Source organism: Anopheles moucheti, chromosome 2, assembly GCF_943734755.1.
Source record: "Anopheles moucheti chromosome 2, idAnoMoucSN_F20_07, whole genome shotgun sequence".
NCBI classification, from domain to species: domain Eukaryota; kingdom Metazoa; phylum Arthropoda; class Insecta; order Diptera; family Culicidae; genus Anopheles; species Anopheles moucheti.
In genome coordinates this window covers 73134186-73204409 of record NC_069140.1, presented here as the reverse complement: position 1 = coordinate 73204409, position 70224 = coordinate 73134186, and the positions used below count along the sequence as shown (strand labels likewise).

Sequence of the window (70224 nt, the reverse complement as noted above, 5' to 3'; positions counted from 1 at the left end):
GAGCATGCAATGCAGGAGGATGCTTTTTCCGTGTCAATCGAGTCAGAAAACGCGTCAAAAATGACCAGTTTTTCAAGCTCTGATACCAGGAGAGCATGCAATGCAGGAGGATGCTTTTTCCGTGTCAATCGAGTCAGAAAACGCGCCAAAAATGACCAGTTTTTCAAGCTCTGATACCAGGAGAGCATGCAATGCAGGAAGATGCTTTTTCCGTGTCAATCGAGTCAGAAAACGCGCCAAAAATGACCAGTTTGTCAAGCTCTGATACCAGGAGAGCATGCAATGCAGGAGGATGTTTTTTCCGTGTCAATCGAGTCAGAAAACGCGCCACAAATGACCAGTTTTCAAGCTCTGATACCAGGAGAGCATGCAATGCAGGAGGATGCTTTTTCCGTGTCAATCGAGTCAGAAAACGCGCCAAAAATGACCAGTTTGTCAAGCTCTGATACCAGGAGAGCATGCAATGCAGGAGGATGCTTTTTCCGTGTCAATCGAGTCAGAAAACGCGCCACAAATGACCAGTTTTTCAAGCTCTGATACCAGGAGAGCATGCAATGCAGGAGGATGCTTTTTCCGTGTCAATCGAGTCAGAAAACGCGCCACAAATGACCAGTTTTTCAAGCTCTGATACCAGGAGAGCATGCAATGCAGGAGGATGCTTTTTCCGTGTCAATCGAGTCAGAAAACGCGCCAAAAAATGACCAGTTTTTCAAGCTCTGATACCAGGAGAGCATGCAATGCAGGAGGATGCTTTTTCCGTGTCAATCGAGTCAGAAAACGCGCCAAAAATGACCAGTTTTTCAAGCTCTGATACCAGGAGAGCATGCAATGCAGGAGGATGCTTTTTCCGTGTCAATCGAGTCAGAAAACGCGCCAAAAATGACCAGTTTTTAAAGCTCTCATACCAGGAGAGCATGCAATGCAGGAGGATGCTTTTTCCGTGTCAATCGAGTCAGAAAACGCGCCAAAAATGGCCAGTTTTTCAAGCTCTGATACCAGGAGAGCATGCAATGCAGGAGGATGCTTTTTCCGTGTCAATCGAGTCAGAAAACGCGTCAAAATGACCAGTTTTTCAAGCTCTGATACCAGGAGAGCATGCAATGCAGGAGGATGCTTTTTCCGTGTCAATCGAGTCAGAAAACGCGTCAAAAATGACCAGTTTTTCAAGCTCTGATACCAGGAGAGCATGCAATGCAGGAGGATGCTTTTTCCGTGTCAATCGAGTCAGAAAACGCGCCAAAAATGACCAGTTTTTCAAGCTCTGATACCAGGAGAGCATGCAATGCAGGAGGATGTTTTTTCCGTGTCAATCGAGTCAGAAAACGCGCCACAAATGACCAGTTTTTCAAGCTCTGATACCAGGAGAGCATGCAATGCAGGAGGATGCTTTTTCCGTGTCAATCGAGTCAGAAAACGCGTCAAAAATGACCAGTTTTTCAAGCTCTGATACCAGGAGAGCATGCAATGCAGGAGGATGCTTTTTCCGTGTCAATCGAGTCAGAAAACGCGCCAAAAATGACCAGTTTTTCAAGCTCTGATACCAGGAGAGCATGCAATGCAGGAGGATGTTTTTTCCGTGTCAATCGAGTCAGAAAACGCGCCACAAATGACCAGTTTTTCAAGCTCTGATACCAGGAGAGCATGCAATGCAGGAGGATGCTTTTTCCGTGTCAATCGAGTCAGAAAACGCGCCAAAAATGACCAGTTTTTCAAGCTCTGATACCAGGAGAGCATGCAATGCAGGAGATGCTTTTTCCGTGTCAATCGAGTCAGAAAACGCGCCAAAAATGGCCAGTTTTTCAAGCTCTGATACCAGGAGAGCATGCAATGCAGGAGGATGCTTTTTCCGTGTCAATCGAGTCAGAAAACGCGTCAAAATGACCAGTTTTTCAAGCTCTGATACCAGGAGAGCATGCAATGCAGGAGGATGCTTTTTCCGTGTCAATCGAGTCAGAAAACGCGTCAAAAATGACCAGTTTTTCAAGCTCTGATACCAGGAGAGCATGCAATGCAGGAGGATGCTTTTTCCGTGTCAATCGAGTCAGAAAACGCGCCAAAAATGACCAGTTTTTCAAGCTCTGATACCAGGAGAGCATGCAATGCAGGAGGATGCTTTTTCCGTGTCAATCGAGTCAGAAAACGCGCTCAAAATGACCAGTTTTTCAAGCTCTGATACCAGGAGAGCATGCAATGCAGGAGGATGTTTTTTTCCGTGTCAATCGAGTCAGAAAACGCGCCACAAATGACCAGTTTTTCAAGCTCTGATACCAGGAGAGCATGCAATGCAGGAGGATGCTTTTTCCGTGTCAATCGAGTCAGAAAACGCGCCAAAAATGACCAGTTTGTCAAGCTCTGATACCAGGAGAGCATGCAATGCAGGAGGATGTTTTTTCCGTGTCAATCGAGTCAGAAAACGCGCCATAAATGAGCAGTTTTTCAAGCTCTGATACCAGGAGAGCATGCAATGCAGGAGGATGCTTTTTCCGTGTCAATCGAGTCAGAAAACGCGTCAAAAATGACCAGTTTTTCAAGCTCTGATACCAGGAGAGCATGCAATGCAGGAGGATGCTTTTTCCGTGTCAATCGAGTCAGAAAACGCGTCAAAAATGACCAGTTTTTCAAGCTCTGATACCAGGAGAGCATGCAATGCAGGAGGATGCTTTTTCCGTGTCAATCGAGTCAGAAAACGCGTCAAAAATGACCAGTTTTTCAAGCTCTGATACCAGGAGAGCATGCAATGCAGGAGGATGCTTTTTCCGTGTCAATCGAGTCAGAAAACGCGTCAAAAATGACCAGTTTTTCAAGCTCTGATACCAGGAGAGCATGCAATGCAGGAGGATGCTTTTTCCGTGTCAATCGAGTCAGAAAACGCGCCAAAAATGACCAGTTTGTCAAGCTCTGATACCAGGAGAGCATGCAATGCAGGAGGATGTTTTTTCCGTGTCAATCGAGTCAGAAAACGCGCCATAAATGACCAGTTTTTCAAGCTCTGATACCAGGAGAGCATGCAATGCAGGAGGATGCTTTTTCCGTGTCAATCGAGTCAGAAAACGCGTCAAAAATGACCAGTTTTTCAAGCTCTGATACCAGGAGAGCATGCAATGCAGGAGGATGCTTTTTCCGTGTCAATCGAGTCAGAAAACGCGTCAAAAATGACCAGTTTTTCAAGCTCTCATACCAGGAGAGCATGCAATGCAGGAGGATGCTTTTTCCGTGTCAATCGAGTCAGAAAACGCGCCAAAAATGACCAGTTTGTCAAGCTCTCATACCAGGAGAGCATGCAATGCAGGAGGATGCTTTTTCCGTGTCAATCGAGTCAGAAAACGCGCCAAAAATGACCAGTTTTTCAAGCTCTGATACCAGGAGAGCAGGCAATGCAGGAGGATGTTTTTTCCGTGTCAATCGAGTCAGAAAACGCGCTAAAAATGACCAGTTTTTCAAGCTCTGATACCAGGAGAGCATGCAATGCGGGAGGATGCTTTTTCCGTGTCAATCGAGTCAGAAAACGCGCTACAAATGACCAGTTTTTCAAGCTCTGATACCAGGAGAGCATGCAATGCAGGAGGATGCTTTTTCCGTGTCAATCGAGTCAGAAAACGCACCAAAAATGACCAGTTTGTCAAGCTCTGATACCAGGAGAACATGCAATGCAGGAGGATGTTTTTTTCCGTGTCAATCGAGTCAGAAAACGCGCCAAAGATGACCAGTTTTTAAAGCTCTGATACCAGGAGAGCATGCAATGCAGGAGGATGCTTTTTCCGTGTCAATCGAGTCAGAAAACGCGCTAAAAATGACCAATTTGTCAAGTTCTTATAGCAGGAGAGCATGCAATGCAGGAGGATGCTTTTTCCGTGTCAATCGAGTCAGAAAACGCGCCACAAATGACCAGTTTTTTAAAGCTCTGATACCAGGAGAGCATGCAATGCAGGAGGATGCTTTTTCCGTGTCAATCGAGTCAGAAAACGCGCTCAAAATGACCAGTTTTTCAAGCTCTGATACCAGGAGAGCATGCATTGCAGGAGGATGCTTTTTCCGTGTCAATCGAGTCAGAAAACGCGCCAAAAATGACCAGTTTTTCAAGCTCTGATACCAGGAGAGCATGCAATGCAGGAGGATGCTTTTTCCGTGTCAATCGAGTCAGAAAACGCGCCAAAAAAGACCAGGTTTTAAAGCTCTGATACCAGGAGAGCATGCAATGCAGGAGAATGCTTTTTCCGTGTCAATCGAGTCAGAAAACGCGCCACAAATGACCAGTTTTTCAAGCTCTGATACCAGGAGAGCATGCAATGCAGGAGGATGCTTTTTCCGTGTCAATCGAGTCAGAAAACGCGCCAAAAATGACCAGTTTTTAAAGCTCTCATACCAGGAGAGCATGCAATGCAGGAGGATGCTTTTTCCGTGTCAATCGAGTCAGAAAACGCGCCAAAGATGACCTGTTTTTCAAGCTCTGATACCAGGAGAGCATGCAATGCAGGAGGATGCTTTTTCCGTGGCAATCGAGTCAGAAAACGCGCCAAAAATGACCAGTTTTTAAAGCTCTGATACCAGGAGAGCATGCAATGCAGGAGGATGCTTTTTCCGTGTCAATCGAGTCAGAAAACGCGCTCAAAATGACCAGTTTTTCAAGCTCTGATACCAGGAGAGCATGCATTGCAGGAGGATGCTTTTTCCGTGTCAATCGAGTCAGAAAACGCGCCAAAAATGACCAGTTTTTAAAGCTCTGATACCAGGAGAGCATGCAATGCAGGAGGATGCTTTTTCCGTGTCACTCGAGTCAGAAAACGCGCTCAAAATGACCAGTTTTTCAAGCTCTGATACCAGGAGAGCATGCAATGCAGGAGGATGCTTTTTCCGTGTCAATCGAGTCAGAAAACGCGCTCAAAATGACCAGTTTTTCAAGCTCTGATACCAGGAGAGCATGCAATGCAGGAGGATGCTTTTTCCGTGTCAATCGAGTCAGAAAACGCGCCAAAGATGACCTGTTTTTCAAGCTATGATACCAGGAGAGCATGCAATGCAGGAGGATGCTTTTCCGTGTCAATCGAGTCAGAAAACGCGCCAAAAATGACCAGTTTGTCAAGCTCTGATACCAGGAGAGCATGCAATGCAGGAGGATGCTTTTTCCGTGTCAATCGAGTCAAAAAACGCACCAAAAATGACCAGTTTTTAAAGCTCTGATACCAGGAGAGCATGCAATGCAGGAGGATGCTTTTTCCGTGTCAATCGAGTCAGAAAACGCGCTCAAAATGACCAGTTTTTCAAGCTCTGATACCAGGAGAGCATGCATTGCAGGAGGATGCTTTTTCCGTGTCAATCGAGTCAGAAAACGCGCCAAAAATGACCAGTTTGTCAAGCTCTCATACCAGGAGAGCATGCAATGCAGGAGGATGCTTTTTCCGTGTCAATCGAGTCAGAAAACGCGCCAAAAAATGACCAGTTTTTAAAGCTCTGATACCAGGAGAGCATGCAATGCAGGAGGATGCTTTTTCCGTGTCAATCGAGTCAGAAAACGCGCCAAAGATGACCTGTTTTTCAAGCTCTGATACCAGGAGAGCATGCAATGCAGGAGGATGCTTTTTCCGTGGCAATCGAGTCAGAAAACGCGCTCAAAATGACCAGGTTTTCAAGCTCTGATACCAGGAGAGCATGCAATGCAGGAGGATGCTTTTTCCGTGTCAATCGAGTCAGAAAACGCGCCAAAAATGACCAGTTTTTAAAGCTCTGATACCAGGAGAGCATGCAATGCAGGAGGATGCTTTTTCCGTGTCAATCGAGTCAGAAAACGCGCCAAAGATGACCAGTTTTTCAAGCTCTGATACCAGGAGAGCATGCAATGCAGGAGGATGCTTTTTCCGTGGCAATCGCGTCAGAAAACGCGCCAAAAATGGCCAGTTTTTCAAGCTCTGATAGCAGGAGAGCATGCAATGCAGGAGGATGCTTTTTCCGTGTCAATCGAGTCAGAAAACGCGCCAAAAATGACCAGTTTTTCAAGCTCTGATACCAGGAGAGCATGCAATGCAGATGTATGCTTTTTCCGTGTTAATCGAGTCAGAAAACGCGCCAAAAATGACCAGTTTTTCAAGCTCTGATAGCAGGACAGCATGCAATGCAAGAGGATGCTTTTTCCGTGTCAATCGAGTCAGAAAACGCGCCAAAAATGACCAGTTTTTCAAGCTCTGATACCAGGAGACCATGCAATGCAGGAGGAAGCTTTTTCCGTGTCAATCGAGTCAGAAAACGCGCTAAAAATGACCAGTTTTTCAAGCTCTGATACCAGGAGAGCATGCATTGCAGACGCGCCAAAAATGACCAGTTTTCAAGCTCTGATACCAGGAGAGCATGCAATGCAGGAGGATGCTTTTTCCGTGTCAATCGAGTCAGAAAACGCGCCAAAAATGACCAGTTTTTCAAGCTCTGATACCAGGAGAGCATGCAATGCAACAGGATGCTTTTTCCGTGTCAATCGAGTCAGAAAACGCGCTCAAAATGACCAGTTTTTCAAGCTCTGATACCAGGAGACCATGCAATGCAGGAGGATGCTTTTTCCGTGTCAATCGAGTCAGAAAACGCGCTAAAAATGACCAGTTTTTCAAGCTCTGATACCAGGAGAGCATGCAATGCAGGAGGATGCTTTTTCCGTGTCAATCGAGTCAGAAAACGCGCTCAAAATGACCAGTTTTTCAAGCTCTGATACCAGGAGAGCATGCAATGCAGGAGGATGCTTTTTCCGTGTCAATCGAGTCAGAAAACGCGCTACAAATGACCAGTTTGTCAAGCTCTGATACCAGGAGAGCATGCAATGCAGGAGGATGTTTTTTCCGTGTCAATCGAGTCAGAAAACGCGCCACAAATGACCAGTTTTTCAAGCTCTGATACCAGGAGAGCATGCAATGCAGGAGGATGCTTTTTCCGTGTCAATCGAGTCAGAAAACGCGCCAAAAATGGCCAGTTTTTCAAGCTCTGATACCAGGAGAGCATGCAATGCAGGAGGATGTTTTTTCCGTGTCAATCGAGTCAGAAAACGCGCCAAAAATGACCAGTTTTTCAAGCTCTGATACCAGGAGAGCATGCAATGCAGGAGGATGCTTTTTCCGTGTCAATCGAGTCAGAAAACGCGCCAAAAATGGCCAGTTTTTCAAGCTCTGATACCAGGAGAGCATGCAATGCAGGAGGATGCTTTTTCCGTGTCAATCGAGTCAGAAAACGCGCCAAAAATGACCAGTTTTTCAAGCTCTGATACCAGGAGAGCATGCAATGCAGGAGGATGCTTTTTCCGTGTCAATCGAGTCAGAAAACGCGCCAAAAATGACCAGTTTGTCAAGCTCTGATACCAGGAGAGCATGCAATGCAGGAGGATGCTTTTTCCGTGTCAATCGAGTCAGAAAACGCGTCAAAAATGACCAGTTTTTCAAGCTCTGATACCAGGAGAGCATGCAATGCAGGAGGATGCTTTTTCCGTGTCAATCGAGTCAGAAAACGCGTCAAAAATGATCAGTTTGTCAAGCTCTCATACCAGGAGAGCATGCAATGCGGGAGGATGCTTTTTCCGTGTCAATCGAGTCAGAAAACGCGCTCAAAATGACCAGTTTTTCAAGCTCTGATACCAGGAGAGCATGCAATGCAACAGGATGCTTTTTCCGTGTCAATCGAGTCAGAAAACGCGCCACAAATGACCAGTTTTTCAAGCTATGATACCAGGAGAGCATGCAATGCAGGAGGATGCTTTTCCGTGTCAATCGAGTCAGAAAACGCGCCAAAAATGACCAGTTTTTCAAGCTCTGATACCAGGAGAGCATGCAATGCAGGAGGATGCTTTTTCCGTGTCAATCGAGTCAAAAAACGCGCCAAAAATGACCAGTTTTTAAAGCTCTGATACCAGGAGAGCATGCAATGCAGGAGGATGCTTTTTCCGTGTCAATCGAGTCAGAAAACGCGCTCAAAATGACCAGTTTTTCAAGCTCTGATACCAGGAGAGCATGCATTGCAGGAGGATGCTTTTTCCGTGTCAATCGAGTCAGAAAACGCGCCAAAGATGACCTGTTTTTCAAGCTCTGATACCAGGAGAGCATGCAATGCAGGAGGATGCTTTTTCCGTGGCAATCGAGTCAGAAAACGCGCCAAAAATGACCAGGTTTTCAAGCTCTGATACCAGGAGAGCATGCAATGCAGGAGGATGCTTTTTCCGTGTCAATCGAGTCAGAAAACGCGCTCAAAATGACCAGTTTTTCAAGCTCTGATACCAGGAGAGCATGCAATGCAGGAGGATGCTTTTTCCGTGTCAATCGAGTCAGAAAACGCGCCAAAGATGACCTGTTTTTCAAGCTCTGATACCAGGAGAGCATGCAATGCAGGAGGATGCTTTTTCCGTGGCAATCGCGTCAGAAAACGCGCCAAAAATGACCAGTTTGTCAAGCTCTGATAGCAGGAGAGCATGCAATGCAGGAGGATGCTTTTTCCGTGTCAATCGAGTCAGAAAACGCGCCATAAATGACCAGTTTTTAAAGCTCTGATACCAGGAGAGCATGCAATGCAGATGTATGCTTTTTCCGTGTTAATCGAGTCAGAAAACGCGCCAAAAATGACCAGTTTTTCAAGCTCTGATAGCAGGAAAGCATGCAATGCAAGAGGATGCTTTTTCCGTGTCAATCGAGTCAGAAAACGCGCCAAAAATGACCAGTTTTTCAAGCTCTGATACCAGGAGACCATGCAATGCAGGAGGAAGCTTATTCCGTGTCAATCGAGTCAGAAAACGCGCTAAAAATGACCAGTTTTTCAAGCTCTGATACCAGGAGAGCATGCATTGCAGACGCGCCAAAAATGACCAGTTTTCAAGCTCTGATACCAGGAGAGCATGCAATGCAGGAGGATGCTTTTTCCGTGTCAATCGAGTCAGAAAACGCGCCAAAAATGACCAGTTTGTCAAGCTCTAATAGCAGGAAAGCATGCAATGCAACAGGATGCTTTTTCCGTGTCAATCGAGTCAGAAAACGCGCTCAAAATGACCAGTTTTTCAAGCTCTGATACCAGGAGAGCATGCAATGCAGGAGGATGCTTTTTCCGTGTCAATCGAGTCAGAAAACGCGCTAAAAATGACCAGTTTTTCAAGCTCTGATACCAGGAGAGCATGCAATGCAGGAGGATGCTTTTTCCGTGTCAATCGAGTCAGAAAACGCGCTCAAAATGACCAGTTTTTCAAGCTCTGATACCAGGAGAGCATGCAATGCAGGAGGATGCTTTTTCCGTGTCAATCGAGTCAGAAAACGCGCCAAAAATGGCCAGTTTTTCAAGCTCTGATACCAGGAGAGCATGCAATGCAGGAGGATGTTTTTTCCGTGTCAATCGAGTCAGAAAACGCGCCATAAATGACCAGTTTTTCAAGCTCTGATACCAGGAGAGCATGCAATGCAGGAGGATGCTTTTTCCGTGTCAATCGAGTCAGAAAACGCGCCAAAAATGGCCAGTTTTTCAAGCTCTGATACCAGGAGAGCATGCAATGCAGGAGGATGCTTTTTCCGTGTCAATCGAGTCAGAAAACGCGCCAAAAATGACCAGTTTTTCAAGCTCTGATACCAGGAGAGCATGCAATGCAGGAGGATGCTTTTTCCGTGTCAATCGAGTCAGAAAACGCGCCAAAAATGACCAGTTTGTCAAGCTCTGATACCAGGAGAGCATGCAATGCAGGAGGATGCTTTTTCCGTGTCAATCGAGTCAGAAAACGCGTCAAAAATGACCAGTTTTTCAAGCTCTGATACCAGGAGAGCATGCAATGCAGGAGGATGTTTTTTCCGTGTCAATCGAGTCAGAAAACGCGTCAAAAATGATCAGTTTGTCAAGCTCTCATACCAGGAGAGCATGCAATGCAGGAGGATGCTTTTTCCGTGTCAATCGAGTCAGAAAACGCGCCAAAAATGACCAGTTTGTCAAGCTCTGATACCAGGAGAGCATGCAATGCAGGAGGATGTTTTTTCCGTGTCAATCGAGTCAGAAAACGCGCCATAAATGACCAGTTTTTCAAGCTCTGATACCAGGAGAGCATGCAATGCAGGAGGATGTTTTTTCCGTGTCAATCGAGTCAGAAAACGCGTCAAAAATGACCAGTTTTTCAAGCTCTGATACCAGGAGAGCATGCAATGCGGGAGGATGCTTTTTCCGTGTCAATCGAGTCAGAAAACGCGCTACAAATGACCAGTTTTTCAAACTCTGATACCAGGAGAGCATGCAATGCAGGAGGATGCTTTTCCGTGTCAATCGAGTCAGAAAACGCGCCACAAATGACCAGTCTGTCAAGCTCTGATACCAGGAGAGCATGCAATGCGGGAGGATGCTTTTTCCGTGTCAATCGAGTCAGAAAACGCGCTAAAAATGACCAGTTTTTCAAACTCTGATACCAGGAGAGCATGCAATGCAGGAGGATGCTTTTTCCGTGTCAATCGAGTCAGAAAACGCGCCAAAAATGACCAGTTTTCAAGCTCTGATAGCAGGAGAGCATGCAATGCAGGAGGATGCTTTTTCCGTGTCAATCGAGTCAGAAAACGCGCCAAAAATGACCAGTTTTTAAAGCTCTGATACCAGGAGAGCATGCAATGCGGGAGGATGCTTTTTCCGTGTCAATCGAGTCAGAAAACGCGCTAAAAATGACCAGTTTTTCAAGCTCTGATACCAGGAGAGCATGCAATGCAGGAGGATGCTTTTTCCGTGTCAATCGAGTCAGAAAACGCGCCAAAAATGACCAGTTAGTCAAGCTCTTATACCAGGAGAGCATGCAATGCAGGAGGATGCTTTTTCCGTGTCAATCGAGTCAGAAAACGCGCTCAAAATGACCAGTTTTTCAAGCTCTGATACCAGGAGAGCATGCAATGCAGGAGGATGCTTTTCCGTGTCAATCGAGTCAGAACACGCGCCAAAAATGACCAGTCTGTCAAGCTCTGATACCAGGAGGGCATGCAATGCGGGAGGATGCTTTTTCCGTGTCAATCGAGTCAGAAAACGCGCCAAAACTGACCAGTTTTTCAAACTCTGATACCAGGAGAGCATGCAATGCAGGAGGATGCTTTTTCCGTGTCAATCGAGTCAGAAAACGCGCCAAAAATGACCAGTTTTTCAAGCTCTGATACCAGGAGAGCATGCAATGCGGGAGGATGCTTTTTCCGTGTCAATCGAGTCAGAAAACGCGCCAAAAATGACCAGTTTTTCAAACTCTGATACCAGGAGAGCATGCAATGCAGGAGGATGCTTTTCCGTGTCAATCGAGTCAGAAAACGCGCCAAAAAAAACCAGTTTTTCAAGCTCTGATACCAGGAGAGCATGCATTGCAGGAGGATGCTTTTTCCGTGTCAATCGAGTCAGAAAACGCGCCAAAAATGACCAGTCTGTCAAGCTCTGATACCAGGAGAGCATGCAATGCGGGAGGATGCTTTTTCCGTGTCAATCGAGTCAGAAAACGCGCTACAAATGACCAGTTTTTCAAACTCTGATACCAGGAGAGCATGCAATGCAGGAGGATGCTTTTTCCGTGTCAATCGAGTCAGAAAACGCGCCAAAAATGACCAGTTTGTCAAGCTCTGATACCAGGAGAACATGCAATGCAGGAGGATGCTTTTTCCGTGTCAATCGAGTCAGAAAACGCGCCAAAGATGACCAGTTTTTAAAGCTCTGATACCAGGAGAGCATGCAATGCAGGAGGATGCTTTTTCCGTGTCAATCGAGTCAGAAAACGCGCCAAAAATGACCAGTTTGTCAAGTTCTTATAGCAGGAGAGCATGCAATGCAGGAGGATGCTTTTTCCGTGTCAATCGAGTCAGAAAACGCGCCAAAAATGACCAGTTTTTAAAGCTCTGATACCAGGAGAGCATGCAATGCAGGAGGATGCTTTTTCCGTGTCAATCGAGTCAGAAAACGCGCTAAAAATGACCAGGTTTTAAAGCTCTGATAGCAGGAAAGCATGCAATGCAAGAGGATGCTTTTTCCGTGTCAATCGAGTCAGAAAACGCGCCAAAAATGACCAGTTTTTCAAGCTCTGATACCAGGAGAGCATGCAATGCAGGAGGATGCTTTTTCCGTGTCAATCGAGTCAGAAAACGCGCCAAAAATGACCAGTTATTAAAGCTCTGATACCAGGAGAGCATGCAATGCAGATGTATGCTTTTTCCGTGTTAATCGAGTCAGAAAACGCGCCAAAAATGACCAGTTTTTCAAGTTCTGATACCAGGAGACCATGCAATGCAGGAGGAAGCTTATTCCGTGTCAATCGAGTCAGAAAACGCGCCAAAAATGACCAGTTTTTAAAGCTCTGATACCAGGAGAGCATGCAATGCAGATGTATGCTTTTTCCGTGTTAATCGAGTCAGAAAACGCGCCAAAAATGACCAGTTTTTCAAGCTCTGATAGCAGGAAAGCATGCAATGCAAGAGGATGCTTTTTCCGTGTCAATCGAGTCAGAAAACGCGCCAAAAATGACCAGTTTTTCAAGCTCTGATACCAGGAGACCATGCAATGCAGGAGGATGCTTTTTCCGTGTCAATCGAGTCAGAAAACGCGCCAAAAATGACCAGTTTGTCAAGCTCTGATACCAGGAGAACATGCAATGCAGGAGGATGCTTTTTCCGTGTCAATCGAGTCAGAAAACGCGCCAAAAATTACCAGTTTTTCAAGCTCTGATACCAGGAGAGCATGCAATGCAGGAGGATGCTTTTTCCGTGGCAATCGCGTCAGAAAACGCGCCAAAAATGACCAGTTTTTCAAGCTCTGATACCAGGAGACCATGCAATGCAGGAGGAAGCTTATTCCGTGTCAATCGAGTCAGAAAACGCGCCAAAGATGACCAGTTTTTCAAGCTCTGATACCAGGAGAGCATGCAATGCAGGAGGATGCTTTTTCCGTGTCAATCGAGTCAGAAAACGCGCCAAAAATGACCAGTTTGTCAAGCTCTGATAGCAGGAGAGCATGCAATGCAGGAGGATGCTTTTTTCGTGTCAATCGAGTCAGAAAACGCGCCAAAAATGACCAGTTTTTCAAGCTCTGATACCAGGAGAGCATGCAATGCAGGAGGATGCTTTTTCCGTGTCAATCGAGTCAGAAAACGCGCCAAAAATGACCAGTTTTTCAAGCTCTGATACCAGGAGAGCATGCAATGCAGGAGGATGCTTTTTCCGTGGCAATCGCGTCAGAAAACGCGCCAAAAATGACCAGGTTTTAAAGCTCTGATACCAGGAGAGCATGCAATGCAGGAGGATGCTTTTTCCGTGTCAATTGAGTCAGAAAACGCGCCAAAAATGACCAGTTTGTCAAGCTCTGATAGCAGGAGAGCATGCAATGCAGGAGGATGCTTTTTCCGTGTCAATCGAGTCAGAAAACGCGCCAAAAATGACCAGTTTTTAAAGCTCTGATACCAGGAGAGCATGCAATGCAGGAGGATGCTTTTTCCGTGTCAATCGAGTCAGAAAACGCGCCAAAAATGACCAGTTTGTCAAGCTCTGATACCAGGAGAGCATGCAATGCAGGAGGATGCTTTTTCCGTGTTAATCGAGTCAGAAAACGCGCCAAAAATGACCAGTTTTTCAAGCTCTGATACCAGGAGAGCATGCAATGCAGGAGGATGCTTTTTCCGTGTCAATCGAGTCAGAAAACGCGCCAAAAATGACCAGTTTTTCAAGCTCTGATACCAGGAGAGCATGCAATGCAGGAGGATGCTTTTTCCGTGTCAATCGAGTCAGAAAACGCGCCAAAGATGACCAGTTTTTCAAGCTCTGATACCAGGAGAGCATGCAATGCAGGAGGATGCTTTTTCCGTGGCAATCGCGTCAGAAAACGCGCCAAAAATGACCAGTTTTTCAAGCTCTGATACCAGGAGACCATGCAATGCAGGAGGAAGCTTATTCCGTGTCAATCGAGTCAGAAAACGCGCCAAAGATGACCAGTTTTTCAAGCTCTGATACCAGGAGAGCATGCAATGCAGGAGGATGCTTTTTCCGTGTCAATCGAGTCAGAAAACGCGCCAAAAATGACCAGTTTGTCAAGCTCTGATAGCAGGAGAGCATGCAATGCAGGAGGATGCTTTTTTCGTGTCAATCGAGTCAGAAAACGCGCCAAAAATGACCAGTTTTTCAAGCTCTGATACCAGGAGAGCATGCAATGCAGGAGGATGCTTTTTCCGTGTCAATCGAGTCAGAAAACGCGCCAAAAATGACCAGTTTGTCAAGCTCTGATACCAGGAGAGCATGCAATGCAGGAGGATGCTTTTTCCGTGTCAATCGAGTCAGAAAACGCGCCAAAAATGACCAGTTTTTAAAGCTCTGATACCAGGAGAGCATGCAATGCAGATGTATGCTTTTTCCGTGTTAATCGAGTCAGAAAACGCGCCAAAAATGACCAGTTTTTCAAGCTCTGATAGCAGGAAAGCATGCAATGCAAGAGGATGCTTTTTCCGTGTCAATCGAGTCAGAAAACGCGCTAAAAATGACCAGTTTTTCAAGCTCTGATACCAGGAGACCATGCAATGCAGGAGGAAGCTTATTCCGTGTCAATCGAGTCAGAAAACGCGCTAAAAATGACCAGTTTTTCAAGCTCTGATACCAGGAGAGCATGCATTGCAGACGCGCCAAAAATGACCAGGTTTAAAAGCTCTGATACCAGGAGAGCATGCAATGCAGGAGGATGCTTTTTCCGTGTCAATCGAGTCAGAAAACGCGCCAAAAATGACCAGTTTTTCAAGCTCTGATAGCAGGAAAGCATGCAATGCAAGAGGATGCTTTTTCCGTGTCAAACGAGTCAGAAAACGCGCCAAAAATGACCAGTTTTTCAAGCTCTGATACCAGGAGAGCATGCAATGCAGGAGGATGCTTTTTCCGTGTCAATCGAGTCAGAAAACGCGCCAAAGATGACCAGTTTTTCAAGCTCTGATACCAGGAGAGCATGAAATGCAGGAGGATGCTTTTTCCGTGGCAATCGCGTCAGAAAACGCGCCAAAAATGACCAGTTTGTCAAGCTCTGATACCAGGAGAGCATGCAATGCAGGAGGATGCTTTTTCCGTGTCAAACGAGTCAGAAAACGCGCCAAAAATGACCAGTTTTTCAAGCTCTGATACCAGGAGAGCATGCAATGCAGGAGGATGCTTTTTCCGTGTCAATCGAGTCAGAAAACGCGCCAAAGATGACCAGTTTTTCAAGCTCTGATACCAGGAGAGCATGAAATGCAGGAGGATGCTTTTTCCGTGGCAATCGCGTCAGAAAACGCGCCAAAAATGACCAGGTTTTAAAGCTCTGATACCAGAAGAGCATGCAATGCAGGAGGATGCTTTTTCCGTGTCAATCGAGTCAGAAAACGCGCCAAAAATGACCAGTTTGTCAAGCTCTGATACCAGGAGAGCATGCAATGCAGGAGGATGCTTTTTCCGTGTCAATCGAGTCAGAAAACGCGCCAAAAATGACCAGTTTTTCAAGCTCTGATACCAGGAGAGCATGCAATGCAGGAGGATGCTTTTTCCGTGTCAATCGAGTCAGAAAACGCGCCAAAGATGACCAGTTTTTCAAGCTCTGATACCAGGAGAGCATGCAATGCAGGAGGATGCTTTTTCCGTGGCAATCGCGTCAGAAAACGCGCCAAAAATGACCAGGTTTTAAAGCTCTGATACCAGGAGAGCATGCAATGCAGGAGGATGCTTTTTCCGTGTCAATCGAGTCAGAAAACGCGCCAAAAATGACCAGTTTGTCAAGCTCTGATAGCAGGAGAGCATGCAATGCAGGAGGATGCTTTTTCCGTGTCAATCGAGTCAGAAAACGCGCCAAAAATGACCAGTTTTTAAAGCTCTGATACCAGGAGAGCATGCAATGCAGATGTATGCTTTTTCCGTGTTAATCGAGTCAGAAAACGCGCCAAAAATGACCAGTTTGTCAAGCTCTCATACCAGGAAAGCATGCAATGCAAGAGGATGCTTTTTCCGTGTCAATCGAGTCAGAAAACGCGTCAAAATGACCAGTTTTTCAAGCTCTGATACCAGGAGAGCATGCAATGCAGGAGGATGCTTTTTCCGTGTCAATCGAGTCAGAAAACGCGTCAAAAATGACCAGTTTTTCAAGCTCTGATACCAGGAGAGCATGCATTGCAGACGCGCCAAAAATGACCAGGTTTTAAAGCTCTGATACCAGGAGAGCATGCAATGCAGGAGGATGCTTTTTCCGTGTCAATCGAGTCAGAAAACGCGCCAAAAATGGCCAGTTTTTCAAGCTCTGATACCAGGAGAGCATGCAATGCAGGAGGATGCTTTTTCCGTGTCAATCGAGTCAGAAAACGCGCTCAAAATGACCAGTTTTTCAAGCTCTGATACCAGGAGAGCATGCAATGCAGGAGGATGCTTTTTCCGTGTCAATCGAGTCAGAAAACGCGCCAAAAATGACCAGTTTGTCAAGCTCTGATACCAGGAGAGCATGCAATGCAGGAGGATGTTTTTTCCGTGTCAATCGAGTCAGAAAACGCGCCACAAATGACCAGTTTTTCAAGCTCTGATACCAGGAGAGCATGCAATGCAGGAGGATGCTTTTTCCGTGTCAATCGAGTCAGAAAACGCGCCAAAAATGGCCAGTTTTTCAAGCTCTGATACCAGGAGAGCATGCAATGCAGGAGGATGTTTTTTCCGTGTCAATCGAGTCAGAAAACGCGCCATAAATGACCAGTTTTTCAAGCTCTGATACCAGGAGAGCATGCAATGCAGGAGGATGCTTTTTCCGTGTCAATCGAGTCAGAAAACGCGCCAAAAATGGCCAGTTTTTCAAGCTCTGATACCAGGAGAGCATGCAATGCAGGAGGATGCTTTTTCCGTGTCAATCGAGTCAGAAAACGCGCCAAAAATGACCAGTTTTTCAAGCTCTGATACCAGGAGAGCATGCAATGCAGGAGGATGCTTTTTCCGTGTCAATCGAGTCAGAAAACGCGCCAAAAATGACCAGTTTGTCAAGCTCTGATACCAGGAGAGCATGCAATGCAGGAGGATGCTTTTTCCGTGTCAATCGAGTCAGAAAACGCGCCACAAATGACCAGTTTTTCAAGCTCTGATACCAGGAGAGCATGCAATGCAGGAGGATGCTTTTTCCGTGTCAATCGAGTCAGAAAACGCGCCAAAAATGGCCAGTTTTTCAAGCTCTGATACCAGGAGAGCATGCAATGCAGGAGGATGCTTTTTCCGTGTCAATCGAGTCAGAAAACGCGCCAAAAATGGCCAGTTTTTCAAGCTCTGATACCAGGAGAGCATGCAATGCAGGAGGATGCTTTTTCCGTGTCAATCGAGTCAGAAAACGCGCCAAAAATGGCCAGTTTTTCAAGCTCTGATACCAGGAGAGCATGCAATGCAGGAGGATGTTTTTTCCGTGTCAATCGAGTCAGAAAACGCGCCATAAATGACCAGTTTTTCAAGCTCTGATACCAGGAGAGCATGCAATGCAGGAGGATGCTTTTTCCGTGTCAATCGAGTCAGAAAACGCGCTCAAAATGACCAGTTTTTCAAGCTCTGATACCAGGAGAGCATGCAATGCAGGAGGATGCTTTTTCCGTGTCAATCGAGTCAGAAAACGCGCTACAAATGACCAGTTTGTCAAGCTCTGATACCAGGAGAGCATGCAATGCAGGAGGATGCTTTTTCCGTGTCAATCGAGTCAGAAAACGCGCCAAAAATGGCCAGTTTTTCAAGCTTTGATACCAGGAGAGCATGCAATGCAGGAGGATGCTTTTTCCGTGTCAATCGAGTCAGAAAACGCGTCAAAATGACCAGTTTTTCAAGCTCTGATACCAGGAGAGCATGCAATGCAGGAGGATGCTTTTTCCGTGTCAATCGAGTCAGAAAACGCGTCAAAAATAACCAGTTTTTCAAGCTCTGATACCATGAGAGCATGCAATGCAGGAGGATGCTTTTTCCGTGTTAATCGAGTCAGAAAACGCGCCAAAAATGACCAGTTTTTCAAGCTCTGATAGCAGGAAAGCATGCAATGCAAGAGGATGCTTTTTCCGTGTCAATCGAGTCAGAAAACGCGCCAAAAATGACCAGTTTTTCAAGCTCTGATACCAGGAGACCATGCAATGCAGGAGGAAGCTTATTCCGTGTCAATCGAGTCAGAAAACGCGTCAAAAATGACCAGTTTTTCAAGCTCTGATACCAGGAGAGCATGCATTGCAGACGCGCCAAAAATGACCAGGTTTTAAAGCTCTGATACCAGGAGAGCATGCAATGCAGGAGGATGCTTTTTCCGTGTCAATCGAGTCAGAAAACGCGCAAAAAATTACCAGTTTTTCAAGCTCTGATACCAGGAGAGCATGCAATGCAGGAGGATGCTTTTTCCGTGTCAATCGAGTCAGAAAACGCGCTCAAAATGACCAGTTTTTCAAGCTCTGATACCAGGAGAGCATGCAATGCAGGAGGATGCTTTTTCCGTGTCAATCGAGTCAGAAAACGCGCCAAAAATGACCAGTTTGTCAAGCTCTGATACCAGGAGAGCATGCAATGCAGGAGGATGTTTTTTCCGTGTCAATCGAGTCAGAAAACGCGCCACAAATGACCAGTTTTTCAAGCTCTGATACCAGGAGAGCATGCAATGCAGGAGGATGCTTTTTCCGTGTCAATCGAGTCAGAAAACGCGCCAAAAATGGCCAGTTTTTCAAGCTCTGATACCAGGAGAGCATGCAATGCAGGAGGATGTTTTTTCCGTGTCAATCGAGTCAGAAAACGCGCCATAAATGACCAGTTTTTCAAGCTCTGATACCAGGAGAGCATGCAATGCAGGAGGATGCTTTTTCCGTGTCAATCGAGTCAGAAAACGCGCCAAAAATGGCTAGTTTTTCAAGCTCTGATACCAGGAGAGCATGCAATGCAGGAGGATGCTTTTTCCGTGTCAATCGAGTCAGAAAACGCGCCAAAAATGACCAGTTTTTCAAGCTCTGATACCAGGAGAGCATGCAATGCAGGAGGATGCTTTTTCCGTGTCAATCGAGTCAGAAAACGCGCCAAAAATGACCAGTTTGTCAAGCTCTGATACCAGGAGAGCATGCAATGCAGGAGGATGCTTTTTCCGTGTCAATCGAGTCAGAAAACGCGCCATAAATGACCAGTTTTTCAAGCTCTGATACCAGGAGAGCATGCAATGCAGGAGGATGCTTTTTCCGTGTCAATCGAGTCAGAAAACGCGCCAAAAATGGCCAGTTTTTCAAGCTCTGATACCAGGAGAGCATGCAATGCAGGAGGATGCTTTTTCCGTGTCAATCGAGTCAGAAAACGCGCCAAAAATGGCCAGTTTTTCAAGCTCTGATACCAGGAGAGCATGCAATGCAGGAGGATGTTTTTTCCGTGTCAATCGAGTCAGAAAACGCGCCATAAATGACCAGTTTTTCAAGCTCTGATACCAGGAGAGCATGCAATGCAGGAGGATGCTTTTTCCGTGTCAATCGAGTCAGAAAACGCGCTCAAAATGACCAGTTTTTCAAGCTCTGATACCAGGAGAGCATGCAATGCAGGAGGATGCTTTTTCCGTGTCAATCGAGTCAGAAAACGCGCTACAAATGACCAGTTTGTCAAGCTCTGATACCAGGAGAGCATGCAATGCAGGAGGATGCTTTTTCCGTGTCAATCGAGTCAGAAAACGCGCCAAAAATGGCCAGTTTTTCAAGCTTTGATACCAGGAGAGCATGCAATGCAGGAGGATGCTTTTTCCGTGTCAATCGAGTCAGAAAACGCGTCAAAATGACCAGTTTTTCAAGCTCTGATACCAGGAGAGCATGCAATGCAGGAGGATGCTTTTTCCGTGTCAATCGAGTCAGAAAACGCGTCAAAAATGACCAGTTTTTCAAGCTCTGATACCAGGAGAGCATGCAATGCAGGAGGATGCTTTTTCCGTGTCAATCGAGTCAGAAAACGCGCTCAAAATGACCAGTTTTTCAAGCTCTGATACCAGGAGAGCATGCAATGCAGGAGGATGCTTTTTCCGTGTCAATCGAGTCAGAAAACGCGCCACAAATGACCAGTTTTTCAAGCTCTGATACCAGGAGAGCATGCAATGCAGGAGAATGCTTTTTCCGTGTCAATCGAGTCAGAAAACGCGCCACAAATGACCAGGTTTTCAAGCTCTGATACCAGGAGAGCATGCAATGCAGGAGGATGCTTTTTCCGTGTCAATCGAGTCAGAAAACGCGTCAAAAATGACCAGTTTTTCAAGCTCTGATACCAGGAGAGCATGCAATGCAGGAGGATGCTTTTTCCGTGTCAATCGAGTCAGAAAACGCGTCAAAATGACCAGTTTTTCAAGCTCTGATACCAGGAGAGCATGCAATGCAGGAGGATGCTTTTTCCGTGTCAATCGAGTCAGAAAACGCGCCAAAAATGACCAGTTTTTCAAGCTCTGATACCAGGAGAGCATGCAATGCAGGAGGATGCTTTTTCCGTGTCAATCGAGTCAGAAAACGCGCCAAAAATGACCAGTGTTTCAAGCTCTGATACCAGGAGAGCATGCAATGCAGGAGGATGTTTTTTCCGTGTCAATCGAGTCAGAAAACGCGCCACAAATGACCAGTTTTTCAAACTCTGATACCAGGAGAGCATGCAATGCAGGAGGATGCTTTTTCCGTGTCAATCGAGTCAGAAAACGCGCCAAAAATGACCAGTTTGTCAAGCTCTGATACCAGGAGAGCATGCAATGCAGGAGGATGTTTTTTCCGTGTCAATCGAGTCAGAAAACGCGTCAAAAATGACCAGTTTTTCAAGCTCTGATACCAGGAGAGCATGCAATGCAGGAGGATGCTTTTTCCGTGTCAATCGAGTCAGAAAACGCGTCAAAAATGACCAGTTTTTCAAGCTCTGATACCAGGAGAGCATGCAATGCAGGAGGATGCTTTTTCCGTGTCAATCGAGTCAGAAAACGCGCCAAAAATGGCCAGTTTTTCAAGCTCTGATACCAGGAGAGCATGCAATGCAGGAGGATGCTTTTTCCGTGTCAATCGAGTCAGAAAACGCGCCAAAAATGACCAGTTTGTCAAGCTCTGATACCAGGAGAGCATGCAATGCAGGAGGATGTTTTTTCCGTGTCAATCGAGTCAGAAAACGCGCCACAAATGACCAGTTTTTCAAACTCTGATACCAGGAGAGCATGCAATGCAGGAGGATGCTTTTTCCGTGTCAATCGAGTCAGAAAACGCGCCAAAAATGGCCAGTTTGTCAAGCTCTGATACCAGGAGAGCATGCAATGCAGGAGGATGCTTTTTCCGTGTCAATCGAGTCAGAAAACGCGCCATAAATGACCAGTTTTTCAAGCTCTGATACCAGGAGAGCATGCAATGCAGGAGGATGCTTTTTCCGTGTCAATCGAGTCAGAAAACGCGCCAAAAATGGCCAGTTTTTCAAGCTCTGATACCAGGAGAGCATGCAATGCAGGAGGATGCTTTTTCCGTGTCAATCGAGTGAGAAAACGCGCCAAAAATGACCAGTTTGTCAAACTCTGATACCAGGAGAGCATGCAATGCAGGAGGATGCTTTTTCCGTGTCAATCGAGTCAGAAAACGCGCCAAAAATGGCCAGTTTTTCAAGCTCTGATACCAGGAGAGCATGCAATGCAGGAGGATGTTTTTTCCGTGTCAATCGAGTCAGAAAACGCGCCATAAATGACCAGTTTTTCAAGCTCTGATACCAGGAGAGCATGCAATGCAGGAGGATGCTTTTTCCGTGTCAATCGAGTCAGAAAACGCGCTCAAAATGACCAGTTTTTCAAGCTCTGATACCAGGAGAGCATGCAATGCAGGAGGATGCTTTTTCCGTGTCAATCGAGTCAGAAAACGCGCTACAAATGACCAGTTTGTCAAGCTCTGATACCAGGAGAGCATGCAATGCAGGAGGATGCTTTTTCCGTGTCAATCGAGTCAGAAAACGCGCCAAAAATGGCCAGTTTTTCAAGCTTTGATACCAGGAGAGCATGCAATGCAGGAGGATGCTTTTTCCGTGTCAATTGAGTCAGAAAACGCGTCAAAATGACCAGTTTTTCAAGCTCTGATACCAGGAGAGCATGCAATGCAGGAGGATGCTTTTTCCGTGTCAATCGAGTCAGAAAACGCGTCAAAAATGACCAGTTTTTCAAGCTCTGATACCAGGAGAGCATGCAATGCAGGAGGATGCTTTTTCCGTGTCAATCGAGTCAGAAAACGCGCTCAAAATGACCAGTTTTTCAAGCTCTGATACCAGGAGAGCATGCAATGCAGGAGGATGCTTTTTCCGTGTCAATCGAGTCAGAAAACGCGCCACAAATGACCAGTTTTTCAAGCTCTGATACCAGGAGAGCATGCAATGCAGGAGAATGCTTTTTCCGTGTCAATCGAGTCAGAAAACGCGCCACAAATGACCAGTTTTTCAAGCTCTGATACCAGGAGAGCATGCAATGCAGGAGGATGCTTTTTCCGTGTCAATCGAGTCAGAAAACGCGTCAAAAATGACCAGTTTTTCAAGCTCTGATACCAGGAGAGCATGCAATGCAGGAGGATGCTTTTTCCGTGTCAATCGAGTCAGAAAACGCGTCAAAATGACCAGTTTTTCAAGCTCTGATACCAGGAGAGCATGCAATGCAGGAGGATGTTTTTTCCGTGTCAATCGAGTCAGAAAACGCGCCACAAATGACCAGTTTTTCAAACTCTGATACCAGGAGAGCATGCAATGCAGGAGGATGCTTTTTCCGTGTCAATCGAGTCAGAAAACGCGCCAAAAATGACCAGTTTGTCAAGCTCTGATACGAGGAGAGCATGCAATGCAGGAGGATGTTTTTTCCGTGTCAATCGAGTCAGAAAACGCGCCATAAATGACCAGTTTTTCAAGCTCTGATACCAGGAGAGCATGCAATGCAGGAGGATGCTTTTTCCGTGTCAATCGAGTCAGAAAACGCGTCAAAAATGACCAGTTTTTCAAGCTCTGATACCAGGAGAGCATGCAATGCAGGAGGATGCTTTTTCCGTGTCAATCGAGTCAGAAAACGCGTCAAAAATGACCAGTTTTTCAAGCTCTGATACCAGGAGAGCATGCAATGCAGGAGGATGCTTTTTCCGTGTCAATCGAGTCAGAAAACGCGTCAAAAATGACCAGTTTTTCAAGCTCTCATACCAGGAGAGCATGCAATGCAGGAGGATGCTTTTTCCGTGTCAATCGAGTCAGAAAACGCGCTCAAAATGACCAGTTTTGCTAGCTCTGATACCAGGAGAGCATGCAATGCAGGAGGATGCTTTTTCCGTGTCAATCGAGTCAGAAAACGAGCCACAAATGACCAGTTTTTCAAGCTCTGATACCAGGAGAGCATGCAATGCAGGAGGATGCTTTTTCCGTGTCAATCGAGTCAGAAAACGCGTCAAAAATGACCAGTTTTTCAAGCTCTGATACCAGGAGAGCATGCAATGCAGGAGGATGCTTTTTCCGTGTCAATCGAGTCAGAAAACGCGTCAAAAATGACCAGTTTTTCTAGCTCTGATACCAGGAGAACATGCAATGCAGGAGGATGCTTTTTCCGTGTCAATCGAGTCAGAAAAATGACCAGTTTATCAAGCTCTGATACCAGGAGAGCATGCAATGCAGGAGGATGCTTTTTCCGTGTCAATCGAATCAGAAAACGCGCCAAAAATGACCAGTTTTTCAAGCTCTGGTACCAGGAGAGCATGCAATGCAGGAGGATGCTTTTTCCGTGTCAATCGAGTCAGAAAACGCGCCAAAAATGACCAGTTTGTTAAGCTCTGATACCAGGAGAGCATGCAATGCAGGAGGATGCTTTTTCCGTGTCAAACGAGTCAAAAAACGCGCCAAAAATGACCAGTTTTCAAGCTCTGATACCAGGTGAGCATGCAATGCAGGAGGATGCTTTTTCCATGTCAATAGAGTCAGAAAACCCGCTAAAAATGACCAGTTTTTTAAGCTCTGATACCAGGAGAGCATGCAATGCAGGAGGATGCTTTTTCCGTATCAATCGAGTCAGAAAACGCGCCAAAAATGACCAGTTTTTCAAGCTCTGATACCAGGAGAGCATGCAATGCAGGAGGATGCTTTTTCCGTATCAATCGAGTCAGAAAACGCGCCAAAAATGACCAGTTTTTCAAGCTCTGATACCAGGAGAGCATGCAATGCAGGAGGATGCTTTTTCCGTGCCAATCGAGTCAAAAAATGCGCTAAAAATGACCAGTTTTTCAAGCTCTGATACCAGGAGAGCATGCAATGCAGGAGGATGCTTTTTCCGTGTCAATCGAGTCAGACACGCGCATATCAAACGCGCTAATAAAACACGCGCAGAAAACGCGCTCGAGTCAGAAAACGCGCTAAATCATCCACTGCTCTCCTGGTATCGGAAAACTGAAAACAGCTGGTTTGTATCTGAGATGGGCTGTAGGGTTAAAAATCCTTCTGAGTATCTACCTCTTGAACACGGCTTTGGTAAGAATTCCTTTGGCATACACGGTAGTTAGTTACTGTGATTCTTCGAGTAGGGCAACTGACCCTGCGCTCACAAGCCCCACGCAGTACCTCTGGAAGGCCACGTGCACAGCGTGGCACTAGGTTGTCTTCTCCACGTTCAGGTAGCCCAGGAACCTAGACTATTCCTGGAACCTGGACTCCCATTCCTGTTTCTTCTTGGACCTTACCTTAGTAAGTAAATTCTATTTGCTCTTTAGGATCTGCAACACAGATAGTGGCCGTATGTCCTATATACTGAAGATCAGAAACAAGGTGACCAGATGACACCCGATCCAATCGCGAAATGAATCCCAAACCGGACGTGTTGTTCAGTCGTAAGTTAGCGACTCCACTGCTTAACCAATCATTTCAACTTACTTTTCGGAATTAAAAAAAAAGATCTCATTCGGCTACTATCTTCTTCGTTTCTTCTGTTTTCTTTTTTTATTCTCATAATTTTTCACATTTTTTCATTGAATTTCTTCTCTTTCGCTTTCACTCGCTCTCTCTCTCTCTCTCTCTCTCTCTGTGTTTCATGATGATGTTCGCAATTGTCATTATTTTCGGTAGATCTTTACATTCTAACCCCCGAGTAGTTTAGATGAATGTTGTACCTACGGGGGTTCTGTTTGTTATATTCATTCTCTTCTGCTTCCCCTGTAACTCCCCCGCATATTGAAGCCCCTAATATTGCTGTCCAACGGGTGGCGGATGGTTACAAAGGGTTTCGATTGTGTTTAACAAAAGATGGGTTTGTGTTCCACTTTGTAACTTATCGGTTTAAAAGTAAATGTACGCGTAGCAGGTTAAGGTAGTCGGTGTCCTGTTTTTAGCTAGTTAACGGTAGCAGGATCTTCCTTTCCGTTTTTGTTTAAAGCTTCCTCTCACAACAAAACACTCGGCTTGTTTTCAACAGGTTTCACAATCTAATGCACACGTGTTTCCGTTTCCGTTCCACTTGAGGGTGTGTGTGTGGGTGTGCGCGATGGAACTAGATTGTTTGTGTTTTGTGCTCACAAACTCCTCACTTGCATATCCTTCCTTTCGTGGTTTGATCGCTGCAGTCATGTCGGATTCGGAGCGGGAAGATTCGCCGGGCATGTTGATCGTACACAACCCTCAAACGCAGTGTGTTTCACCAGTTGACGTTTCTTCCTGCTGAATTTAGATGTATTGAACTACATTTCCATCCAGCCGATTCCGTGCGACCACAACGAAGGCAAGGAAGGATCTAGCCAGTTGAAAATAGCGCGGGAAAATCGATTCCTCGCGACGAAGCAATCATGCCCATGAGTAACACTCGGAGGACCCGGTAACATCCAGTTCCGTTTGTTTCAGCATCTAAACGCGCGGAAGGGACTTAGCCGTCTGCTCTCGCTTCGGAGGAACCCATTTTGCCACAATTTCCACTGGTTGCCTCTACCCATGCCCTAAGATCCGCGCACTACACGCATGGGACCGCTCCTTCCAAGAGGGGGGGGGTATGGAGTGGTGGTGTTGGGTTGTTCATTGGCACGACATGTGCGCGCGGATTGCCCTACCAAAAAGGACTGGCTGGCATGGGATTTTCTCTTTATCGTTTTGTATCGGTGTGTGTGTGTGTGTGTGTCTTCTATCTCTCGTTTAAGTTCTGGTCAGATGGTCCGCACCAGTAATGGTCACTCCCTATTTATATACAATATACACGCAACTCGTGTGGGATCGTTGGCAATCGTGACCTTGTGGGACACAGTATCTCCTCTCCATGAAGAGATACCGTGTGTGTTCTTCCTTTCTTCTTCTTCTCTCCCTCTGTCTGGTCTTAGTAAGATACCGAAGATGTTGGTCGTATCTCTTACGTATGTGTGTCTTCTCTCTCCTCTTGATGTTTTCTTCTTGCTAAATCTGTTCTTGTGCAAAGTGGACAACCGCGATCTCCGAATCGGTGAAAGAAATTCCAAACTCCATACCGTCAATCACGGACACGGAGTTCGGTCTAACTACGGTTTGGAGTGATAACGGTTGTCAGTAGATCTGGATCTGATTTGGTAAAAATAAGAACTATTCCTTCCTACAATACAGCCCCCTATTACCAGCCTATTATCGGCTGCGCCATACAGTGAACTTAATTCATCCATTAGAACAAGGCACAGAGGGACCTTGGTCGCCCTAGATGTTGTGGAGTTCGAGCTGCTCCGTACCGTGTCCTAACAGTTGTCCTATCTCTTTTAATTGGTTTTGGCTGATGTTTTAATGCTGTTATGTTTCTTCTCTCCCCTAAGCTTATTTGAAAAATTGTCTCGTCTCGCGATTGTATTCTTTCCGTACACCTATGATGATGATAATGATCGAATATTACTACATGTACGTGTAACGAACGCATATGAATGTATAGTTTGTTTCCCTTTCCCATTTTCTGCTGGTTTTAGTTTTATCCTTAATTGTTTAGCACGCGCGATCAGTGGTCTTGTTTTACCGCCCGTTGCCATTTTTGTTTGCATAGCTCCCTTTTGTTTGTTGGATTCATTTCGTTTCGTTGCGATGTTATATGAAAACGTGCAAAAACCCCTGGTAATTAAGCTCAATAATATGCACATCCTTCAAAACCCTTTCCTCCGTGTTCCACTCTTCGCTATTGCCACCGGATGTACTCACTCATCCACACACGCGCGTTGGGTTCGGTCTGTCGTCCATTAGCTGTTTTTAATATCGAGATAGTTGGATTCCGGGACGTAAAACAAAAAACTTTGCTAATACTCTTGCATTTTACGCATCCCCGCCTCATAGTTGCGGCGGCGGAACGGGTCTTGTTTTCAAAAAAAAGCATTGAAACGGAAACCAGATCTCCTTAGAAGGGCAATGTTTTCGAAAAGTTTCCCCCCATTTATTTCTTTACCGAACGAGCACCTGTATCCGTTTACTTGTCGAACACAGTCTACCTCCTCACATCAACCACAACCACACCATAAACCGGGCGTGTGAGATTATTACCGTAAACCGTTTGTCGAAAAATAACACAAAATGCAACATTCATTCCGGGGTGGGTTTTCGGGGAAACCGTAAAGAAGGGGGAAAACCTTTATTCTCGATCTGGCTCGTCTGTTGGATCTAATCTGTGTAACTTCACCCGTGGTTTGTTTTGTTGTTACTGTTGCATCTACCGTTTTGCAATGATGTTTTCCGTGTGATGGTTCGTGATGGAAGCTTTTATCACAGACTTGAAAACATTCCTTCTGTGCGACATCACCTGCCAAACACAGCACAACTCCCCACACCGACGCTATGGCACACCCAGTCCGGTTAAATCCGAGTTGGGTGCACTGCATGCGGGCCAAAAACAAGATGTTCCGTTCTGTGGTGGACACCATGATACGATCAAGGAAAATCCTCAGGTGCACACAATGCACAGACTTTCTCATTTCTTTACTGCCTGCACGCTTCTGTCTGTCCATTCCTGCCGATTTCCCGTCAATCTTATGCCCTAGGCAGTCTGTCCTGTGTGTCAGACGTGTGTTTGTGTGTAAATGTGCTCGCGCGTCCGTGTGTTTGTGTGCGTGTGTGGGTGTAGGAGTGAGAGTGAGTTTGGAAAATTTACATGTACATAAATTAAGTTTACAATTAAATACACATTATTTTACATAAATACAAATAGTCTTTTGTTTTAGTTCCGGAAGTTGTTTTCAGATTTCATTTAACATGCCGCCTGTCTTCAAAACACAACCAACAGCGCGGTGCAGCCTTTCTAGTGTTCGGGGATGGGTGTAAATGGCAACAACGTTTCCGTGATTTTTGGAAGCGAACTCTGAACTCTGATCTCTGAGTTTGTTGTACAGTACATTATATTGAAGCTTAACTGTCCCCCGCCAACAAGGCAAGTAAAGATTGCAAAGTAACAGGATATTGGGATCCTCCCTTTACCTTATCGGTGAGACATACCGCTAGTGTTGTTGGGTTTGTCACATTTTCGTGTTGTTGGTTCTGCCTGTTTGTTTTACCCTAGGATGTAAATTATGTGTTGTTATTTTTTTTTAGGAATTTTGTTCAGCACCTGTTATTTGTTCGCAGCGATCGGTGTTGATCTTGCTGAACAGTTTCGTTTTTGATTATGCAATGCGTGCCCATGCACCATATATCAGGCTGATAATCTACAGGTGTCCCATGGTTAGATTGCGGCAAGTTTTTCTTGATGTTCCTATCGGTGGCAGTAGTGACACCGGTATACTGTGTTGGTGGAGAACTTGGATGGTACCTTTTCTCGTATGCGATGATAATTTGTTGCTAGTGATGGCGCGTTGTTGGTTGCATTGCATATTTCGCTCGCTTAGTACTTTGCGTGTTGATTGATCCATGTCCGAAACCACTACTACTGGTGGCACGCAACCAGCAAGGGACACCGTGGAGTGAATTAGCGTTGGCAGTGCTAATTTATTTCGTGTACAGGTAGATGGCGACGATAAGACCGTACAGACCCAACACTTCGGCGAAAATGAGGATCAAAATCATACCGACGAACAGTCGCGGCTGCTGGGCAGTACCACGGACACCAGCATCACCGACGATACCGATGGCGAAACCGGCAGCCAATCCCGAGAAACCGACAGCCAAACCAGCGCCGAGATGAATGAAGCCCCTACAATCACAAGAAGGTAATGGTAAAAAACAATGAGTGTGAATAAAAACATTTAATGAAAAAATACAAAAATACGATAAATCTAACATTATCGTTATGGTAAAATTGCATAACTTCTATGGGTCTACGGTCTCAAATAGAAAAAATATATAATAGCGACATAAGTTTAACATAAATTGTTTCAAACGATTTGATAAGGGCGTAGGAATTGATCGAATGCAATTTAACCATCACGCAAGTACAGGTTCATTCAGAAACTCAAAAACATCCCTCTAATGAATGCCCTTGTCCGTTCATGGAATTGTAAATATCCTTTTCCCTACTTTTGATTATCGTGGTCAATTTTAACTTTTCACGTTATCATAGGTATCTCTATGCGCAAACTCCGCCTTTACAAACATACTATTCTTTCTCTCTCGCTTCTCTCGCTCTATTTTTGTCTCCTAATCGAATGGAACCGCACCACAAGGATAATTAGAGAGTGAAAGTTTTTGCACCTACGAATGTCATATGGCAAAAATGGAAAAGTTATCGCATTAATATGGATTGAAAGCATGTCATAAACATCCTAGAGGGTTCGTTAACGATAGGGCAATTTGCAGCGAATAAGTATAGAATGGTGAACACTTACTTGTACAGCGAATATTTCGATGGCTCATCCAGGGAACCGGCGATCAGAACTGCCACGACCAGACCGTAAATGGCAATGATACCCGCCATGACAACGGGAATGATGGACTTCATGATCAACTCCGGACGCATCACCGACATGGCGGCAATACCTGTGCCGGACTTGGCCGTACCATAGGCAGCACCGAGAGCTGAAATGTAGAACATAACGCGATGGATTAGTGCGGATTGCGAGATAGTTAACCGAGATAGACAAATATAACCGGGGATTCTTAAAAAAGGGGTAACGTATGGGATGAGATAAACATAGAACCCTAATAAAGACGATAAAAGTTACAATATTGTAATCAAATCTCAACCATTCTTCACAATAATTTAAATTGGCCCTTTTTTAAAATGGATTGAAAACAAACGATTCTAAAAATTTTATATTTTACTACCAGTTATGACTTAATTTAGCATCATGGGAACTTTATCGCTTATTGTAATAGAATTTCATAAAAAAAGCATTCCGGAGGTGACACTACAAGAGAAAACTACAACCTACAACATATGGCTCTTGCTTCTGCTATCCCATTCGTAGCAACTAACTCTGCATTTACGAAGGATGAATATGTCCGTAATGCAACATAAATCATTGTCCACCGTGTAGGTAGCTGGTGAAAGATGGTTATTGATCAGATCTTAAAATGGGAACGGAAGCACACGAAGGTGTAGCTGTAGGCTCACCACAGGTTGAAACCATCGAGTGATGAAATTCAACCGTATTGTTCTCCGCTAGTCAACATATCGGAGTGTCGAAAGCCTCCGGAGAAGAATGATATGTTTCACCACTACACATCACACTACAGCCGTATACACCCGCTCACAACGCACATCGAACAGATGCCCTTGCGCCCCAGCACACTTTCGTGGCCTTTAAATTGAACAGGAACTTCTCGGGCGCGTTCTCTGATGCTGCCGCCGAGAGAACTTAACGGCCCACAATTCGGCGATATTGATAAAGGCTAGTAGAAAAACAAAAAAAAAACATAATCGTGTGATAACACCCTCTGTTTTTCAAACGTCTATAACCCAGAAACAATTCTAACCGAAAAAAATCGTACATAGCATGGAGTGTCTAGCGTTTTACTAAGCTTCGTCTAAAAACAGGACCAGAAAATGGGAAATAAGCAGATTTACAAAATAGGGAACATTCTGAAACGTAACTGACGTGGGCTACCGCAGACTAGCCGGTACGCTGGAAGCATGGAAAATGATCCGAAGGGGTCACATGACGAAATTCCGCGCGGCATTACGCATTGGATCGCCACTGTGATTGTGCATGTATGCGTGGTGACGTTGTTGTACACCCTGTCCTACCCACTTTTCCAACCCCCCTACGATCACGTGAAGATCGGATAGAGCAGTGTCAATGTGCATCACCAACACACAACAGGTGAGCCACCAATAACAATATCAGTGCATGAGGTGCGAATGAGCATAACAGGCACACGGTGATTTTGGAACGAAGGCAACCAAACCAATTGGGAAACAACAATATCAATGTGTTTGTGTGTCGTGGTAGTAGTGTGGTATAGCGTTTTTTTTTTTTTGCAAACACAGTGTGTACAATTGGAAAGAAGAGCTATGCGTTCACATGATCCATTTGCTGCACAAAAGACAGCGTGACAGCAGTTTGTCGTCGTATCGGTCATATGACTGCCATACGTACGTACGACCATATCAAAGTGCCGTGTACAGTTAGGGCAGGCTTGTGCGGTTTTTAACGATAAGGCTAATGGAACCGTAAATGTACATGTTTGCGTACAACAGTGGGCGCAATACAACGCACGAAACCACTACGCGTTTAGCGCTGTATGCTTGACAGATGAACTGTCTCTAATGATGCTGATTCATAGCTTAAAATGCATGAAGAAAGCCTACCATAAAGGTTTATAGTTTCAATACTGATTTTTTAACACAGATTTTAGATTTTTGACAACACATTCAAAATAGGGCTTCTGGTTCCGTCGGTGGTACAAGAGTTCGAATTTTACAACATTCAACACTATTTGAAGCTTTCCAATCGTCATGTTTAGGATGCTGGCAAAACCCCGTGTGTCAGTGTGAATCGATCCAGTGACGTCATTAATTTCCAAATTCATGGAACCTGCTAGCTAGCTGCCAGAGTTCCAGTTTGGTAACCTTTATCGTTCGTTTCAACATTTTCGTCATTTATTCGATAAACCTCAAAAGAAACATCAAATAAATATGTTAAAAAAAGCTGGTGATACAAAAAGCTATAGAGAGAAAAAGAGAAGAGAGAGAGAGAAACAGGAATCCACACATTCCGAGTGGAAATCTTCAACTGAAGAAAAATCGATAATCCTCTCCACATCCTACGCATTTCATTTTTGCATCGCATGGTGGTGGTTATTAGTATCCTTTCGTCTGTAGAAGTCTTTTCGTATTTAACTTGCCGATAGCCTCGTGAGCGGACCCATGTGAACAACATCACAACATACCACCACCATCATCATTTTGCGCGAATGGCTCATGAGGGCAACAAAAAGATGAGGTGGCTCCAGAGCAGTCGATCATGTGACAGAGATAATCGCCTCTAATGTGCTGCGTCCCGGGCTGACCGATGGATGGAAAATGGTTCTCCCGGAAGCATATTGTACCCGTAGCAGCAAGTCACGCGGGACATATTTCTATTACACACCCTAAAAGTGTTACATTGTAAAGAAAGGATCACCTCGAGAAGGTTTACCAGTTGGAAAAATGGGAAACATTTTAACCTTAGCAATCAGTGCACACTGTTTCGAGTCATGTGGTACAGTCCCGTGATGTACGTTGAGAGCCTACAGTAGGAAAAAGCGCCCGAAATTTTGCAAATAGAAGTTTTGTTCGTAAAAGGATGATAAAACACAGGTTTTCGCCTTGGACAGCTTCCGAAGCCGTGTTCACACACGTTTTGCATTATTAATGGAAAATGTTTTCCAGAATGTCGCTGTATGTGGGTGCATACATACATACATACACATGTGTACCATTCGGTTGGAAGAGATAGAGAGAGGATTTACATTCTTCCTTCTCTCGGGCACACAGTCAATCATCGCAGCCCATCGTAGTAGTCCTTGGCCCCAAAATCAATAATAATCCTCCAAAAGGGAACTCCACACAAACGCCAAAACTCTCTTTCTCTCCTAATGGTACACCTTTCGGCAATGAAATTTAGGATGGTGTTGGCAACTTTCCCCCCCATATTGTAGTTTCCATCTTGGAGTACACCTTTTCTCCTGTTGTGTTTTCCTGTTTGTAGCGCAAAGTAGTGTCATGTTTCTTGTAGGCTCTCCGTGAACTTCATTTATTCTACGCACTTTTAGCGATCAAAAGAGGCACTCTCTTCCTTTCTCTACATTTAAGTTATGCTCTTACATAAATTTGCACAAAACTATCACAGAAATAACACCTTCGATATATATATTGTATCTTTCTATCAAGTTAACTCAAGCTAAACGAAGACTCTTTTGTATAAGGTTACCTTTGTACGTAAAAAACACCTTTCTATGACATTGATTACATGCTGAAAGCGCTTTTCATTCATAGCCATTATGAAAATGCATGAAATTGGGCCTGTTCTGTGAAGGGCTGTGCCTTTTTTCGCTCTCCATAGTGATACTCTTGCGAAAAAAGGGAAAAGGAATATCAAGATTCGCGCAAAAACGAAAAGTGGTCACGAGGGCACTTGCGCGCACACAAACACACAAATGAACACACATTATATGGCTACACGCACACACACACACAAGAGAAGATACACATACACACATACACAGAGACACGGGTCGCGCTCACATGACACGGGCGCTGGTCTTGTCACGGGAAGGCAACTAGCAAGGACGGAAAGATTACGGATTTTCCACTCCAAAGACGGAGTTTTCCACGCAGATTGCAAAATGGTGTGTCGAAAAATCCCCATGTTACGGACACACACAACGGCAAGAAAGAAGGGGGAGGCAGGGACTGTGTTTTCTCTTACCGCTGAAAATGATAGCAGCTGCTGCGCCCATAACTCCGAAGAAGGGCGAGTAGACGGGGTTTTCTTCCGGCAGGGCCATTGTTGCTGTGTTTTTTCCTTTACTTTGCTGTTACTTTTCACCGAACCGTGTCGTTGTTCCTTCAGAAGCGCAGCTTTTACTGTTCACTTCGTACTGCTGCTGCTACTCGGTGTTGATGACACACACACAAGGAGAGAGACACTCGGGAGAGATGACCGACACGACACACTCGCTGAAAACGTCAAGGAAGAATGAAAAAAATTTGCCCACACCCGCGCGTATATATAAACGGGAGAGGCCGAACATTGGCCGAATGTCGACGCGAAGCGATACTCCGAATTTCCGAACGTATGTTCGAATTCCGCTGTCAGAACTGCCAAACGTTCGAACATGGGTTTTGGGTTTGAAACGAATATTCGGGTCTTTTCAACTTGTACATTCGGATTTAAGGACGATTTAAGATCAGATTTTAGTAAAGAGAAATTAACGAAAGATTTTTTCATTCATATATGTGCATTTGAGAGATATGTTACAAAATTTAACGGATATTCCAAATATTCATCGACATGTCGAACGACGAGGTTTCGAACTGATAGTTTCAAATGTTTGCAAGGTGTATACAATGATCGTTATTGATTTTTAGGTATTTGTTAAAATATCAAATTATAAATTACATCAACATGGATTAACTTTCTTCGAAAAATGGTATATATTTTGGACAGACTATACAAAATTTTCAATTCCCTCAATCCAAGCGCATATTAATACATCCCACGGTTCTAAGCAGGTGGAAGAGACGAGGGACTACTGATCTTCTATAGTAAAAACGATCACTCCCAAAAAAACATGATAATTTCATGGTCAATTGGTCAGCACGAGTTCGATAAAAGAAGTTACTACGTCGGAAGAGGAACGCTGAAACGCCTCCCAACATTTTTTTTTGTGAAACAACTCTCCAATCACGCACGCATGCAAACTGCCAATTTTTTCCCACCCCATCCCATTCCAAGGGAAGACAATCCCCTAAGGTTGCCGCATGCATGGGGCTGAACGGTACGCGCATCACATGGCGATTACGTAGGAGCGATCTCCGTTCGTTTGCTTTACCATCATATGACCTGCAAATTGTAGCATGATTACAATTACAATTACGGTTTCGACTGCTGCTTAGCTACACTGCCGGTTGTGTCTCATAAGATAAGACTGTTCCGTTCTAGTATTGTCCAGCATTTGAAATATTAATATTTAAGATATTTTTCAAAGATACACTGGGTTTTTCTAAGATGTATAAGAGTTGAATGCTTCACTATCACGTATTTCTATACTAAAAACATAACACCATTTCAGAACTCTTACTTAAATTAACAGGATAAGCAAGCAACACTTTCAGAACGTTCCACAACATGTAGCAGAAAAACAAACAGGAAAATCTACTAGCGCAACGACATGTGATGTACGCAAACTCTCTATTTGAATAACCTGGATTAATATTAAGACTGCTACGTTGAACTGTAGATAGCAATCAGATAGTGAATCCGGTATTACGTGAACACGTATCTAAGGGAGTGGTGTTATTTAACAAATAAGCCTAAAAAACGTTAAACGTCGTTACAATTTCTACCTTCGAAACTCCAATCAATAAAAATCAACGTTTAATCATGACCACAATTGTAAAACATTCATCTACAACGTCAATGCTTTTGTTGTATCAGTTTGATCAACAATTTTTAAAAACGAATACTCATTGTATATACACGAGAGGGGGTAAAAGTGTAAAAGTATCTGAAGGGGTCTTATCAGTGCGTCTCCTTCACATGGTTTCAATTTTATCAAGCCCAAAAAACCACGTGCTGGCAGAAGTACAATGCAGCTGATTAGCGTGTTTAGCACTGTCGTGATACGGTACACCCTTCGACACCTTCGTTTCAGTGCATGGTATGTGCTTCAACTGCGTGGTCATATTCTTTCAATTACTCTGTTGCTCTATAAATAAACAGAAAAAAAAGTTTACATAAAACACCCCTCGGTCAGCTGACTTTATCTGGCATGCACGTTTATGTAGATAGAACCTGCATAATGTACGCACCTGCATAGTAGTGCATAGTGCATTTTTTACCTTCTTCAAAACTCCCAATGTGCATCTTCTACGATGGCAGTACATGAGACTTGTCTAAGACGGGATCATGTGATAGCAATTGATACACCCTTCACCCTTACGACCATTGCTGGATTTCAATCCTGATCCATAATTTGAATTTGAATAAAGTGCATAGTTCTTTGGGACCTACGAGCTATGCTTCTTGATTCAGCTCAAATTCAGGTTCATATCTTCTATAGTAATACCATATCCAACATAACTATCATCTTTAGGATGCTTTTACCTATCACCATTCTTTAGCAAAGTTATCTCCTTTTCTCATTCTGAAACGTTAGTTCTATTCACCGTTGCGTAATATCCCTATATTAGAATTTTATTTTAAAACACGTACCTAGAAGCGAAAGCAAAGAGCATCTAATGTTTATCCAGAACCTTCTGCAGTAGATCGTTCATGCTGGTCAGCAGCATGCGTGGATCATCTACCAAACCAGCCCCCACCATGGCATTAGAGAAGAGCTGTTTCGCCAGCAGTTCTGCCAGGTCTGGATCACTGGATGTGAGTTTGTGCAGCTTCTTGATGATCGGATGTCTGGAAAAGAAAGAGACACGTTATAAGATATACTTCCATTTGGCAAAACCAATCCCAATACCCCACATACTTACTTTGGATTAATTTCAAACTGCGGTTGCAGCAGCGCGTAACGGTTCTCTTCGCTAATGTTATGGCTTTGGGTCTTGATGAAGTGCCGAGCGGCGGCCATTTCTTCCACCGTTACTACGCACGGATGTGTGTCGAGTTTGCCGGTCGTCTTGACGTTCGACACCTTGCCGACTAGTTTCTGTTTCAACCACGGTAGCAGTTCATCGATTTGCGTTTTCAGCAGTGATCCCTCGATCAGACCGTCCTGGTCGGCTCCATCGGTAGCTGCATCCGAACGACGCATCTCCTTCTCAACCGAGACGAGGTTCTTGCCGAGGTACATGCCTAGTTGCATCAGTACCAGCTCGTCGTAAGCTTCGTAGCAGAACAACACCTCAATGCCGCGCTTTTTCAGCGACTCATAGTACGGAGATGCTTCGGCCAGGGTGCGATTCGGTGCGGCCAGATAGTAGATGTCTTTCTGGCCGTCGGCCTGCCGTTGACAGTACTCGGGCAACGATACCGTCCGATCGGGTTCCTTGCTCGTTTCGAACCGTAACAGTTTAGCAATCTCTTCCTTCTCCTGCTGTTCCTGGCTGGTGACGATTCCTTCCTTCAGGAAGAGACCATAGTCTTTGTAGAATTTATCGTAACTTTCCGGTTCCTTTTGGGAACGATCGTGCAGGAAGCGTAGCGTGCGATTGGTAAGGGCCGTTCGTAACTTTCGAATCAGCGCACTGTTCTGCAACAGCTCGCGGCTCAGATTGAGTGGAATGTCCTCCGAATCGACGACTCCCTTCAGAAAACGTAACCATTTCGGGAGCAAATTTTCCGTCTTCGATTGAATTAGCACCTTGCGAGTGTACAATGCCACTCCGCTGTCTGCGTCGCGTGACATTTCGAACAGGCCCGGTTTACCCTCGGGGAAGTACAGCAGCGCCCGAATACTTAACGGAACGTCCGTCTTGTAGTGCAACGTGAACCGTGGCGTGTCGAACGTGTTGCCAACGAACCGATAGAATTCGTTATGCTGCTCACCGGTCACCTGCTTCGGTTCCATCAACCAAATCGGTTGGATTTGATTTGCTTGCTTGCCGTTCAGGAAGATGGGACTACCGACAAAGTTACTGTACCGCCGGATCACCTCCCGGATACGGTCCTCATCCGAAAACTCACGGCAGTCCGACTTGAGGTGGATCACAATCTTCGTTCCGATTGCTACGTTTTCCGCCTCCTGAATTTCGAATGTGCCCGATCCATCCGAGGACCATTTTAAGCCGGGAGCACCAGCACGAGACGAACGGGTGTACACGTCCACCCGGTCCGCTACCATGAACGCCGAGTAAAACCCAACACCGAACTGGCCAATAATGTTCTGTACGTTTTCCTGCGTGCCACGGCCACTCTCTTTCAGCTGCTCGATAAAGTGCTTCGAGCCGGACCGCGCAATCGTACCAAGATTGGCCACAAGTTCTTCACGCGTCATACCAATACCGGTGTCCTGAATTGTCAGCTGACGGTCCTGCTTATTCGTGCCAATATGTATCTCGAGCGCACGATCCGCTTCCGCAAACTCGCCGGTTTCACCACCGTCGGAGGAGGTTTGGGTGAGAAAGCGGAACTTTTCCAACGCATCACTTGCATTCGAAACGAGCTCTCGTACAAACACTTCCTTGTCGGAGTAGAGTGACCGGGCCACAATGTCCAGCAGCATGCGTGTTTCAGCCTGAAACTCATGCTTATCCGTTGTTCCAACCGCTTTCTCCTGGTCGCGTATGATCGAGTGATATCCTTCTTCGGCCACTTTGGTGCTTAGTGTCCTGTGGGCGGGCATCCATTTGGGACATGCTTGGTGTGCTAGAAAGATGAAGATGAGATAAGTCTAAACTAATCGCACAATTGCGTAACAATGTTGATGCTGCTGGAAATCGCAGCATGTTTTGTTTTACCCTGGATCAATGCTGGCGTTGATGGGAGACTGGTAGCTGGCAGCAAACATCTTGCAAATGATGCGGATGGCCGAATCAGTCTGCTCACACGGAGCAATCCGTTAACAACGCTCATTGTTAACAAACCGGCGAAATAAACAATTCACACAGAGTCCGAACAGGCGGATCGAGCACGCGATTTTTGACACAATTTCATTCGAGGTATCTCCACTGACAAGGAGGAAAAGAGATGGAGTATGTTTACACTTTATTCTGATACATATTTTGCATTCAGTTTAAGCTCAACTATCGTCGTATAACGACTAATGAGGAAATTAGAAATGATTCTTGTGCATTTCTTTTATTAATACCGCAGTATTACGCACAAAAAAAGGAGTAAAACCCACACGTCATCCACGCCACCGTTTGTGTATTTCTCAAACGAATACTGTCGTTCGCATCACTGACATTTGACTCGCAGCATTTTCAAACGTAAACACACAAATTCCTTGCACGTGCAACTGTTGTGCCGCGTTCGTGAATTGCGTTTCTGCACGATGGGTGGAATTAGAAAGAATAAAGTAAAACTACCTGCACCAAAAACCAAACAGAAGAAAGCCCTTAACAAATGGAAGCAAGAAAAGAGCAGCGTCAAAGGTGTGAAAGGCCCAAACCGCGTTAAATTGGGCGTTTCAAAAGCGGACAAAAAAGCCACCCGCAAACCGATGGTATTCGTGTCTCCAAAAAAAGACGCTTCATCCGAGGAGATGGATAATTCGGACGAAGCAGAACAGCAGGAAACCGTTCCATCCAAACTACCAGTTCTGGAACCGGTTCCGACCGATATACAAGATCCGCAACTGCACCCGGGCAAAATAAAACAATTGCAACCGGTGATCGGGTACATTTACAACGGTGATCAGCTGTCGCTGAAGCAAAGCTTCGAACAGGCCGGTCTGCTGCTTTCGCCAGATTACGATGAGAAGACGCGTATATTTCGCTTTCTGGTAGATACGAAGGAAATGTGCCGAGCGGAAGGCGAAAGGAACGAAGCACACTCGATAGCGCGCGAGAAGCTGGTACAGATCGTCCGGTACTACTGTTACACCGTGAAGGTAAGGCCACCGTATTGTGCTTCGTTCGTTTCATCAATTAATATGCATCTTTACTTGCTTTACTCAGCGTGTAAAGGAGTATCACACGCGTAGGAAAATTTTCTACACCCGACCACCGAAAGCGTCGCTTCAGGCACAGAAGGATCAGAAGAAGCTCTCGGAAGAGAACGTTGGTTTTAAGATGTTGCAGAAGCAAGGCTGGAATCCGGGATCCGCTCTCGGTGTGTCGGCTGACGGTATTATCGAACCGATTGTCGCCCAGAAACGTAAGGGTAAAAAAGGTCTTGGCGTGGAAGATGCTGTGGCCCCGGATGCAACCACTGGCGAGAAGGTGAAGATTCCACTGGAAGCGTTCTACCTGCTGCTGAAACAGTACGCCGGTGTAAATGCACTGTACGATATAGTGTTTAGCACGCAGTTTTCCAAACATCAGAAGGATAAGTTGAAAAAGTAAGCCTAAAAGGGGATCATTCGCTTCCCGGGCTTCCTTTCACTTCTTATTCGACTTTTCTTTCCTTTTTAGCTTTGCTGCATCATTGAAGCTGCTGCCACAGATGATTGGCCACAACAAGAAGAAGCTGGTCGTGAGCCGGCCACTAACGATCAAGCAGATCAAGGAGGGCGTCATGAAGGGACACTCGGATCTGTGCGCCAAGTATGTCGTCATACCACCCGCGGCCGGTATCCCGGAGAAAGATAGGGTGCTGTAAGAAAAAACAAAACTTTGATAGGAACACTACGCAAAATTATGACGACACGTTCTCATATCGGTAATATATTTTCAATAGTTTCATATTGTTTAAACATACTGATACAATGCTTTGTTCTTCCATTTTCCCGCTCTTAGTCCGCACGCTTTCGCGCGGCGCGTCATACACCTGTGTTGTGGTTTTGTCCGCTGTTTCTTTTACACTCTAATAAGCATCTTGTTACTTCCGTGTTTTCTTTTGTTTTTACTTCTCTGGGCTGGTAATTATTATTTGGTTGTGTGTTCTCCATGCTTGTGTTACCCTTCTCTTCCGTGTCGTTTTAAGAAAATCTTACTGTCGAGCTTTTCCGGGCGACACTTGTGCGACCCGTGTTTTGGAAGGTTATTTATGAAGTGTTTTCGTCTGCTGTCGTCTTCCGTCGGACATTATACAAACGGTACAAACGTATTCCGCGTGGGGTCTTTACTCTTTGCACATGGCAACCGTGTTTCTATCGCGGAACGATGATAACTTGTTTCCTACCAAAATATGTATACCTTCTTAAGATACTGCTGGATTAAGTTGTGTGTTTCTGTGTGTGTTTGTTTTTTTTTTTCTTCTTTAATGCTTTGATATTACATTCATGCCAATAATCGATCTAATAGCCGTTACAGACCCGGCGTGAAAGCGCTGCGCTGTGACTTATTTCTTAAAGAGTTTCCTTCTCATTACAATGCATAGAGCTCCGTATTGTGATATAAGCAGTTCGTTTCGACTTGAAGTACGAAATTGTATCGTTTAGGGAATGGTGAAAGGAAAGGGAGGACACTTGGAAAAATAGGGAGCGCCAAATGAAAAACATTTCCTTTCGCGTGAAAAGTTGAGAAAAAGTGTTCGGCGTTGAATCGGGGATAGAATTTCAGGAGGGGTGGCACTTTAATAGGGCAGGAACCTGCTGCGAGGGAAAGAGGCGTTCCAGCGAGTACGTCCAGAACGTTCGCAATCACCGCTATGGGTGAGACGTGTGGCGCCTTTTAACTACGGCCAAATGTGATAATTACAATTTTATAAGCCAAATTCTTCTGCGTTGTTTTTTTTTTTACAAAACGCTACAACCAATTGTGCAAATCAACATAACGATGAGCTAAATTAGTTTAAAAACGTAAAACAAACACTTTCCATGTGTGCATATCATTCGTATTGCCAATTTGTGCAAGTGTCTTGGCCGCCTCCTTGCACTTTCTGTTTTGCTTTGCCGATTTTGACATTCTCTCAAACTCAACTGAAAACCCTGTATTTACTTTATGCATTTTCTCCTTTGCTTTACTATTGCAATGAGCCGCGAGTGAAATTTCTATTATGTTTTGCCCCGTTTTTTTTTTTTTTGGTTCTCTTGTTTTGTTTGTCGACTTTCTGATTTTGTGCTTCTGTATGTGCTCTAATTATTAATGAGGTAGTTCCATTTTGTTCTTGCCTGTCTTTGCAAACTATTTCCGCTTTTTTTCTATTTGTTTTCAACTGTACCACGCGTTTTTGTTGCCTCAATAATTTTATCCTTGTTTTTGGGGTTTCCTTCCGGTTGTTGAGATACACACTGTACTGTTTTTGTTTCCATGTTTTGTTTGTTCGTTTGTTTGTTTGTTTGTTTGTTTGTTTGTAAGAAAAATATGTTTCCCTTTCCTACCGTCTTTCGTTTAGATATTGGCGCTTCTTTTACTTTCTCTCCTGTATGGGGTTAATCTGAATATATAAATTGGTGTGTACATGTCCTGTTGTGGGGTTGTCAATTTTGCGGTAATTTTCCATTTCCATTCATGCTCTGCAGTCTGCGTTCCATTTTGTAGTGTTACTTTATATTTTTTAACCTGTGCCTGTGTGAGTTTGTGAATATCCTATCACCATTCGCCCACACGCGCTTGTTCTATTGGTTTGTTTTGTTTCCATGTTTCTTTTCTTCATTCGCGTATCACGCTTGTTTTCACTATATATGTCCTTAATTTACGTTTCTGGTCCATTTTCGAATCTTCATTCGGATTTCCCCATTTTCTTTTTGTTTGTTTTGCATCCTGTTTCAGTTTTTTTTTGTATATTCTGTTTCAATCGTTTTTTCAGCGCCAAATTGTGCGTTACACACTGAAATGTAAGTGAAAACAAATAAAGTAGACAAACTAAGCAAATGGAAATTGGGGCTAAAGAAAATGCTACCTGGAAACACACGTTACAGAACTGTACCCAATTCGAGCGATTATTACCAATTGTTACCATCATAAAACACACTTGACTACGTATGACTACAATCGGCACTCCCTGCACTGACACCGCGTTGTTACCTATTCTGTTACCAATTTCTCGCATAATAATACGTTGCTAATACGACGTTTTGCGCCTCTTTACTGTTCCAACTACACATGATACACACTCCGATTACGAGTTACAAGTTGTTGCCTTTTTTGTGTTCCTTTTTTTTGTTTTGTTTTGTTTGCACTGCACTAAATTCCGCTAGTTTCTGTAGGATTACCATATGCTTTCCATTTACGTTCCACTTTGTGTTACCTTGTTCTGTTCTTTTTTTTTCTTTTGTTTTCCTCATTCTTTTTCATATTTCTAGCAACAACATCTACTAACCCACACACTCACACGCCAACACCGCGCTAGCGATAGTTTTGCACGAATCTTCGGTAAGCTGCCCAAAGCTGCCTGACGCACCTTGGAACGGGAATTACACACGAAGCGGTTCTTCGCACCGCAAAACTATCGCTAAAACGTATTAAGGTGTGTGGGTGCGTGTGTTCCGACCTACTTCTTCCCATTTTTGCTGGGATATGAGACACGCTTATCCTATGTACAATTTCATCTAAACCATTCCCAAAAACACTTACAGCGCTGCTGCCACGATCCGCTCTCCGCAATACGCACGATCCACCCACTTTGCAATTACACCATTTATGCTACAGACTAGTTTCTTGCTCTTGAGGTAAAGGTCATATGTTTGCCATTTCCCCTATACGCGCACCATGTTCGGTTTTCCCTTTCGGCTCTCATCATTTTCCACGCCTCTAACTACCCTTTTTTCCATTGGTTTCTAATACCATGGCACGCTTAGCAATCTTCCTGTTTGTGACACTCATTTGATCCATCATTCATTCTTCTCTACGGTTTGTTCCACCGTTTCTGGTTCCGGTTGCTTGTTTCAGCTTCCTTCCTATTACCTTTTTTATTTTCATTGCCACCATGTCTCTTCTGTGTTCCTTTGTGTCCTTTTATCGCCTGCAAAGCCACCGTCATGACCTTCCTTGGTAGGCACGTTTGCAATCAGTACTCGATCTATATTACCCCGTAGCCATTCCACTGTGATCCTTATGATCATTTATCTAATCTGCTTCCATTGCTCTTACCTCTCTTTACTCTTGTCTAATCATTTTCATCGTCATTGTTTTCCTCCTATTTGCTCATCTCCATTCAATCAGCTATCAATAACCACCCTTCCTCTTACCGTCATCCACTGCACAACACTGTACTCGTTTCTGTTACTCTTTTTCGCTGAAAAATTCAGCCAATCTTCCGAAACCGTCAGTTTCCTTTCACTGCATTTTCACCGCCACTGGACACTTTTCCTACTGCTCCGTGTTGTTTTTTTTTCGTGGTTTGAAAATAAAAATAAAATCAAACTGCGTTACATTCTTTTCTGTCTGTAACGACCTTCAGATGGGAGATAAGACGTACAGACAGCTCACTAAAGAAAACCTATGTAAAACTTTGGCTTTTACTCAGCTCACTGTGTTAAAACCTCCCTTTGTTATCGCCTGTAAAGCGGCCTACAACGAACAATGTATGCCCGGCCGGGTGAGTGAGTGTTTGTATGAGTGCATTTGTTGGAAAAACATTAAACCAACCCCTGAGGTTTTCTTCTTCCATCCACAATCCCTATGCTGGCCACTGTTGGCAACCTTTTTCATTAACGCCTTCTGTATATACTTTAGAACCGCATTTGTGTATCACATCATGAATTTTGATGTTTTTTTTTCCGTATCTGGCGCATCGTACACACGTATGCTCGTTGCGCCGCTTAAACTATTCGTACGCACAATGAACGTCATATCCCTAACGACTAAACCAGCTGCCCGTCTGTCTACTTACTTACAGATAGTATCACCTACGGTTTTTGATACGAACTCTACTTATCATTCGACAGCTTTCTTACTGGACACTATACACGTTATGATACAGGCTATGTATGAAATCCCTTCCTTCCTACACAACTCGCTGGCACTTTACTGTGCTGCGGTTTAAATGAGTGGATAATATGCGCCGCACATGAGCGGGGTGTGTATTTCAATGTGCCAAAGCTTGGTGATCCTTTTGGTGTGCGAGCCCCCGGTTCGGTCTGCCCTTTGGTGGAAGGTTTACTAAGGAAGCACTAAGAAAATGTCTAAAAAGAAACAGAAGAACAGAAAAATTACAAACATATAATATAATAATGAAGAAAAAAAACATAATATGCAAGCCAAATGTATAAATACAAACGAAACAACAACTGAAATATATCCTGAAACGAAAACAAAACTCGTCATCACATGTGTAGTCACCGCAGTGCTAAAAAACAGAACGAAGAGAAGCGAAATAAATAAAAAAAAACACAAAACAAATGCGAAACGTTCATTAAAGACGCTTTTGCTTTTCATTTCTTTTCCAAACATCCGTCACATTTAAGCCCCGCGTCACGTGCTCCACACCAACGATCGTTACAATCGGTACGCGCGCGCGCGATCGGCAGGAACATTTTGGGGGGGCAGTAATAGTAGAAGTGTGTGTAAGGTTCTAGGGGGTACCTTCTATCGGTAAATCTAACATAACGCCCTGTACGCCGGGAACGGGGTTACATACACCCGGAGGAAAGGAATTGCTTCTTACTTGTACAAAAAAACCTAAGCTAGACGAACTTAGCGGCAAACAAAAAAAAACATCGAGTGTCCTTATAGTATATAGTCATTGAATAATGTGTGCAGCATTGTTTGCCGAATGTTAATGTTAATAGAACGCTAGAAGTAAACTCTTACTGCCAAGAAAAATTAAACTACATTCGGTTTGTGCGGGACACGGCTGTCCCGGCATACGCACGGAAAAAAACACATTGCGGTTAAGCGAAGAGAGTTAATTAAACTAAAGCACGTGGTACGCGCAACACCGCACGCACAACGGTGGCGACACTGTGGTCACATATTTTACACTACGTTTCACCGCCTACTGCCTTAAAAATGGTAAAAGGAAGATAAAGCGATAAAGGGCAGGGGATGGAGTGATTTGCTCTGTGGCACACAGCAGCTGTCACAACTACCAATAATGATGATCCTGACACGTTGTTGCAGGGGCGCGGTCTTGTTGCCCGTTGTTTCCTTTCCGCAACACAGCAAAGGGGACCAATTTACTAAAAAATATTATCGACTAAAAGAAATCTCACTACACAACCGATACATCTCGTTGGCCAAGAGCGGTACGGCAATCAGTCCAAGGAAAAAAAAGTTGAACGGTGGCCAACAAAACTGCATCGTGCACCAGAAGATTCGATGGGCAGTGATTGAACATATCCGCGGACGCACGGACAGAGGACCTCACCGGATCACACGATGAATGGTAAAATAAGAGCACCTTCCTCTAGGCTTACGTGAATGTTGGAACTATGCGACACAGTTTTCCCCTGGCGAGGGATACAGTTAAGGAAACGAAACGATAATCGCTAATATGTAAATTGGACGCTAAAGTTGGTTTGCATGCGCTTGTTCTTATAAAGAGACTTCACGCGTGTAACTCCGCGCGCCGTGTGTGTGGAGAGAGATCGTACTGCTAAAGAAAACACACACACACACACGCGTTTATTGCTTTTCAAAAATAAAAGCTCTAAGAAAAATTAATGCCTAAAATGTTTGCTTACAATACAGTACAGGGGATCCTGTTACGCGCGCGGGTTGGGTTAACGAAATTTCGCCCTTAAACGTTACAATATTTCATCCTCTAAAACAGAGAGCGATTGTGATTGTACTATAAAGGAAAATGTGTCCAGCGGTTCAATTTCTACTCCTCTACGCCACCATGTGTCTAGTGTCCCCGTCTTACAGGCCACTTTCGAGGTATGGCGCGTGGGTTTTAGAGAGGTTGTGCGCGTTTTTACCGAGGAGCTGTGTGACGCTGTGTTTCGGGCACGTTCTACGGTAGGGATGAAAGGACGCTAAACATATTATTTTATAAAAATCAGTCCAAACGTAAATTTCTAAAGAAATATTATTATTCTCTCAGCCAGTCCGAAACGGATCACGATAGTGACAGGATGGTATAGCGGGAGTTCCATGGGAAGCTACAAACCCACCAACTAAAAAACCTTGGCAACAAGCTACGCCATGCCCCCGACCTTCATTGTATGGATGACTTTACGGTAGGGGGTTTTTGCGCAATCGCATGCTATAATCTTCTGCTCAAATTTTATACACCTAATCGAAAATACCGAACGCTCTCCCCCCGCATACACTTAGTTCTTGGCCTAAATTTGTCTATTCGCTTCCTCAGCAGCAGAGTTTAATATGGTTGACGATCAGTACGATGTGAAAGTGATCGTTCAATAGCAGTAGCGTAAAATGATCGTTTGAACAAATGCAAACACATGCGCAAATTAACCGAACAGTTAACTAATAATCGCGGAAAGGGCAGTAATAAAATGGCAGTGTTGTTATTGCGCTACCCGTGAACGGTATTGATGATGTCGTTTGTGCACGCATTTGAATCTTTTACCTCAAGCTGGCAGTTTCGATTTTCATCATATGAGAGAGAGGGAGAGATTGAGATGCTCGCACCGCTTTAAAGGAACTCCCTAACGTTTGGCGGAATGTCGTTTGTGTTTCGATTGCTCTCCCAAAGACTTGTGACTTATGGTTTGATTTGTTCTAAAATAAAAGCTATTGTCTACAATAACCGGCGGCGGCGGCGGCATCGGTGGCTGCTGCTGCTGATGGCCTTCGATTCCATTATCCTTTTTGCTATCATAAATGCAGTGTTGTTCGACTGTTGCGATTTCATTTCATACACACAGCGTGCTTCTTTCATTATCCGCGTTTTTGTTTTTGTCTTCTTCGTTATATTAATTAGTTTTTTTTTCTTCTTATAATTCAGTCAAATGTTTTTACTCTCCCACACATCCACGCACACACGCACACACACAGAATTGCAGTTTTTGTTTTGGCAGTGATCATATTTCTCTTTGCTCTTTTGTTTTCATTCTCTCGTTTGCAGGTTTACTTTTTTACTTCTCTTATTTTTCATACCGAAACGATGAATTAAACATACGAACCACCAAATGCTGCTGGGGTTGTTAATTTTTACTTTCGTTTTTCACACCGTACCAGGCGGCGGTTGTTTTGTTCCTATAGCCAATTTTGGATACCCCAGTGCGGACGAAAGGATTATGACAGAGGAAAGCAACAAAACTAGAGTATAGAAAACGAACGCCACGTTGGAATGCTTACGAATGTGTGACACTTCATACCTCTTTGACTGAACCGAGTTTGTTGTTTGGCAAGGACCAAAGCCACAGAAAATCAACCAAAAAAGACGAAAACGATTTCAATTCATGAGTTTACAATGATTAACAAAACTCTGGTGTAAAACATGCGATCTTCAAAAAAAAAATAATAAATGCGATCTGATCACAAGTTGTAGAGAGAGAGAGAGAGTTCATTCCGTTCTCAGTGATCGTGACGATCATTAACGCAAAGGAACGGAGCTGCCTCATGATCCTTTTTGCTGCTGCTGTTAGTGCTTCCGTGTGGAGAATAAGGGAATGTGGGATCATTCTTATCATCACACAGTGAAAAGGGATATAAATTTTTTATCAAGCGTTTTTGTGCCATCAAATGTTGCAGCAACGCATCTTCGCCATCACATCGCTCGCTTACAAAAGTGTGCGTTCGTTCTGTTTCTATCTTCGTTCGTACTATCCTTCGCGTCCTCCCATTCGCTTTCGTCCTTTCACTGTACAATCTAGTAAAAATACGTTTTCAGTCTTTAACCATCGCAATGCTGTTTGTTTTTTTTTCTTTAAGTATTGCTAGATTACTCTATTTTTGCGCCCTGTCCAGCGTACTAGTATGGGGTACGTTGGTATGGTAGTGTTTCGTGTCAATGAGTACTGAAAAGGAGAGAAAGCTTCTAATTATGCCATCCTCGCTCGTACAGGACCCCAAAAGTTGTTATGGTCACAGCGTGTTTCTAAACCTAGCATTACGTCACTAGCACATTATGTTACGCTTCTTCCCCATCTCCGCATTCCACGCATGAAGGGGAACAAACAACATGTGTGTATGCAGTACCCCTGCAAGGCCACCGTGTCGTGACTCCAAACGTTTGCTGCACATCCTCTCGCTAATCGATTTCCTTCTTTTTTTGTTGCTCCCTACATACTAACGCAGTACTACTTTTTGAGATCAAAGGATTTGTGAAATAATTTTGTGTAACGATTCATCCTAGCATCCCATCGTTAAGCCGCATGATAAATTGTATGATTTTGTTTTCTTGTGCTTTTTTCCAATGTTAAATTGCTTTGTCATTAAAAAACAAAACAAAAGAAGAAAAGCACTTCGCCTAACCGTTTTGTACACATTTGCTGCTTGTGCTTTTTTATGCTGGGTGAGTGTGTATTGCTAGTTATACCACCGAACTATATTCAATACGAAAAACAAGCTTTGACTGGTTTCGCTTGATCATTCACGCCATGCACCGTATGTGTCCAACTTCTTCTTCATTCCAATCATTTCCCTTTTAGTAGTAGTAGATCAATCGCACCCGGTGTAAACAATTGATCGAAGAAAATTAGGAAAACACATTTACAAATGCTGACAATTATCTAACTCTGCTTAAACTAAAACCTATATTCACATTCCTGAAAACGGAGCCCGTGAGTAGATTGGGTTAAAATTATAACTATATGTGTGCAATCCATTCACAACACACACACACACCGTCGTCCAGAAATCATTCCATGGCGATATTGATGGACCTACTATACTGCGTCCGCTGCACGTCCTGTTGAACGTGTTGGTATTAGTACTGTGTGTGGTTAGTGTGTGAGAATAGGTGGTGTTTGGTGGGGGATGTTTTATCGATCGTCTCTCTTTGCCGTCCGATCAGTTCACTTTTCGAGAGACGGCGGATGCGTTTTACAATGCTAGAGCGTTTGGCGCTTTTAATTCACTTTATAGACGTACTTATAATTCTGAGTTATACTTATTTGCAATTGCTCTTGTTATGGATTGTATCGTTAATGTGGCGGGGATGCAAAGATCGTTTCATTGATCTTGTCCCCCTCTTTTTTTAAACGCAGTGTTTACCACCCTTCAGAGACAAATGCTCATCTGTCCACGATCCCCATCAATGTACAATTCAATACGGCTTCCTAAACCGGCACTACAGCACCCGAGCTTATCGCTTCGCTGTGGTACGGCGCTGAATTCGTTCTCCTGTTACACTATGAGATGTTGTTTGTTGCATTCCATCAGTTTGCTTCTTCTTTGAGGTCAACATACGGATGCGTCCATTCCTGACTGATTGTGGTGTTGGTGCCGCCGGGACCGCTTTAGTACGGTCGGTTGTTGTAGTGATGATTCTGGCCTTGCGCTTCTGATTGAGCGCCTTCATATTTTCCACCTCTGCCACTGTCGACGGTCAGGATGATGAGGAAGACTTCAAGAGCCCGGACGATGATGATGAGGATGACGATGTGGAGGAGGATACTGACGCGGATGTGAAGGAGATTGTCGATGAAGCACTTGAGGAGGATAGTTGCATTACACCGCAGGTTCGCTCACGGCTGCTGCTACCACATGATGACACGGCCGTGTTGTTTTGGCTAGCAGCGCTACTCGTACCACCGGATAAGGACGTGAGAGAGGTTGAAAAGATCGACGAAAACCCGCTGGACGTAATGGATTGGGACGAACAGGATCCGTTTGAATCCGTCGCGGAAAGTTTCGACCGCTTGCGCTGTTGCTTTGGTGCCGTGCGACAGTTGAACCGAACAGCCTGATTGGAGAAGCTGTTGTTGCTCCAGCTGCAGCTGCTGCTGTTGCTGCTGATGCTGCTAAGATTGGAGCTGCTTCCACTGCCACTCGCAGTAATCGGTGACTCAAACTCATGCTCGTGCAGTGCGGCAAACGGATTCACAATGGCGGCCGCCGTTGGATTGAGTCGATCTTGTTTCAAATAATCGGACAGATCGTTTCGCTGCTCGATCGTGAGGCGGTGTATGCTCACTTGCTTCACGAACTTCTCACCCACCGGCAGCTCCGGTAACCATTCGTCTGGCAAGCTGGAAAATAAAATTAAAAATAACTTTAATCCTCCGCTCAACTTGAAGTTGTTGCTCGCCTTTTTACTTACATTTCTGCAGGATACCATCGGACGAGCACTTCCGTTCCTTCGCTCGGCATGTGACGACGGCCAAGCTGTATCCCACGGAAAGTTATTGCGCCGCCCTGGCCGCTCGCAATCGTACCAAGCCGTATCAAACGATGCTGCAAACCTTCCATTACGCCGGAGTCGAAGAAATCAAAGCGACGTGCTGCACGTGGTATTACGAAAACGGGAAACGAAAACAAATCTTGATTAGTGCTATTGCACGGTCACAATGGAAAGCTAATGCTATTCTAATTACACATAGAAATAAACATTTATATAAGGAATGTTCAAACGCAAAAAATGTGGTAAATGTCATTTTTGTTTTATAATTGCACTTTGCTTGCGTTTGTTTGTTTTTTGCGTATAAGTTGCACTGCTTGCTTTCGAAAGTCCTTTTTGGCCCTCAGCATCAAAGACCATTGATCACATGAACTCTGGAATTTGCACGCAGTTGGCACGGCGTTGCGCAGTGCTGGTGCTTCCATCGATCAGTGTGCGTTTTGTGTGTGCGGCTTTGAGCTACTGCCATGAGGACTTCTTGTGATGGGGATACAGGAAAATCTGTGAAACATAAGCAAACCTCCCCCGAGGGAGCCTTCCACGCGGCACCCGAATATTTCCTTTACTGCCTTATGGCGTAGACAAGTCAGTCGAACGATCATGTGTCAATTCAAACCATCGGATGTTTCCAGTTCAACAACTTACAAGCAATTGACATAGAAGCGGGTATTGTTGGATATTTAATAGGGCGTAAATGCGATTGCAAAATACAGCATAAACAATTGCATTAATAGTCTATAGAAGCAGGTTTGTGAGAAAGTATTAAATGGCTACAAGTAGTATCAAAAGACATCTTAAGCCATGCACATACTGTAAAGGGGACTTCAAAAATAATCAAACCTCTATTACAAAAAATAATCAAGATCGAGGGAAAATAAGTTTATGATCACAGCGCATAACACTATTGCGGCGAAGAATTAAAATGCCGACAAAGATTATTTAAAAGAAGACTAAAAAGGATTTGTTTAGTTCGAAAAACGATTTTGAAACATTCACCGTATGTATAAGTAATCCAAATGCCAAATTGAATACGACAGTGTAGGAAAAACTAGAATTCATAAAACTTCATGAAAGTTCAATGACTCTTTCAGATTTATGAGTCTGAATCAGATTCATCCAACACTAGTAGTTGTGAGGTTTGTTTTGTTAAAAACACACGAAGTTCAATTGCCTTCGAAGCTTTCCTTTCGATCGAATAGACACAAAATGGTAGTCCGATTAGGCGTTGTTGTCCAATTGGACATTTTCGTTACTGTACATTCGGCGGTTATCATGCATAACCTTAAAGCAAAGATTCGCCATATGTTACACATTTACAGAAAGTGCCACATTGTTTTACCCTGAACAGAATTAGTGCCAACGAACATACCGCAAAAAAAAAGCAAAACACTACCTACACCACCACGCACACATTGTTATCCTTGAACATGATCGCTCGGTAACTTCCACGGTTAATTAGTCTCTCTTTTACGATTTCTAAGGCCAGCAGGATGTCACTACCCTTACAGTTGCTCTCTATTACATTACATCTCGATTCCGTGTGCGCACTATTCCGATCGTCCTCGGAACGTGGCACATAAAGGACAACGCGTATGTTACACACGATCGTTGTTCAATCGTTGAAAACACCTACCTGACCACGGTTGCCGACGGTAGCGCAGTTTTTTGCCCGTCTTCCTAAGCACCTTCGGGACGGGCGGATCGGACGATCGCTTGCCAGAACTATTGCTGTCCACGTTCGCGAAGTGACTGTTGACGTGCTTTAGCAGCATCGGCTGGGGGAACAGAAGAGGGAAATTCCGATCAGCATACGGTAGGGGATTCGTAGTTTTAACACCTCAACACAATAGTTACCTGCGAGGCGAAGCGCATTCCGCACCCGGCCACGATGCATTTGTGGGGTTTGCTGCAGGCATGCGACTGGACGTGGTTTTCGAGCCAGTTAAATTTGGTGCACTCCTTATTATGTACCTTGCAGCCATCCCACAGGCACGCGTACGGTGGATCCTTCTGCGTGTTCACGTGCGCTATCTGCAGATGATCGAGCAGCTGCGAGCTGCTGTCAAACTTGCTCACACAATCGCGCCAATAGCAAACCCCGTACAGCCTTCCATCACCCGACCGGCGGAACCCTTTCCGGCCGAAGTTGTGATGCGGTGCCGTACCGGACGGTGCCGGAAAGCGGATCGTTTTCGGCTGCGACAGGATCGGACTCTTCGCGCACGTTGCTTCCGGTGCGAACGGGCTCTGCTGCACCATGTCCGTGTCGATGCTCGGTGGCGACAGATGCGACTGTTCGGACGAGGGTGAAGAATTCGTGGTACGGGAATCAATTGAAGATTGACCCTGCCGTTTCTTCTCCAGTTCTTGCCCCGGCTCCTGATGCTGTGGAGGTCCCGCACTGTCCGAAGAGCTTGCGCTTTGAGGAGTTGAAGCGGCACTGTAATCTCCTTGCAGATCTGTTGCAGCTGAGGATGACATCGTAGACATGGCTTCCTGCGGTGATTGCTGCTGCTCCTCGGGAAGCTGCTTGCCGGTGGACGATGTGTTTTCGTCGTCCTCCTGCTCCATCGGTGGATGGTCTGGCTGCTGCTGTTGCTGCTGCTGCTGCTCATGCTTTTGTCGTATCAACTCCAGAACGGTGGAGTTGGTGGCGTGCTTTTGGTTGCCCACCGACGCCGTCTGATGCTTATTGAGTGCGGCATCAGCCTCTGCAGCCGCTACTGCCACATCGGACAGAAGCAGCAGCGGTGGTGGCCGTGACACCGCAACGGACGCTACCGTTGCGGGAGTACTCGTCACCGGAGGCGCATGATCGACGATCAACTGATCCTCGGAATCTTCCGAAGACGAGGTAGAGAGCGGTGACGATCTCGAGGATGCTGTTGTTCGTGTGTCGTCCTTGTTACCACCGGCACTGCCAGCCACGTGACGCCGGTGATGCAGATGACGCCTTTGCTGCTGCTGATGATGATGATGACTGAGATGATTCTCGTGGATGTGATGATGAACCGGGTCCTCTTCCTCCTCTTCATCCCCCTCTTCGCCTTTCTTGGCCGAGGACGTGTCGGAGGGAGAGCCGGGCGAGCAGAGATCGATCGTGAGCGACTTGTCCTCGCTATCGCTGGAGTTGGCGACGATGCCACTGTCGTTGCTGCTGCCACAATCGAGCGTGAGTGGATTCAGGGCCGGCGGTGAGCTGGGCGCCACGGAAGGTATCACAGCCGACGGTGTTTGCGTGGAACCGTTGCTACGTGACGTAAGCGTGGATGAACGAACCAACTTCGGTAGCGGAACCGTCGACGTTGCCGTCGGTGGTTGCTGCTTCGGAAGCTGCACCGGTACCAATCCGGGCGGTTCGCCACCGACGGGTGGTTTTGCGGTGCCGGTTGGGGCCGCTGCCAGCAGTGTCGTGCCAGCAGGTGTCACAGACGACGTCGGTACTGCCGATGAGACACCGTTAAGCACCGCGTTCATGATCGGTTTGCCGGTGGTGGTGTAGGTGGGCACTGTGGCCACGAGGGGCGGCGGAGAGAGCGATTGGACGCCGGACGACATAATCGTCTGCTGTTGCTGGGCGTGATGCTGCTGCATGGACGTGGCGATACCGAGGGCCGATGCGTTCATGCCTGCGGCTGTCGCTGCGTACAGCGTCGTTCCGGCGCCGTAGTGTGCTGCAGCTGAGATCGGCACAAACTGAGTCGCTGCTGCTGCTGCTGCGGATGATGTTGCTTGTCCGAGTGTGAGCTTGTTTGCCGCACTCACACCAGTGCCAGCGTTGGCGGACGAGGCAAACGCAGCCGCCGCTACCTGCAGGTTCGAAAGGATCGCAGGCGAAATGTTTGCCAGCAGCGAGTGATGGTGGTGGTGGTGATGGTGCTGGGGTTGCTGGGCGGTACCGGTTGCGCTACCATTCAAGGCAGCCGGTCCGCCATTGCTCTGTTGGATGATAGCTGTGATATTTGGTAACTGTCCGGTGGTGGTGGCACCGCTGGTGCCGTTCGCACCGCCACCCTGCGTGGAGGGTGGCATCGGTCCCGGCTGCAGCGGATGCAGTGCGGGAATGTTGGCGGACGTCGGTGTGAAGGCCGCGCTCAGCTGCGAATTGATCATCGCCGGGATGGCGGCCGCGTTCACAAAAATCCCTCCGCTGGGTGTCATGATCAGCTGCTGTTGCTGCTGTTGCGGTGCATGTTGCTGCTGGGCAGCGAATGGGTTTAGTGTCGCCGGGTACAGTGTCGGCGTCCCGTTCGCCGGTTGGTAAGCGGATGGTCGACCAGCGGTCGGTTGGCACGTGTACGGCACAACGGTGGTCGTCGGTTTGGAAGCGAACATTCCGCTAAAGTTCATGTTCATTGCGGACGCTTCCATCGTGAAGCTTTGCTGCTGTTGGGTGGTGTTCGCAACCGAACTAGCGGCTGCGGCCATCAGCTGCTGTTGCTGCTGTTGGGCGGCTTGATGAGCAGCGGCCGCAGCCGCTTGCTGTTGCTGCTGCTGCTGTATCTGATGGATTTTGATGAAGGTTGCGTTCATGACGAGCTGTGGTGTAGGACCAGCAGTTCCAGCAGTGCCATTAGCCGCACCGCTGCGAATCAACCCAGCCGCGGTACCGTTGTTGATGCCGTTCGCATTGACTAGCAGGTTGGCGGCTGCGGCCGACGGTGTACCGGCGGCACCGAGCGCAAATGCTGCTGCCGTGGCTGCAGTCACTGCCGCCGAGGCGACTTGCTGCTGCTGTTGATGTTGCTGCTGCTGCTGCTGCTGCATGGCCGCCGCATTGGCGGCATTGGCAAGCGTCAGGGAAGCCCCACCGGTTAGTTTGGCTTGCTGTTGGGCAGCCGCGAGAGGAAGCAGGTTCGAGATCTGCACCAGATTCGGTATCTGGCCGGGTGCGCCACCTCCCGACAGCTGATGGTGATGATGGAACTGGAACACGGCCGCAGCTGGAGCGATCGTGGTGGTGGCAGCGGTACTGACTGCCGTTGCGTGTTTCGAGCCGGGCATTGATTTTGTCGTACCGGCGCTTGTGGTTGTGGATTGTTGAGGAATAATCGATTTATACTGCGGTACAACAGTGGCCGCACCTGTCTGTGTTCCCGTGCCCGATTGGGGCTGTGAAACGATAACGTTCGGAGGAAGCTGCAACGGTTGTGAGTGTTGATGAGCCGCCGGACCCGGTAGCCGTATCGTGGTGAGTAGAACTGGCGGTGGCGGTTGCGCTTTACCCATCATCAGCGGGTGCTGCTCAGTCTTCTGCGTGGTGGTTGTTGTCGTTGTCGCCTGTTGATGATGATGGTGTACACTGGCAGTGGTGTTGTTGTTGCTGATCGGACCGCTCGTCGGAGCCGCAACGATCGTGTGCTGATAAACCGCCGTCGTACTGCTGACGGTTGTCGTTCGTGGTGCAATATTGATCGGTTTCTTCGTCTGGCCTGCTGCCACAGCACCGGCACTACCGCCAACACCGAGACCACCCTGCACGGTATGGCTGATCTTTCGTGTGGCCGATACGGTCGGCGCTATGCGTGCCGTTTTACGTTCCACCTTTTTCGACACCGCAATAGTGTTGCTGTTGGTCGTCGTGCTGGAAGAAGATGCCGCCGATGCACCGGAAGTGTTGGTCGCTGCTGTTACTGCCGCCTCGGACGCAGCAAGCGTAGCCACGGCAAATGCTTCCAGTGCCGTCGTCGTTAGCGTCGTACCGTTGGGTACGATCGTTGTGCCTAATGCTTGCTGCTGGTACAGTTTCAAATACTTCTCCATATTCGCCTCCGATAAGGGAGCGGGATTCGGTGCAGTGCTGACCTCGGTTAAAATCCCGGCAGGAGTCGATTTCAGCGAGGTGGTGGTCAGCTCCGGGTAACCTTCGGACGTACCATCGGCAAGCAGTTTTCTCTTTTGCTGCTGCAGCGCTGACGCACGTCCCGCAACGGTTTTGATGGTTTTCTTCAAATTGTGGAACGTGTTCGGTGTTTTCAGCTGCGATTTAAAATACCCAGTAATTTTGTTCGCTTTGGCCAGTTCTGCCGGAATGGCGGCGGTCAGCATGGTGGTGGTGGTAGTGCTGGTTGTCGTCGCTGGCAACGGTGCACCTCCGCCCGACTTCATCACCATCGACGACGTCGACGTGCTGTTGTTGACCGCCGATGGTACCGAGCTACTAGTACTGCTGCTGCTAGTGGCCGCCACGATTGCCATTTGGGTCAGCTTTTTCTGCGTTGCGCTGCTGTTCACGGCGACCAGTGCGGGCGGCCCGTTGGTGTTGGTACCGACCGACTTACACACGATCTTGGCCCCATCCTGGTTCGGGCGGGCACGTTTGGCAGAGGCGGCAACATGATGGCCGCCAGGATTATTATTGCTGTTGCTATTGCTTTTTCCAGTTCCGTCTGTTTGAACACCGGTGGTGGTAGGTGGCTGGGGTTGCGGTGGCGCGGTGGCGGCTGTCGATGCCGTCGCCGATGCGGACGTTGGCTGCAGGCGCTTCAGTTTGTTCGAAGGACTCACGGCCAGTCCGGCTGCGGTGCTGCCCGAAGCGACTCGCAGCAGTGCAACGGCGGCTGCAGCGGTGGCAGTGTTGTTGGTAGTGGTGGTGGTGGAAAAATTACTACTGCCAGTCTGGGACGTCGCTGGCGTCGCAAAGGCAGTGGTGATGGTAGTGCCGGTCGGCTGTTGTTCCGACGTTGATACCGATGATGATCCCGCCGACGCACCCGCCGCTGTCGTCTGTGCGATCGTACCAGCAGCATTACCGTTACTACCAGCGTTACTATTACTACTTATACTAATACTATTGCCAGCGGTCGTCGTGCCAGCAGCGATGGTTGCAGGGTTAGTAGCCGCGCCGGTGGTGGTCACAGCGTTCGTCGCTGTTCCACCGGTACCGCCCGTGTTGACAGTGTTGTATGGCCACTGGCGGCGCTGAAACGTTTGCTTAATCGTAATGCCCCCTACTCCACCGGCAGTTTGCGTGTGGGGTGCCATGCTCGGTCGTGAACGAGCGCCGTTCCTGTCCGGCCGAGTGGCGGCTGCTGCTGCTGCTCCTTTTTGCGCGCTCTTCTTCTACGTCTGCGTCGATTCTCCTGCGATCTATGGCTTCCGGCTGCTGGTTGCTGCATTGGGTTCGGCAAAATATCCGGGCGCTAAACGGCTATCGGTGCAGTGATCGAGCTAAGCAGCACACGGTGCGGGCGACAACATCTAAACACTCCTGTTTCGTGTCCGCGTTTCGTCCCTTCTGCACTATCCCACCTCTTCTTCCCCGATCGCCTCGTCGTCGTCGTCGTTGCGTTTGCTGCTGCTGATGCTGCTGTACCGATCGTTTCGGCTGATGCATGGTTCTCGCTACTGACCACCAGACGTCGACACCATCGCTGTCTTTAGGTGTTTTTTGATGGGCTTACGGGCTCAATTTAGTTTTCAACGCTCCGCCCCGGGCCGTGCTTTGCCGCGGCAACTAAAAAGAAGAAAACAAAAATACAAAATAGGTTAGCAAGTTGTTTATTGAATCACAACTTAAAATAAATGATATTACGAAGGAAAAAAAAAAAGTTTTCAACCCCTGGTGAAAGAGCGAGATGGAGAGCGTGGAGAAGGAAAACATGAACCGGTAGGTGTGAGGCGCGCGAATAAAAAAAAATCCGGTTTTGCAGAGATTCATCTTTAAACGGATTCCCGTCCATTCAATTCCACAGTTCCTTATGCTATATGCTTCTTCCTCCCTAGCCCGCTTCCCCCACCTCAGCATGGGACTCATTTTTGGCCGTTCAATGACCTTTTAGTGATACAGTTTTTTTTTTTGGTTGTTGCTGTTGCTTTGCCTCTCTTCTTCTTGAGTTGTAGTGCTTTGCGAGAGGTTGATTGCGTCCTTCGTCGCCGGGGTCACCCCCGTGACACATGTTGCAATGTGCGATATGCATGTGCAACTCGCAAGCATTGGAGAGCTCGATCGATCCAACTGACCGACAGACCGACCGAAAGGATTATGGCACACAGCAACACAACGCGAAAATACCGTGTGCGTTTGCATCGACTACTTCTTCCCTGTTGATTCCAACTGGAACCGAATGAGTGGATGAAGAAACTGGTTTCCTTTCGGACACCCTTAATGGACCAAGTTCGCGGCCACGAGATACTACACCACACACACCGTAGGAAATCAATTTCGCTTTTATTCCCCTCGGGCCTGCAGGCTAAAAGCTGAACCACCAGCTAATGGATGGGTGTTGCGCTGGTGTCTGACCTCCCCCGGTTTATTTGTGTGCAAGACCTTGCGCGAGCTTGGAACTTTAACGTTTGCTGCGGTTGTCGAAAGAAAAAGAGACGATTTAGGCTGCTCACGTCTTCCGGTTCTGAAAGCTCGATGTGGTGAAAACTGATCAACCCGTCACTATGATGGATGATCGGGACGGGAATCGGCCGAACGCTTGCCGGGGGGAAGTGTTAGACACTGGCCGGGAAACCATGTCCCCCGGCCGGAAATGTGTGGGATAGCTACGAAATCCGACGGGAGAGCCAGCAGCAAACCATGGAGGATTGAAGGGTGTAGTAGAATGGTAGAATTTCAATGTTTTATTCATGAAAACATACCATATTCTCTTCTCTCCGCATTACTGTGTCCGTTCCACAGACACACACACACACCGAAGCGCGAAAGTAGCCAATGTTTATGCGCATGACTTCGATAGATGGACACACACAGTATAACCAGCAAAACGGCAGCATAGCATAACTTCAAGATGCTATGGTGGTGGCTGGCTCGCGGGAACTTCACCCCGTGTACGGGGACTGACCCCGGGAAAGTAACACAACGTGCACCACACTACACCACCGATGTGTCGTGTCCGTCCGCGTTTGCGGTCTCGGAATTTCTACATGGGGGCAATATCAAGTTCGGTCTTTCTCCCGCTTACGGGTCCTTCCTTATCCCCTTTTCTTGTGGTTCAAACATAAGAGCCAGCTGGAATCTGCTTGAAGGATTGAGGCAGAAATTAATATCTTCTCATCGTTCCATCGCGCTCTTTTTTCTCGCTCGTCCACAGCCAGAGTTCACCTGCATTCCAGCACCCATTCGGCGGGGCTTCCATCGAGACCGTCGGACGAAGGTGGGACTGTTCTTTGAAGTAATAATTTCTGCTTTACGAAACATCTGCAAGCGATCAGGTGCAGATTAAATTAAAATTTGCAGATCTTTGACTCATCGTTCTATAGGACACTGCGCCGAAAATATTGAGCAATATCAAAGAATTTTTGGTGAGCTTCATGTTTGCGGTGTTCCGAGTAACGTTGGGTAAAATACAACACTTCCCAGAGTCGGATTAAACCGACTCTAACAGGATCGGGGGCGAGTTCCAGATCTGGAACGTGTGGAACCAGCTTTGAAGCCAAATACACCACCGGGGCCACTCGGTCTACCGGAGTAAAATCCGTCGAGAGAAAGAAGTGCAACTCCGGAGTCGAATACGGAATAATGCAGAGTCGACTCCACTGTAATTCGTTAGTCAAATTCGCAGTCGTCTCCTGGTTACTTTGAATCCCGGAGAATTGTTAATTTATTTATTCAATGAGCCTCATATGGCCCCTTTGAAGCTTGGGTTTAATAGTACATTTAACACGTAGTTGGTCGCACAGAACGAATACAATTTAAGAATAATAAACGCGACATGTCAGGTTCAAAACGATCACAAACAGCGTTAAACTCTCGGCACATGGACAATAACGGGATCAGAGGAACCAAAACGACTATGACGTTCCTCCACGTCAAGTAATTAGTCTGGCACGGAGCGACCTCGCCGGAACGTGCGATGTTGAGCCTGGATAGTAGTGCCGATCCGAGTCGATCCGATGGTCAAGTAGCCCTGCGACAAATAATCTCTGCGCGTTACAGTGTCGCTGTTTCAGCGACTCCAGGCCCAGTAACGCGCTGCGTCCGTTGTAGTCCACTTGGACGCTCCAGGAACGCAGAGCAAACCGCGTATACTTGCGCTGGATGGACTCCAGACGGACTCCAGATGAATCCGGGTTTTAGGCTTCAGAGTCGGACACGATGAAAACATTTAGACATTTTGTTTTTAATAAACATTCCTTTTTGACTTTCTTGATTTTAATTATTCTTGCCGGATATCCATTCATACGTATTGGAGAATCTTCATAGGGTGTGATTTGATTGACTGACTGACTCTAATGTCTAACACCAAACTTCGTCTATTTGAGGATAAGATGAGTCATTACAACAAATTCTATTACAAACCTAACCTTATAAGTGACCTTTTTTTTCTACAACAACCGAGCTCCGTGCATTCCCAACCGATCGTTGACCCCCAAAAGAAAACACCGAACCCGAAACTTCATCTCACCTCGAGATCAGGTGAGTTTATACCGTAGGAAATAGAATTTCTTCAAGAGGCCTTTTCACCGGATGATGTTAAAAAAGCACGGAATGAATTTCACTCTCATTCGTTGCGGTTACAGTCCGCTTGCATCCGACGCTTCAGTTTTCCGTCTCGAACACCGGAAGGAATGCAACATTCAATTTCGGTGGCGGCTTCGTTTCGTACGTACACAAACAATGCTTTCCTCCCCGAAAAACAAGAGCACAAGAACACATTATATGAGATACTACTTTCCCGCATTCGTTTACACTCCTGCCCGATGTGCCTGCCTGGAAAAGCTACGAAAGCTGGACACGATATCTTGTTAGAATTCCTTGGGTAAGCGAGTACATCAACCTTCAATCGTCCAGCGTGTTCTTCACATCCACCTTCAAAAAAGGGTGCTCTCCTCTGGTAAGTAATGAAACGTAACCAGTTCCCACCCGTCGTGGCGGGATACCATACCAGTTCCGTTCCGTTGTCGGGACCGCAATGTTTCCCCCCAATAAATAGAGAGGGTGGGGGGGAGTGTTTAAGACCGTATCCGTAACCGCAGACAACAAAACCTGTGTACGGGGAACGGTGTACTTTACGGTTTGATGTTGGGCGGGGGATAGAGGTAAGGTGTCTGTTGTTGTCTTGTGTGCGAGACCTTAACAGCATCCCAAACTTCTCTCCCTCCTTTGGTGGTGTATTATTTCGAAGGCAACATTACACTGCAATGCCCAAACTCATTACGCGCTCGAGAAACACTTAAGCACCATTTATCATCGGGAGAATATTTGGAAACGTTCGCGCGGGGGTTCAGCAGGGGAAACACCTTCGGCACACACACACACCGAACCCGGCGGCTTCGACAAGAGACCGGGGCGGCCCTTCATCTTCATGATCATGGGAGTTTACGATGAGTTAGGAAAAGTTCATTATTTATCTTGCACGTTCACAGCATCGAGAAAAAGGATGATTTTGCTACTCTGCGCGGTCGACCGAGTTCCTTGCGAGAAGGTGAAGGAATCACACGAAACGAACTTCTCTTCCCTGTGCCACAACGCATCACCTGATTGCGATTATGATTATCATCTTCAGCGTGGCCATAATTACCCGAACTTACAGAAGGAAGAAAGAGCAAATATGTTTCTATCACACACTAGATAAAGTTTCGAGTTTGTTTAGTAATTATTTCCTTAAAATTCACAAATACTATATGCGTCCTTTTTTGCATCAATAAATGCATAGGAATGATGTATAAGACCTTCAGCTCGTTTACAGCTATGCAAATACAACCAGCAATCCTATGCAACCGGAACGAATACAGGGGCAAACTGTCATGGGAACTCGCATTCCTTCATAATACCACCGGGGGGAGTTCCATCCTTGCGCAAAAGGGGGGGAAGTACACGCAATATTATTGGTGGTGAAAGGTGGAGCAAACATCCCGCATAATAAAATACCCGCTGCTCCCCGCGGTAGTACGAAGGGGGAAGAAAAGCTGTCCCACGAGGGTGCCCCTGCCGCCTCTGTGTGTATGTGTGACGTTCCTGATTCTAGTGGAAAATGGCCAGTAGCAGCCTGGACGATCCCCCGGGAGAACGGTGGGCTCGTGATGGTGGTGGTAGAATTTATGGGGAAATGAATTTAATTAATTTTATGCGTGCCCATTAAAAACATACCCTCCACTCTCTCCCCCCCCCCCCCCCCCCCCACCAACGTCCACCACAACCCGCTGCGGGGTCGTCCGTGTCCCACCCCAGAGAGCCGCTCTGTGTAAGGTTTCACAGGATTTTGCGTGCGTTTTTGATATTTACCCTTATTGCTATTAGTTTTGTTCTTTTCTTTTTGATTCCTGATTACAGTGCGCCTCTGCACGCCACCATTTGTGCCGGTGTGCGGCTTGGAGAAACACAGAATGTGTGTAGGAATGTATAGGAAGAATGTGGTTTATGCTGCAAACACACAAATGCAAGAGTACACGCATGGGGGCTTTTGGTTGTGGTGGGGCTGACGGACACACAGGTCTATGGGTACGACGACATTTTGTTTGTGATTCCGCTTACCATTATGTACGCGGGGCGGTGTTTGATTAACTAGTGGCCCCATAGTGGGAGAAAAGCGCACAGTGGAGGGAAGCGACCGATGTCTATGCATGCGCGTATGCATATTGATTTGAGGTCGGATTGATGCGCGATAGTGCGATTGGGGGTGCATGAAAATGTGCTGAGGACATGCGAATGCTGCTGGAACGCGTATTAAATCATTTTATTTCATGTACAATCATAAATGATTCGATGATAATTGTATGAAGGAGTTGAAATGCTAAATATGGTTAAAAAAATATACAACTGTTCTGCAATTTGTTTCGCTCGTGGTGGAGGGGTTTCTTTTATCCATAGTTTATAAGGTTTTACCAATAGATAACAAGCCCATCTAACTGAAGCTCGTAAGCGAATAAGATAAACGGAGAGAAACGGAGAACACCGATATTACACACAACTTTTATAGAAATTTTAACAAATAATGCGAAAAATAGGAATTAAAAATTATGTTGAATGAGAATTCAAACTTGCGATTATTTCTGTACGACTTTAACCATCAAATATTACATTTTACATCTTAACTCTTGAATCCACCCGTACGTAAACGGGCTGACCGAATTGCTATTCACTAAATTGTGCACCCGATTCTATATCAAGTGTTTGCGCTATTCAGTAACTGTGTTTTGTGTTTTATTATTAATCTCCCTGTTATTACCCTATTCTACTGTAAAACCCTGTAATAGCTTACTTTATAAAAGAAGCTAATTAAAGATATTATGATTGAAATGTATGTTAATCATTCGAACAAATTTAATTTCTAAAACATTTTATTAAATTTATACGTATTTATACGATGAGTGTCATTATAATAGGCACACGTGCTGTTTTTAATTAATTTAGACATTTTTAAATAATTAAGAAAAAAAAGCCACACATGCAGGTAGTGAACTGTGTACGGTTTTTCTTTATATTTAAATCTGGTAAAACTAGTTCTGCTTTCGCGATGTTACATCTTTTTGATAGACTCATATTGTTCGTTAAATAAAAAGTTCGCAACACGCAGGTTTTTAAACGCACGTCGCCTTTCGCCATATTCATGATGTGAAGTTGATGTTAGAAATTATGATAATATTGAACAAATTACTAACATATTCGGGTGTAAAATTTTTGGAATTGTTTAAGCGTTTTGGTCCTTGGGAGTTTTAGTTATGGCTAGATCGCATAGAACACCGCATTGACTATCAAACAGATTAAACCGTACGATTAGCTGCTAGCGATAATATGTCGCGATAAAATAGAACGCAAAGAAAACTATTAAACTGGTGAAATGATAAGATATTCCGATGGAATCTGCCAGATATCCCTCGCCGGTCTGTGAACGCATAAAAGCGAAAACCTGTGTGACAGCGCAGGCGGCCAAAATTTAGTATCATGTGAGAACCGATCCTGCCCGTCGGTGACAACATAAAGCTGTAAAATATTTGCCCAACCGAGGGGGAGGAGGGAAAGCTGCGCCTGGAATGTTAACTAGCCAACACACAGTGCGGACGAATTCTAGCCGTGAAACGACGAGACAGAAGAATTTGAAAAACAAACGCATTGCTAAACCCCGCGGACGGACTAACATCCATGACGGAATTAGCGATTAGAACATGGGCGATATCATGCATGAACAAAAGCGCGAATTTGAAAGAAGAAACAAAAAAAAGGAAAGATAAAAAGACGTAACATAACGCGAAAGGGAAGGAAAGAACGAATGAAAGAAAGCAAAAAGGCGAGCAAAAAATCATCGCATGACCCACACACACACGCACTCACCTCAAAACGGTTAGTATGAAAAGGCGAAAAAAAAGCCGAAACAAGAAACGAGGCATAACAAAGTGTGGCGATTAAGTAAAATGGACAAAATGTTAAATAACGCATGTGAAAAAGCACCCGAACACACGCAGCACTAGACGAACGAAGCGGACGAAAGTGTAGTGAAACAGAAGGAACAAAAGAAAGAAACAAAAAAAAAAGCAAGGTGAAAAGTTTATGAAGTTAATCAAAATAAGAAGAAATGAATTGGCCAACGTAGAGGCGAACGTAGAAGGCAATAATGATTGGGTTTGAAGATGAAGAGGCGCACAATGAGCACGAGAAGGAGGTTAAAGGAGATGAAAATCAAAGTAACGAATGGCAGCAGGTAGAGTAAAGGAAATGAAGGGCAATGGGTCTATAAGAAGGGAACGGAAGATCCGCCGAGAACCAGCCATAAAAAAAAAGCAGGGAACCTCTCCCGGGCGGCCCTGACCGTAAGTAGTGTGTGGGGCAGCGGAAGATCGCGAGAGCGAAGCGAGAAATATGCTGCTGGCCGCAAGGATATACTGCAACATCGCGAAAAGAACGAAAAGAGACGCCTTCAGGCGGCAACTTACACGGGAGATAAGGTGCACAGGCAAAGCTACCAGAGAGCAAGTTCCCTTCGGTACACGGGCGCGCGATCGCGAACAATCGCGCGTGCAGGGGAAAAAAAGGAATCCGTTTTTCACAGTCAATGTATGACCTTGGTTTTCGGTCCAATGACCGGCTCCTCGTGTCGTAACGGCGACGACGACAACGGGGACACATTGCCCGAGCAGCCCCCAAAATTCGCTTCGAGTCCGTTGCACGGCGAGACACTGCCGACTCCCGCGCGACTCGGGGGGGGGACAGACTTGAGCAGAAGTGCATTGCGCGTTACATTCGCACACGGGAAAGGGAGGAGCAGCACGCAGATTGTTGTTGGTTCGGAGAAAAATTTGCATTTTCGCATGATTTGTTTTGTTTTTCGTGGACTTCGGGCGGTTCGGGTTTTCTTTTGCGGTGTTTGTGGTGGAACTGTTGCAGACATTCTTGCAAAAGCCGACATGAGCAACATTGTAGATGGCAGAGGCACCGTTCCAACGCAAGATTGGAGGTCTGCTACACTGGAACATCTTTCATTTACATTCCGATAACTACTTTCACTAGATGGATGATCTGTTATGATCTAAGCTTGGACTAATTCGATTTTATTCGAAGATCACGTCCAATGCCTGGATCTATTGTGTTGATACCGGAAGATCGTAATAATATAAGATTGTCTATTGTTAGTTTAAGAGTTTCAGCGTTAAAATTTGAACATAAATACAACATTTTAATACTTTTTTTAAACTTTTCCAAATAAGACTAATTGTTTTTAAGTGCTTTTATTCGACTTCAGATCTTCAGTACAACGTTTTAAGAATGATTTACCATTACTCTAGGCTTAGCTCTTAGTAAGTACAATGTTCACCTAAACCTAAACCTAAACCTAAACCATCGGTCATCGGCATTATAGAACAATAAATAAACAAATAAAATAAAATTATATTGTCAGACTGTCATTAACATAATGATGCAGGTGATTAAATGAGATATTCGATAATGATTTGTTAGGTCTATTCTAAAAACAACTTGATCTCACATCCATCCACAGGCGAATCTTCTTATAAGCGCGGATTGAGCAGCCGCGCTCGGGCTCCCACCTGAAGGGGACCCCGCGAGTGGTACCTCAGTTCTTGATTCAAATTCATTACATTTCAATTTAATTTGTCCCAAAATGTATTTTTAACGTTTGTTATAGAACATGCCAAAAGTGCGCACTAAAATATCGACAAATTCCCGAGAAGTACGGACGATGGTGGGATATACCAAGGTTCGACAGAACCCGGAGTCAGTTGCCAACTGTTCGGGCTGACAAATTTGAAAGCCCTTACAAAAACACAACTTCTTTTCAAATGTATTTCTTGTGAGTTAACATCAGCACCAAATCTGTCCTTCCTATCGGTGAAACACAATGTTTAAATCGTGTCTGTTTGTCGGTCTGCAGGCTTGCGCAAATGTTGCTTCTTAGTGAAATTCAGAACGCATCCGCTCATTTGCATTTCAACATTTTTCAAACCTAGCCTGATCCTGACTGGACAGCATTCTAGCGGGTTTAGGCGAGAATTCATTCCATACTCCATTCCTAAAGCAGTTCCTGGTGCAGCAGCACAAGTTTTGCTATCATACTTTATTAAAAACTTATTACAACCTGCACCGGGAGCATCATTTAGGGTCCCGAGATGGTAGAATTCGCCTCTGCTCACATTAGTGAGAAAAAGTACCCGGAGAGTCTAAATTATTGAAAGTTTGCAATTCGAAAAAAAATGAGAACTACACGCTTCTGTCACACGTTACATCGTCGCAATTTTTTGTGGATGCTAAAGCTTTATTAGTGGAGTCATAATAATTACTCATTACTAATTATTACAATTAGTATTATCAAACTTATCTCACCAGGTTATTCCCGATACTTTAACCCAACTTTGGCGTAGGTTTTCAAAGGGATGAAGGGAACATGAACAACTTCATAGATGCGTACTTCTATCTACTTCATATCACGCTCATTTAAAAATACGTTAACTAGAGGAAAGACTGCTAATGACACATTTACTTTGCTATTAAAAATGTGACCCCAAAATCTTTGAAATGAAGGTTAAAACGGACAACCAACTTCGTCTCATTCTCCAATTATTAAATGCCCTTGTGAATACAAACAGGCGCACTGATGAATGTAAATAAAAGGTTTAAAAACAATCACATTACTACCGTAAATTAGCACACTTTTTTCTTAAATGTAAAATGTCCATATAAAAGTCAAACGAAAGTAAAGCAAAGCACACCGTACCATCCCGGTGGTAGACGGTTCCGTTCTGAGTTTTCAACCTGCCTAGCAGAGAATACGAGGGGATACACATCGAATCGTGCGCATGACGGTGGTGTGGAGGCCTGTCTGAGATGTGGAGGGTATAAATTATACAGAACCATTCATTAATTGGTTGCTTCCGTTTCTGTGAGGGGTACCGCCAGTAATGATGACGGGGGTTCTGCCTTTTCAACCAAACCCCAAGCGAGAGAGAGATAGAGAGCGAGCGAGGAGTGGTCTTCAACCCTTCCGTAGATGAAACTACCAGGCAGGTGAATGATGGGGCTGTATACTTAAGGGGACCCTCCTCAAGCTTGGTTGTTTTTTCGCCTTTTCCAATGATTCCATCATAATTCATTCGGAGCGGGGGTTGTTGATGCCGATTCTACCCACACGCCGGCGGCCTGCTGTGAGCATTTTCTCAGCAACAATCACTTACATGATACGCACACCTATTCAGCAATCCCGAAGCGGAAGTAAAATTAAGAAGGAAACACATGCAAAGTACCTTCTGCAAAGGAGTGGAGAAAAAAAGAAGCGTTTAGAAAAGCGTATCATTAGGTAATTGTTCAGGAAGCGTTCATTATCGCCAAATGCGGCAAAGGAGTTGGCGCTAAGCGGTGCGCGATACATATGAGAACTCTGGTATGAGAAGCGATTGCAGGCACCACAAAAACGGAAAGTAACTTTTTAAATTTTTAGAGACTTCTGTAAAGTCAGAGATTCTTCAACAAGTTATCGCATGATCTCCAAGAATAGCACCCTGCTCCGATGGACAGCACAGTTCGACACAACAGACTGGTAGTCGGCGCCGGGTACCCCAAAATCAATAGAAAGGTTCACCGACTACACAAAACCAAACCGCAAACGTGAGAGAACCCAACCGAATGTACCGTCGAAGCAGTTAATTAGCTTAAATTAAAACCACCGAACGCGATTAGACTCACATCAGCGTATCAGAATCAGACGAAGGTAAGCAGCAGTAAACGCATATCTAGTCAGTTACCTCCACCAAAGAAAAGGAGGTTTTCTCGTCCCCCCTGGTGCACTGGTTGATCCATATCTTAAAGTCTGGCTGACGAGTTTAAAGCGTGAACGAACTTCGTCAGCATGGTGACGAACCTTCAAAAGCACCCAACAATGCTTAAAGTTGGCCACACACAGCGTTAAAGGTGGGTTACAATAGAGCTTGCATTTTCGTACCTTTTTCGGGACCTGTTTTAAGCGGCAAAACATCAAACGCGGTGTGTGCCGTCCCCGTCTGTTGGTTGTGTCGTTTTTTAACATCGTAGAGTTTGCTTTCTCGTACGGCGAAGAGCTTAACGCCTTGAGAAAAGGGTAACACAAAGCCAACAGAGATCGTTTTGCCGTAGAGGCCAGTCCAGGAGATACATTATATTATATTAGACCACTCTAATCCAGGGAAGATTCGCGTATGTCGAATTCGGGTGCAATATCGTTTATACTGCAAAGTTATAAGGTCGGCTTCTTTCTCTGCACTTTACTTATTCAACGAATCATAAACAATGTATACGACAAAGGAAGACATTATTAACCAATTTTGGCTAGATTTTGTACTAAAAACCAACTCAACCTCGATGTTCCGGTCCGTTATTTTTAATTCGCGTATATGAGGCACCGTGTACATGGTCTCCGTGACTGTCTGTACATGGTTTAAAAAAAAAGCCCAAGGCGAAATGCATCTTCATCTCCGACACCACGTGGTTGTCACGTACGCAGCCAAACTGTCAAATTTGAAAGTTGTTTCAATAGCGCAACTCCCATGAACTAGCGTACAGAGATTATTATTTAGAACAATTAAATAAAGCAATGATAATTCGTTTAGTAAAGTAAACCCCATTTCGCTTGATGAGTGTAACACTTTTCTTTGAAGCTTTTTAAAAACAAAGCACACAAGTCCAGCACAATATTGATAATCAAAATCAACACAGTTCCGCTCGAATGGGTCGGATCGCTTCATTTCCTGCCTAGCAACAAATACCACGCTGTCCACACTCTGTTTTTATTTTACTTCTTTTCTTCGCTCCCCAAACAGATCGGTTCGTCATTTTCGACTCACTCACCCTGCGCGCGCGCGCGCTCGCCCGCCGACCTTATTAGCACCTTCCGGTCGGTCATGGCATCGGCAGGGGCCAACGCATGTTAAAAATCGTTCAACCTACGCCCGCCCCGGAGCAACTACTCTTGACGATGGCGGGTCGACCGGTTACGATAGTGTAAGTTACCGCGCGCTTATGCATTTTCAATCTCTGCGCGCTCAGCTTAAACCACCGGGAGAAACGCTTATTACGACGCTGCCTTTGCCCCAAACGTGTGTCTGCAACTCCCCATTGTGCCGTCGTCGTCCACAGTCCTACTCCCCCCCCGGAAGGGAACCGC

At 45.6% G+C, this 70224-nt stretch overlaps 4 protein-coding genes across 6 annotated transcripts; 1 reads left to right on the top strand and 3 right to left on the bottom strand.

Annotated features, from left to right (window-relative positions):
• Positions 1–24839: 24839 nt before the first annotated feature.
• On the bottom strand, positions 24840–33960 carry LOC128299094 (V-type proton ATPase 16 kDa proteolipid subunit c). Its single transcript, XM_053034956.1, has 3 exons — positions 33707–33960; positions 29681–29870; positions 24840–29049 (listed from the first exon to the last, which is right to left on the bottom strand). The coding sequence occupies exons 1-3, from the start codon at positions 33783–33785 to the stop codon at positions 28845–28847; spliced, it is 474 nt and encodes a 157-aa protein (XP_052890916.1). The 5' UTR covers positions 33786–33960; the 3' UTR covers positions 24840–28844.
• A 1819-nt stretch (positions 33961–35779) lies between these two features.
• LOC128309545 (heat shock protein 75 kDa, mitochondrial) lies at positions 35780–38569 on the bottom strand. The gene is made up of 3 exons (XM_053045963.1): positions 38413–38569; positions 36487–38320; positions 35780–36412 (listed from the first exon to the last, which is right to left on the bottom strand). Exons 1-3 carry the CDS (start codon positions 38525–38527, stop codon positions 36238–36240), a joined length of 2124 nt encoding a protein of 707 aa, XP_052901923.1. The 5' UTR covers positions 38528–38569; the 3' UTR covers positions 35780–36237.
• A 349-nt stretch (positions 38570–38918) lies between these two features.
• On the top strand, positions 38919–44713 carry LOC128305226 (uncharacterized). 3 transcript variants are annotated; one of them, XR_008287451.1, is made up of 4 exons: positions 38919–39506; positions 39574–39956; positions 40030–40276; positions 44339–44713. XR_008287451.1 is itself a non-coding variant. In XM_053042584.1 (3 exons), exons 1-3 carry the CDS (start codon positions 38949–38951, stop codon positions 40214–40216), a joined length of 1128 nt encoding a protein of 375 aa, XP_052898544.1. In that variant the 5' UTR covers positions 38919–38948; the 3' UTR covers positions 40217–40312. The 3 variants fall into 3 exon arrangements, 1 of the variants encoding a protein (XP_052898544.1); XR_008287453.1 differs by having other exon boundaries at positions 44388–44712; XM_053042584.1 differs by lacking the exon at positions 44339–44713 and having other exon boundaries at positions 40030–40312.
• A 3132-nt stretch (positions 44714–47845) lies between these two features.
• LOC128302366 (zinc finger protein jing homolog) lies at positions 47846–58070 on the bottom strand. Its single transcript, XM_053039180.1, has 4 exons — positions 52547–58070; positions 52326–52467; positions 50615–50795; positions 47846–50543 (listed from the first exon to the last, which is right to left on the bottom strand). The coding sequence occupies exons 1-4, from the start codon at positions 57674–57676 to the stop codon at positions 49901–49903; spliced, it is 6096 nt and encodes a 2031-aa protein (XP_052895140.1). The 5' UTR covers positions 57677–58070; the 3' UTR covers positions 47846–49900.
• Positions 58071–70224: the final 12154 nt, after the last annotated feature.

What these genes read in the sequence shown, in the direction of transcription:
- LOC128309545 (XM_053045963.1), bottom strand. Translation starts at nt 38,527, where the DNA reads ATGAGCGTTGTTAACGGATTGCTCCGTGTGAGCAGACTGATTCGGCCA. An exon ending in AACGCCAGCATTGATCCAGG is followed by an intron (nt 38,321 to 38,412) that starts GTAAAACAAAAC and finishes TCATCTTTCTAG; the next exon opens with CACACCAAGCATGTCCCAAA. An exon ending in CAGTTTGAAATTAATCCAAA is followed by an intron (nt 36,413 to 36,486) that starts GTAAGTATGTGG and finishes TTTCTTTTCCAG; the next exon opens with ACATCCGATCATCAAGAAGC.
- LOC128305226 (XM_053042584.1), top strand. Translation starts at nt 38,949, where the DNA reads ATGGGTGGAATTAGAAAGAATAAAGTAAAACTACCTGCACCAAAAACC. An exon ending in ACTACTGTTACACCGTGAAG is followed by an intron (nt 39,507 to 39,573) that starts GTAAGGCCACCG and finishes TGCTTTACTCAG; the next exon opens with CGTGTAAAGGAGTATCACAC. An exon ending in CAGAAGGATAAGTTGAAAAA is followed by an intron (nt 39,957 to 40,029) that starts GTAAGCCTAAAA and finishes TTTCCTTTTTAG; the next exon opens with CTTTGCTGCATCATTGAAGC.
- LOC128299094 (XM_053034956.1), bottom strand. Translation starts at nt 33,785, where the DNA reads ATGGCCCTGCCGGAAGAAAACCCCGTCTACTCGCCCTTCTTCGGAGTT. An exon ending in AGCTGCTATCATTTTCAGCG is followed by an intron (nt 29,871 to 33,706) that starts GTAAGAGAAAAC and finishes TCTACATTTCAG; the next exon opens with CTCTCGGTGCTGCCTATGGT. An exon ending in TCGAAATATTCGCTGTACAA is followed by an intron (nt 29,050 to 29,680) that starts GTAAGTGTTCAC and finishes TTGTGATTGTAG; the next exon opens with GGGCTTCATTCATCTCGGCG.
- LOC128302366 (XM_053039180.1), bottom strand. Translation starts at nt 57,676, where the DNA reads ATGGCACCCCACACGCAAACTGCCGGTGGAGTAGGGGGCATTACGATT. An exon ending in GAATGCGCTTCGCCTCGCAG is followed by an intron (nt 52,468 to 52,546) that starts GTAACTATTGTG and finishes CTGTTCCCCCAG; the next exon opens with CCGATGCTGCTAAAGCACGT. An exon ending in CGATGGTATCCTGCAGAAAT is followed by an intron (nt 50,544 to 50,614) that starts GTAAGTAAAAAG and finishes TTTATTTTCCAG; the next exon opens with CTTGCCAGACGAATGGTTAC.